The following is a 60,000-nucleotide window of genomic DNA, read 5'->3' as shown; positions in this document are numbered from 1 at the left end:
TTTTTTTACTTTAATCCTTCCTCTGAACGCTGAGTTTCTTTTTTCTCTGGAGTATTAGAAACTTTTCTTGGACGCTTCTTGGGGTTTTCCGCCATTGCTTCCAAGCCCGGAAGCTTTCTGGCGGAAAGCTGTGAAGGACAGCCAATCAGAGGCACGTGAATGCTTTCGTTACAGAAGTCCAGCTCTGGCAAAGCAATCACTGCTGATTGACAAAAAAAACAAAAAACAAAACAAAAGAAACAAAACAAACGCATCACTTCTGGTGCGCCAGCACAGGAATATAGCACAGGAATGTCACCACAGACACCAGATTTAAAACTCCGGTAAACTGCGAAATACAGACATTTACCTGGTGGTGACAGACTTAATCATCATTGTGTGAACTCAATTGGCAAAGGCTTGAATGTCACAGACATTTGTATATAGAGGTAAACGTCCCACACTCTGGCTTTAAACATGTTTGATATGAACATGACAGCACCGACAGGTCGAAGGGTCGATTGAGGAGTGATTTAAGTCTTAAACTCTGCACACATCAAGATAACATGCTGATAGGACCATCATGGCTGGATTAGCAGCTGGGTAAAAGCGGGCTACTGCCCTTGGCCCTGGGGTCCCTGGTTTCGTCACATGTTAATTGGTTTGTGGTCATTTCACTAAATGTACTTGGTTCGGGGAAATACACCATTTAAGCATGAGGTATTAAGTGAAATGACAGAGACCATAAGAGGGGCCCTGTATAATTATTTAGTCTTGACCACACTTCTTTTATTCCAGATGTCGAACTAGCTCTAGGTTACTTCAGGAGGTCCCTCCTCTCCTAGTTCTCCACTCGGCCTTTCCCCATTAATCTTGTTCTGGAAGCACTGCTGACCATCAATATCAGGAAGTCAGTTGGTGAGGATAACTTGGATCCTTTTTGCTTAAGATTATCTGGACCTATTATTAAGGAATACATCACATGGTTGAATACATAGTCAACCTTTCTAGCTCATCAGGCATAGTTCCCTGTGTTTGAAAATCGGCCCACATGGTCCCTATGCACAAAGGTGGCGATAGTAACAGTCTCAATAATTATCGCTCAATTTCAAAACTGTCCTGTCTCTCAAAAATCCTGGAATCATGAGACCTGCTGAAATCATTGCTCTCAGAACATTTTATTCTAAGTTCACATGAATCTGGTCTTAGAGCTAATCACAGCACCATCTCAGCTGTCACAATAGTATCAAATGATTTGATTACCAGTTTAGACCGCAGGAAACATCGTGCTGCTATAGTCATAGATTTAGCAAAAGCATTTGATACAGTTTACCATTCTCTACTTATAGAAAGATTGCTCATTACTGGCTTTGATGCTTGCAGCTGGTTTCAGAATTACTCGTGATAAACATCAGTATGCGAGGATGGGTGAACCCCAGTCTGGATTCTTGCAGGTTACAACGGGCATGCCGCAGGGATCCATTCTGGGCCCTGTCCTGTTCACCATTTATATCAGTGAAATTTTCTCTTCCCTGCATGGCTGCCAAATTCATCTTTACGCAGATGATACTATTTTGTACTGTCGTGCTGATTCTGTTCAATTAGCCATCGAGAAACTGCAGCTCTCCTTTCATACACACCATTCTCTTATTAATCTTAAACTGACACTTAACATAAATAAAACAAAATTCATGGTTTTCTCCAAAAACACAAGACTACTGTAATCTGCATTTCTCCACTGTCAATGGTTCAAATATTGGAAAGGTTGCAGAATACTAGTATCTTGGCATCTGGCTCGATGACAAATTTACATTTGAACACCCCATCAGGAAACTTGTTGGCAAATTATGACAAAAGGTTGGCTTTTCATACAGAAATAAAACCAGCTTTCCTTTTACTTCTGGGAAGAAGATTGTTGAATCAACTTTCCTGGATGGTTGCAAACATTCTCCAACTCAATGAGAATAAAACCGAAGTTATTTTATTTGGACCACAGCATTTGACCAACATCATTTCCCCTCATCTTGGCCCATTAGCCCCCTCTGATAAATAACATATAAAACAAATCTTGGCATCATATTAGAGTCAGAATTAGAGTTTGACAAACGAATCAATCATGTAGTAAAATTCAGCTTTATGCAGCTCCGCTCCATCTCCAATTTCAGATCAATTCTCTGTACTTCTGACCTGGAGAAAGTCATCCATGCCTTCATATCCTTCCGACTTGATTACTGCAACTTGTTATATTTTGGAATCACTGAGTGTTGTTTAAGCCATCTCATCTATATGCAGGGTATGCAGCTGCATAGGGGCCCGCGATGATTTGGGGCCCACCCTGGCTGCACGGCAGAATATGGCCGAGGCAGGCAGCGGGCTGCACTGGGCCCCACCCACGGACGTGAATGGGCCCGTGGAGCGAGCCCACGTCCAGTGACTGTTGCAGCAGGAAGTTCATCAAGTCGTATCTGAGGAGCGCAATGGGACGGGCCCGTTGGTCTGGACTCGCCACCTTCTCAATTGAGGATGCTCGTGCCCGCCAGCTGGATCTTAATGGTTTAATTGACGACTTCGCACAGCGAAAAGCCAGGAGAGTGCGCCACTGATGTAAGTAGAACTTATTTATTATTTATTTGACTTGTCAATGTGCGGTGCTTATATACGTGTTGGTGCGCCGTCACCGTTATGTTTATGTAGGCCTATGTGTTGGTGCACTGTCACCATAATGTTTATGTAGGCCTATGTGTTGGTGCACTGTCACCATAATGTTTATGTAGGCCTATGTGTTGGTGCACTGTCACCATGTTTATGTAGGCCTATGTGTTGGTGCACTGTCACCACAATGTTTATGTAGTCCTATGTGTTGGTGCACTGTCACCATGTTTATGTAGGCCTATGTGTTGGTGCACTGTCACCATAATGTTGATGTAGGCCTATGTGTTGGTGCACTGTCACCATGTTTATGTAGGCCTGTGTGTTGGTGCGCCGTCACCATAATGTTTATGTAGGCCTATGTGTTGGTGCGCTGTCACCATAATGTTTATGTAGGCCTATGTGTTGGTGCACTGTCACCATGTTTATGTAGGCCTGTGTGTTGGTGCGCCGTCACCATTATGTTTTCAGAAAGGTCCGGTGTGGGCGCAGGTCTTTGTTCCAACCAAGGAGTTACACACCTGAGTCTACAAATCAAGGTCCTTAGCAAAGACTATTGGTTGCTCTATAGAATCAGGTGTGCAACTGCTTGGTTGGAACAAAGACCTGCACCCACACCGGACCTTTCTGGACCATGTCGCCTGTCCCTGCTCTATGATAAGGTCGGTTGAGAGATACAATAATCATTGGTATCTGTAACCCTGGTCAGAAAATTACCATCATACATTACATCTATGATGCGTTGTGGAACCCTGGTACACTTAGCGCGCCCCAGTGACTCCCACACACAACACACATTTACTAATTTTGTCGGATAAATGGTGTACTGCTCTCTCCACGAGTTGTGCCTCCTAAGCGTTAACATGGATTAAACAGCCAGCCAGACTCCCTTTCAAGAGCCAGGAAAATGAGCCTTCTCGCTCCTTTAATGACTTCCAATTGCAGCAGTCAAGTTGACCACATCGAATCGGAGTGAAACCACAAATAAGAAGAGAAAATAGAAAAGTGGGTAACACTTTAGTATGGGGAACGTAGTCACCATGAATTAGGTGCTTATTAGCATGCAAATTAGCAACATATTGGCTCTTAATTGGTCATTATTACGTACTCATTAATGCCTTATTCTGCATGGCCTTATTATGCAACCAGTAAGCCATTAACTATGAGTTTTCCCTCTATAACCTCAGAAGTATTGCTTATTAGTAGTACCATCTCAATATGCTTTGCTTAGTATGGCCTTTATAAGGTGGTAGTACCACAAGAAGAGTTATTCTCCCTTACTAACACTTAATGAATATGCTCTGTTCTTACATAACAACACACAAAACTACAAGTGTTCATAGTGTTAAATTACTGTAAATTAAGTTTTTGTTACTTAGAATATGTTCCCCATACTAAAGTGACATCTTGATCATTACTAATTCACTAGCAATTAAGTTTTTGTTACTTAGAATATGTTCCCCATATTAAAGTGACATCTTGATCATTACTAATTCACTAGTAATTAAGTTTTTGTTACTTAGAATATGTTCCCCATACTAAAGTGACACCTTGATCATTACTAATTCACTAGTAATTAAGTTTTTTTATGTTCCCCATACTAAAGTGTTACCGAAAAGTGCTTACTTAAAATACATTCCGTAAGATCCCATCATTAGCAGCGGTCGAATGAAGTTATCAAAACATCCAAAACTCGTTACATTTAAGTTACAAACGTCTTGTGATCCTGCAACACCTATAGTCATTGCTTTCTGAAGGAGTAACGCGACGGATAGAAGTAACGTGGATTTGCTTGACAATAGGGATCAAGCTTGGTTCCTGTGGCGTTTCCTCTTTATGCCCCCCTCATCTCTGTGGGCATCACAACAAAGTCCCACTCAAACGTTGACACATGTCAAATAGTGCGTTAAGTGATGTGGACATACAAACACTTCGAGTTTAAAGTTACTTAAAAACACATAAATCACATTATGGGCACAACAAATGGTTCAAATCCACAATTCCTTGTTAGCCAGTCCTTTCGTTCAAATCAGGTGACACAAATTTAGGATTTTTTCGTTTGTCCTTTCGTGTTATTTGAACATCGTTCGGACGATGGGTCCTCAAGTCTCTTCACTTCCAACTTTTCCTCCCAAAGACGTAGAAGAAAATGAAGGATGAAGTAAGTAATCGACCTCGTTCATGCTAACGCCCGCGCTCTGTACGTCCGCTCTCATTGGTCAAAAGTCAGCGGCCCGAGGGCTGGATGAATTTAGCCCAAATGATGGGCAAGTCCAGGGGGCGTGGCACGACGCCTGTCACTCACTCGATATGCAGATGAATGGAGGCTGAAGCTGCTGTGTTTGGGCTGTAAAGACAACAAGCCCCCGGAGATATATCCTGTGTTTTACTTCTGTTTCCCCCCCGCAATTTAAAAATCTGTTCTTATTTGTTTTTAACAATAAGTTTCTCATCTTTGGTGTAAAAGATAAGGAGGGCTTAGCCCTGTTAGCCCATTTATACCAGCTGTCTCTGGTTGTATGTCCGTCCCATGGTACATATGTCAGCTGATTTTGTCGATCTTGTTTGTATTTTCCATGGTGTAATCTCGGCATCATTGCAAATGAGGGTCAGTTTCAGTGATCTCTCAGAGAATCTTAGATTAAGGTTGAATGAATGGAGGAGGCTCCGTTTTGTGACACGCTTACATGGTGCATATTCTCAATCAAATTTGTGATGGTGACCCTGTGGTCGAGTAGTGGTCCAGTATAGAGGCCTGCACAATGTACAGAGAGTGGGGAATCCGGGTTGGTAGGGGCCCATAGAGCATTTTTGCCCCGGGGCCGCAAAGCGGGTTAATCCGACCATGCTATCCGTGGTGACTTGCACTATTTTGTGCAGACCGGTGCAAACTCTCCACGAACCTGCAAATCATTCGTCACGGCCAAATCGGGGTTTTATTGCCGGTTCTTGGCATAGGATGTGCTTGGCGGCTCAGCACTTTTGACAGCGGTCAAAACTTTTTTGTTTGTTCGGAGTGAAATCCAGCGTCTATCCTCCAGCAAGGCCTTGCATTTTCCCTGCGATAAGAAGACATTCTCCAGTCTGTCCAGGTCTGTCCAAGTCTGTCCAAGCCCCAAAGAATAGTGATAGTTTGCAGACTCAGTAACTCCTCATTGTAAGAGATTGGACGGTGGGTTCAAGGTGTAATGGGGAGAGAGGGAGATTGTGTTGACCTGGTTTGCAAAAAAACTTGCTGCTCCACACCCGGCACCTGAATTAACATGCCACCACGGCACACAGCATTGGAAAATCATGAAATCAATGGGAATTGAACACCTAACCCGCGCTGTGCTGGTGTAAAGCTCTACTTTATGCTACAGAAACACATCGGTGTTGGCGGTCATTCATGTTTGTGTGTGTGTATGTGGGGGGGGGTGGTGGAGGGGCGTGCCAAAGGGGGGCAATGACTGTGTCAGCTAACACTGACATTGTCATACAAAGCCAGGATTTAGACGTGGGGGAGGCCCTAAAGCATGGGCTGGGCTCTATTGGGGGGGGGGGTATGTGTTGAGAAGGACAGGAGAAGTTTGGAAGTGTGTGTTCACTGGGTAACGAGAGAGAGAGAGGGGCGCTGGGGTCAGACAGGTGAGGGAAGGCAAGAGAGGATGAGGAGGGGAGAAAGGAGCAAAGAGGAAGGGCTTAAGAAGACTGAAGAGGGGTGAAGAAGGTGGGGAGTACGAGGCATGTTTTGGTGGGGGGGGGTGGGCATCTGCGTTGGCATCGGACATGAGCTCCCACTGGACCCGAGCTATGCCGCCGTCAGCGGTTATAATAGTCCAGGAAACCAGAGCCGGCGGGCCCGAGCTGCTTTGTGCATGTGTGTGTGCAAGTTTTTGTGTGGTATTTGTGTGTGTAAATGTGTCTGCTTTTTTGTCTACAGAAGAGTGGATGGATAGATGTGCTGTATATGTATGTGCAGTATACAACAATGGCATGCACAACACATCTCCATACATAGCCCCAGTGTACAACCCCCCAAACCAACACACACACATGTGACTACTACTCCTGTGTGTGTGTGTGTGTGTGTGTGTGTGTGTGAGTCAAGGATTGATATTACTGGTCATGTAAAAAAAATGCCTTGTTCAAGTTGACATCTCAAATGGATGGAATGTGTTCATTTGATGACAGTATTTGCAGCGTTCCTACTCATTAAAAGTAGTGTTTGTATAAACCCAAATTACGCATCCAACAATCTGCAGAGGACAGCTAGCTAGCGGTGTTAGCTAGCTAGCTAACACGATACACATACGAGTCAACACAGCTTACACTGACTTGCACCACAGTATACAGTTAGACTTGGTTGATGGTCAGAAGATTTTAAAAGTAATTAACACTGGGTTGCCAATCAACCAATCACTCCATCCAGCCATTGTGTTTCCTTTTTAATACTAAGGAGGTGTACGTAATTGAAATTGGGTACTGAGACACAAACACAACCTGTCAACAGCCAACTCTACAAAAACAAAATAAGCCATTTTCTCAACAGACAACCCGGTCTAGTACCTACTAACCACGGGATGTACAGTCAGATGGATAGTCTCAACAGTCTGACTGTTTCTCCTTTTTCCACACATCCTCACTCCACATTATATACTGGTCACATTATAGTATATACCACATTATATACTGGTCACATTATAGTATATACCACATTATATACTGGTCACATTATATATACCAAATTACATACTGGTCACGTTATAGTATATACCACATTATATACTGGTCACATTATATATACCACATTAAATACCGGTCACATTATATATACCACATTATATACTGGTCACGTTATATGTACCACATTATATACTGGTCACATTATATATACCACATTATATACTGGTGACGTTATATGTACCACATTATATACTGGTCAAATTATATACCACATTAAATACTGGTACCAATATATACTGGTCACATTATATACCAAATGATATACTGGTCATATTATTTACCACATTATATACTGGTCGCATTATATGTACTACATTATATACTGGTCGCATTATATGTACCACATTATATACTGGTCACATTATATACAACATTAAATACTGGTCACATATACCATATTATATACTGGTCACATTATATAGACCACATTATATACTGGTCACATATACCACATTAAAAACTGGACACACCTGGATGTCCTCTAGAAATGACGGACATTTTAAAGTGACTGGTCCCTTGCTGTCAATCAAAAAATCCTGACAAGAATCTAAATTGAGCACATAATGATATAGTCAGTGTTAACACACAGACCGATAGCTAGCTAGCTAGCTACATAGCTAGCTAGATAGATAGATGGGACAGATATATATATATATATATATATATATATATATATATATATATATATATAGATAGATAGATAGATAGATAGACAGAGAGAGATATAGATAGATAGATAGATAGATAGATAGATTCATATATCAACTCACAACATGGATGTATGTCAGCAGGTCAGTGGGTATCCAAACACATCACAGCCAGCACAGCAACCAAATGATGTCAACAGAGGATGCTCATATGTCTCCTTTGTGCTGTACCATCACATGATGCCAATAGAGGATGCTCATATGTCTCCTCTGTGCTGTACCATCAGATGATGCCAACAGAGGATGCTCATATGTCTCCTCTGTGCTGTACCATCAGATGATGCTAACAGAGGATGCTCATAGTATGTCTCCTCTGTGCTGTACCATTACATGGTGTCAGCAGAGGATGCTTATATGTCTCTTCTGTGCTGTACCATTACATGGTGTCAACAGAGGATGCTCATATGTCTCCTCTGTGCTGTACCATCACATGATGCCAACAGAGGATGCTCATATGTCTCCTCTGTGCTGTACCATCAGATGATGCTAATAGAGGATGCTCATATGTCTCCTCTGTGCTGTACCATCAGATGATGCTAATAGAGGATGCTCATATGTCTCCTCTGTGCTGTACTATTACATGGTGTCAACAGAGGATGCTCATACGTCTCCTCTGTGCTGTACTATTACATGGTGTCAACAGAGGATGCTCATATGTCTCCTCTGTGCTGTACCATCAGATGATGGTAATAGAGGATGCTCATACGTCTCCTCTGTGCTGTACCATCAGATGATGCTAACAGAGGATGCTCATATGTGTCCTCTGTGCTGTACCATCAGATGATGCTAATAGAGGATGCTCATATGTCTCCTCTGTGCTGTACCATCAGATGATGCTAATAGAGGATGCTCATATGTGTCCTCTGTGCTGTACGATCAGATGATGCTAATAGAGGATGCTCATGTGTCTCCTCTGTGCTGTACCATCAGATGATGCTAATAGAGGATGCTCATACGTCTCCTCTGTGCTGTACCATCAGATGATGCTAACAGAGGATGCTCATATGTCTCCTCTGTGCTGTACCATCAGATGATGCTAATAGAGGATGCTCATATGTCTCCTCTGTGCTGTACCATCAGATGATGCTAATAGAGGATGCTCATATGTCTCCTCTGTGCTGTACCATCAGATGATGCTAATAGAGGATGCTCATACGTCTCCTCTGTGCTGTACCATCAGATGATGCTAACAGAGGATGCTCATATGTCTCCTCTGTGCTGTACCATCAGATGATGCTAATAGAGGATGCTCATATGTCTCCTCTGTGCTGTACCATCAGATGATGCTAATAGAGGATGCTCATATGTCTCCTCTGTGCTGTACCATCAGGTGATGCTAATAGAGGATGCTCATGTGTCTCCTCTGTGCTGTACCATCAGGTGATGCTAATAGAGGATGCTCATATGTCTCCTCTGTGCTGTACCATCAGTGCAGAGAGTCCGACTCTGGCAGAGTCCACATGTTGCGTCATGTAGACAAGCCCTGTCCTCGTTGTCTAGTCCAGATTTTAAAAGTGTGACTCACACGTGTCTACTCAGTACAGTTTTTCACATATCGTTGCGGTTGCTGTTGTGTCATATATTGGTTGGATCTACGATACGTGAACAACCTTCCGGGTCCATTTCCCTGTTTGTGAAAACTTGATTTGGCCAAAACTGAACCGACTCTGATTCTGCACCGTGCAGCAAACCAGCACACTGACTCCGCTGTCAAACTGGTGGGCAGATTTGTAGACTCACTTCACACACACTGTGTATTCAATCTCACACACACGCGCGCGCACAACACAACACACGCACATGCACACAACACAACAATATGCACACACATAACACAACACAACACACACACACTGCACACAACACAACGATACGCATACACACAACACCATACACAGACACACGCGCTGCACACAACACAACACGCACAACACAACAAAACAGAACGACACATGCACGCACACACACACAACAGCGCACACACAGTATTGTAGCTGACTGGTGTTTGGGGTCATAAAGGAAACCTCAGCTGATCTCTGGGTGGACAAATACCAGCAGCGGTCAATGACCTGTCTGACTCATGACCAACAGGTGATATGATCAATCAATCAATCAATCAATCAATCAATCAATCAATCAATCAATCAATCAATCAATCAATCAATCAATCAATCAATCAATCAGTCAGCTGTTCTGGTGTTTGGCTGAAATAATAACAACAACAACAATAATAAAAGCCACAGCCTTCATCACTTATGGTTAGACAGAAAACTGACACCCCTGAATCCTGATTCTCCACGGAGTCACACCAGAAGTCAGTCAGACGCACACACACACACACACACACACACACACACACACACACACACACACACACACGGCCACACTGACCTGCGTTGGAGGAAGGTGTCCAAGTGACCCTGAATAGTCCGCGGAGGCACTCGCACATGGTCCGGAGGAGAAGGACGCGTACACCCCAGTAATGCAGTTCGGATGCGCGCGCACACAACACGCTCGCACACAACACGCTCGCACACAACACGCTCACGCGCACGCAAACGCCGGGGAAGCCGCGCACACTGACTCGGCGCCGTGCACGCTGGGCCGGAGGGCTGCCAGAGGCGGGTGGAAGTGCAGAAAGGGCGGGCAGGTGTGTCTCTGAGATGACCCGAGTGTCTGTTTGACTGTTTTGGGGCCAGCAAGGCACCGAGCTGTTCTGACGGCGCGGCGCACGAGGCGAGCGAGAGAGGGGGTGGGGTGGGGCTGGCGGTGGGGGGGTGGGGGTGGGGGGGGTGTAGATTGGATGGAGAGACAAAGCCAGGGAGAAAAACAAATGGATGATTAGGCCATGTGTGTGTGTGTGTGTGTGTGTGAGTGAGAGAGAGACTCTGTGTATGGTGTGTGTGTGTGTGTGTGTCAGTGTGAGTCTATATGTATAAGCGTGTGTGCACATGTGTATGTATGCATATGTATTTCTGTTGCATGCCTTCATGTGTGTGTATGGGTCTGCATGTGTTCTCAGGGCCCTGCACGGGTGTGTGCGTGCGCATGTTTGTGTGTCTGTGTGTGTGTGTGTGTGAAGACAGGGCAGAATAGGCGCTGTATTAGCGCTGGTAGACAGTCAGCAGTTTGCTGTGGTCCCCAGTAAAGCCCTCCTCCATTGTTCCCAGTGTCCCGGGCTTTAGCCGTGACCTAATGGGGCCTTGTTAGCGGGCTTAGAGAGGCTGCAATCTGGATACGGCGACAGACAACACCGCCGCCAACACCACCGCCGCCAACACATCTCCACCAGGCTAGCATGTTCTCTCTCTGGTGCCGCTTTCACCAAGCGGTCACAATGCTTTCCTCGCTGTCACTTTCTGGCAAACAGAAAACTTCCAACATCAAACAGAAACTTCCAACATCAAACAGAAAACTTCCAACATCAAACAGAAACTTCCAACATCAAACAGAAAACTTCCAACATCAAACAGAAAACTTCCAACATCAAACAGAAAACTCCAACATCAAACAGAAAACTCCAACAGAAAATTCCAACATCAAACAGAAAACTTCCAACATCAAACAGAAAACTCCAACATCAAACAGAAAACTCCAACATCAAACAGAAAACTTCCAACATCAAACAGAAAACTCCAACATCAAACAGAAAACTCCAACATCAAACAGAAAACTCCAACATCAAACAGAAAACTCCAACAGAAAACTTCCAACATCAAACAGAAAACTCCAACATCAAACAGAAAACTCCAACATCAAACAGAAAACTTCCAACATCAAACAGAAAACTCCAACATCAAACAGAAAACTCCAACATCAAACAGAAAACTCCAACATCAAACAGAAAATTCCAACAGAAAACTCCAACATCAAACAGAAAACTCCAACATCAAACAGAAAACTCCAACATCAAACAGAAAACTTCCAACATCAAACAGAAAACTTCCAACATCAAACGGAAAACTCCAACATCAAACAGAAAATTCCAACAGAAAACTCCAACATCAAACAGAAAACTCCAACATCAAACAGAAAACTCCAACATCAAACAGAAAACTTCCAACATCAAACAGAAAACTTCCAACATCAAACAGAAAACTCCAACATCAAACAGAAAACTTCCAACATCAAACAGAAAACTTCCAACATCAAACGGAAAACTCCAACATCAAACAGAAAACTTCCAACATCAAACAGAAAACTTCCAACATCAAACAGAACACTTCAACATCAAACAGAAAATTTCAACATCAAACAGAAAACTTCAACATCAAACAGAAAACTTCCAACATCAAACAGAAAACTCCAACATCAAACAGAAAACTTCCAACATCAAACAGAAAACTTCCAACATCAAACAGAAAACTCCAACATCAAACAGAAAACTCCAACATCAAACAGAAAACTTCCAACATCAAACAGAAAACTTCCAACATCAAACAGAACACTTCCGCATCAAACAGAAAACTTCCAACATCAAACAGAAAACTTCCAATATCAAACAGAAAACTTCAACATCAAACAGAAAACTCCAACATCAAACAGAAAACTTCCAACATCAAACAGAAAACTTCCAACATCAAACAGAAAACTTCCAACATCAAACAGAAAACTCCAACATCAAACAGAAAACATCCAACATCAAACAGAAAACTCCAACATCAAACAGAAAACTTCAACATCAAACAGAAAACGTCCAACATCAAACAGAAAACTTCAACATCAAACAGAAAACTAAAACATCAAACAGAAAACTTCCAACATCAAACAGAAAACTTCAACATCAAACAGAAAACTTCAACATCAAACAGAAAACTCCAACATCAAACAGAAAACTTATAACATCAAACAGAAAACTTCCAACATCAAACAGAAAACTTCCAACATCAAACAGAACACTTCCAACATCAAACAGAAAACTCCAACATCAAACAGAACACTTCCAACATCAAACAGAAAACTCCAACATCAAACAGAAAACTTCCAACATCAAACAGAAAATTTCCAACATCAAACAGAAAACTTCAACATCAAACAGAAAACCTCCAACATCAAACAGAAAACTTCCAACATCAAACAGAAAACTCCAACATCAAACAGAAAACTCCAACATCAAACAGAAAATACCAACAGAAAACTCCAACATCAAACAGAAAACTCCAACATCAAACAGAAAACTCCAACATCAAACAGAAAACTCCAACATCAAACAGAAAACTCCAACATCAAACAGAAAACTCCAACATCAAACAGAAAACTTCAACATCAAACAGAAAACTTCCAACATCAAACAGAAAACTCCAACATCAAACAGAAAACTTCCAACATCAAACAGAAAACTCCAACATCAAACAGAAAACTCCAACATCAAACAGAAAACTTCCAACATCAAACAGAAAACTTCAACATCAAACAGAAAACTTCAACATCAAACAGAAAACTCCATCATCAAACAGAAAACTTCAACATCAAACAGAAAACTTCCAACATCAAACAGAAAACTTCAGCATCAAACAGAAAACTCCAACATCAAACAGAAAACTCCAACATCAAACAGAAAACTTCAACATCCAACAGAAAACTCCATCATCAAACAGAAAACTTCAGCATCAAACAGAAAACTCCAACATCAAACAGAAAACTCCAACATCAAACAGAAAACTCCAACATCAAACAGAAAACTCCAACATCAAACAGAAAACTCCAACATCAAATAGAAAACTCCAACATCAAACAGAAAACTCCAACATCAAACAGAAAACTCCAACATCAAACAGAAAACTCCAACATCAAATAGAAAACTCCAACATCAAACAGAAAACTCCAACATCAAACAGAAAACTCCAACATCAAACAGAAAACTCCAACATCAAACAGAAAACTCCAACATCAAACAGAAAACTTCCAACATCAAACAGAAAACTTCCAACATCAAACAGAAAACTCCAACATCAAACAGAAAACTTCCAACATCAAACAGAAAACTCCAACATCAAACAGAAAACTTCAACATCAAACAGAAAACATCAAACAGAAAACTCCAACATCAAACAGAAAACTTCAACATCCAACAGAAAACTTCCAACATCAAACAGAAAACTCCAACATCAAACAGAAAACATCCAACATCAAACAGAAAACTCCAACATCAAACAGAAAACTTCAACATCCAACAGAAAACTCCATCAGCAAACAGAAAACTTCAGCATCAAACAGAAAACTCCAACATCAAACAGAAAACTCCAACATCAAACAGAAAACTCCAACATCAAATAGAAAACTCCAACATCAAACAGAAAACTTCCAACATCAAACAGAAAACTCCAACATCAAACAGAAAACTTCCAACATCAAACAGAAAACTCCAACATCAAACAGAAAACATCCAACATCAAACAGAAAACTCCAACATCAAACAGAAAACATCCAACATCAAACAGAAAACTCCAACATCAAACAGAAAACTTCAACATCCAACAGAAAACTCCATCAGCAAACAGAAAACTTCAGCATCAAACAGAAAACTCCAACATCAAACAGAAAACTCCAACATCAAACAGAAAACTCCAACATCAAATAGAAAACTCCAACATCAAACAGAAAACTTCCAACATCAAACAGAAAACTCCAACATCAAACAGAAAACTTCCAACATCAAACAGAAAACTCCAACATCAAACAGAAAACTTCAACATCAAACAGAAAACTTCCAACATCAAACAGAAAACTTCCAACATCAAACAGAAAACTTCAACATCAAACAGAAAACTTCTAACATTAAACAGAAAACTTCAACATCAAACAGAAAACTTCCAACATCAAACAGAAAACTTCCAACATCAAACAGAAAACTTCCAACATCAAACAGAAAACTTCAACATCAAACAGAAAACTTCCAACATCAAACAGAAAACTCCAACATCAAACAGAAAACTTCCAACATCAAACAGAGAACTTCCAACATCAAACAGAAAACTTCAACATCAAAGCAGCGAACGAAACAAAATGTTACCAGTACCAGCCAGAGTTGGAGCTGTTACCCTCAGGTGGTTGGTTGAGGATGTCCTGTATTAGGACTAAGAGACACAAGACTTCCTTTGTCCCCACTGCCGTCCAGCTGTTGAATGGTAGATAGTATTCATCTGTTGTCTGTAGGTCGCTTGTTTCCTTTGTCTGTACATTTGAACTCCTTTGGACAGATGGGTTCAAGGTGGAGGTGGGATTACATCAAGGATCGGCTCTGAGCCCTTTCTTGTTTGCAATGGTGGTGGACAGGTTGACGGACGAGATCAGGCAGGAGTCTCCATGGACGATGATGTCCGCGGATGACATTGTGATCTGTAGCGAGAGTAGGGTGCGGGTGGAGGAGAGCCTGGAGAGGTGGAGGTATGCACTGGAGAGAAGAGGAATGAAAGTCAGTAGGAGCAAGATGGAATACATATGTGTGAATGACAGGGAGGACAGTGGAATGGCGAGGATGCAAGGAGTGGAGGTGACGAAGGCGTATGAGTTTAAATACTTGGGGTCAACTGTCCAAAGTAACGGGGAGTGCAGGAGAGAGGTGAAGAAGAGAGTGCAGGCAGGGTGGAGTGGGTGGAGAAGAGTGTCAGGAGTGATTTAAGACAGAGGGGTACCAGCAAGAGTTAAAGGGAAGCTTTACAGGATGCACATCTGCTTTGGAGTACTACGTGCACACTGATGTTTAAAATTACATTTCCTTCTATGGTCCTCATCCTCTGAACTAAAAACAAATACTTTTTGGAAATCTTCCGGTAATACTCTGCTTCTTGCCCTGTACATAACTAACAATGTGTGTAGCTCAACTAAATCTTTAAGTTTCATTGGTCCTGACTTCATAAACAGTCCGTTGGTGAGTTCTCTTGGATCCACTTTATGGGTAATTCGTGCTGCTCTTTTCTGTAACATCACCAGTGGCTTTGCGTTGCTGGTGGACGTGTTGCCCCACACCACCACGCAGGAACTGAAATATGGCAAAATAAGTGAACAGAACAGAATTCGCATTACCTTGTAGTCTAACACGTACTTGGCTTTGTTCGAAACAGAAATGTTCTTAGACACCCTTGTTTTTCCATACGCTACGTGAGATTTCCATGCCAGTTTGTCACCCGTTATTGCACCCAAACATCTCAACTCAGACACTCTTTCAATATCACCTCCACCTATAGACGGTAAAACATTTTCATCCTTTTTCTGTGTAGCGAAAACCGTAAGCTTAGTTTTGTTCACATTTGACGATAACTTATTGTAATTTACAACGCTTTCTGCTAAACTTTTCAAATCATCTCCTCAACTGAAAACATGGGTGTCATCTGCAAACAAAACAAACTGCAGTATCTTCGACACTTAGTTTATTGTTAAAAATAACTTTATTACACATCAGAGGATGGCATTCTCAATAACTATCTCACAATGACTCGATATAAAAATAATGAAAGCAATGAAGAATAAAAACAACAAAACAAAAAAAGGAAAGAAAACAATAACGATGATTTCCAAGTGTGGTACGCCGCTTATGGAAAAGTCGGCCTCGTGGTAGAGATGTGGTATCTACAGCCACGGCTGCTGGGTGTACGCCCGACCTGACGTAGCGGTTACGTTTAGAGTTGGGGTCAGGTTGTGGTTAGTGAAGTTTGTCGAGCTTCGTCTAATCACGTGGTTTCGGTGTGAATGTTTAGACTCTCCTTGATAGAGTGTGAGCTCTCAGCCTGGCAACCCCCCCCCCCAAAAAAAAAGTCTTATTAGCCTGTTTTAACATCCTCATTGTGAAATCTGTAAGTTTTCTATTGAGTTTACACTCAGTTTATTTACTGATGTATTTTTCAGAGATCTTGTAATGTTCCACAATCTCGCTCCGTCTCTCTCTCCCTCTCTCTCTGTCTCTCTCTCTGACCCCCCCCCTCTCTCTCTGTCTCTCTGACTCTGACTGTCTTTGACTCTCTCCCTCTCTCTCTCTCTGACCCCCCCCCCCTCTCTCTCTGACTCTGACTCTCTCTCCCTCTCTCTCTGTCTCTCTCTCTGACCCTGACTCTCATTCTCTCTCTCTGACTCTGACTCTCTCTCCCTCTCGCCCTCTCCCTCTCTCTCTCTCTCTGACTCCTCTCTCTCTCTCTCCTCTCTCCTCTCTCTCTCTCTCTCTCTCTCTCTCTCTCTCTCTCTCTCTCTCTCTCTGACTGTCTCTGACTCTCTCATTTTCTCTCTCTCTCTCTCTCTCTCTGACCCCTCTCTCTCTGTCTCTCTCTCTGACCCCCTCTCTCTCTCTGACCCCCCCCCTCTCTCTCTCTGACCTCTCTCTCTCTCTCTCTCTCTCTCCTCTCTCTCTCTCTCTCTCTCTCTCTCTCTCTCTCTCTCTCTCTCTCTCTCTCTCTCTGACTCCTCTCTCTCTCTCTCCCTCCCCCCCTCTCTCTGACCCCCTCTCTCTCTCTCTCTCTCTCTGACTCTGACTGTCTCTGACTCTCTCCCTCTCTCTCTGTCTCTCTCTCTGACTCTCCCTCTCCCCCCCCCCCTCTCTCTCTCTCTCTCTCTCTCTCTCTCTCTCTCTCTCTCTCTCTCTCTCTCTCTGACTCCTGACTCTCTCTGTCTCTCTCTCTGACTCTGACTATCTCTCCCTCTCTCTCTGTCTCTCTCTCTGACCCCTCTCTCTCTCTCTCTCTCTCTCTCTCCTCTCTCCTCTCTCTCTCTCTCTCTCCTCCTCTCTCTCTCTCTCTCTCTCTGACTCTCATTCTCTCTCTCTGTCTCTCTCTCTGACCTCTCTCTCTCTGACTCTGACTGTCTCTGACTCTCTCCCTTTCTGACTCTCTCTCTCTCATTCTCTCTCTCTGTCTCTCTCTTTGACCCCCCTCTCTCTCTCTGACTCTCTCCCTCTCTGACTCTCTCATTCTCTCTCTCTGTATCTCTGTCTGACTCTGACTCTCTCTCTCTCATTCTCTCTCTCTGTCTCTCTCTTTGACCCCCCCCCTCTCTCTCTGACTCTCTCCCTCTCTGACTCTCTCAATTCTCTCTCTCTGTATCTCTGTCTGACTCTGACTCTCTCCCTCTCTGACTCTCTCTCTCTCATTCCCTCTCTCTGTCTCTCTCTTTGACCCCTCTCTCTCTCTCTGACTCTCTCCCTCTCTGACTCTCTCATTCTCTCTCTCTGTATCTCTGTCTGACTCTGACTCGCTCCCTCTCTGACTCTCTCATTCTCCCTCTCTGTCTCTCTGTCTGACTCTGACTTGCTCCCTCTCTGACTCTGACTGTCTCTGACTCTCTCCCTCTCTGACTCTCTCTCTCTCTGACTCTCTCATTCTTTCTCTCTGTCTCTCTGTCTGACCCCCCCCTCTCTCTCTGTCTCTGACTGTCTCTGACTCTCTCCCTCTCTGACTCTCTCATTCTCTCTCTCTGTCTCTCTCTCTGACTCTGACTGTCTCTGACTCTCTCTCTCTCTGACTCTCTCATTCTCTCTCTCTGTCTCTCTGTCTGACCCTCTCCCCCCTCTCTCTCTCTCTCTGTCTCTGACTCCCTCTCTCTCTGTCTCTCTCTCTGAACCCTCTCTCTCTCCCTCTCTCTGACTCTGACTGTCTCTGACTGTCTCTGACTCTCTCCCTCTCTGACTCTCTCCCTCTCTGACTCTCTCATTCTCTCTCTCTCTGTCTCTCTCTCTGACCCCTCTCTCTCTCTGACTCGCTCCCTCTCTGTCTCTGACTGTCTCTGACTCTCTCCCTCTCTGACTCTCTCGTTCTCTCTCTCTGACTCTCTCTCGCTCTCTCTCTGACTCCCCCTAACTCTCTCTCTGACTCCCTCTCTGACTCTCTCTCTCTGACTCCCTGTCTCTAGTTCTCTCCCTCTCTCCCATTTCCCATCTTGCTCATTCACTTGGTGTCTCATTTTCTCTCTCTTCGCTCCAGTTGGATCCAGGATGACGATAACGGGTGACAAACTGTTGTGACCGGGCAGACTTGCTGGTTAATGAGTAACTTGTTTTACGCTGCACATGTTTGTCGGAAGTACACCTGCCAGTTCGCCGTGCAACGCTGTCATTTGCATTGTGTCCCCGTGCAGAGCTGTGTGTCTCCTCCAGCATTCATTTTGTTGTACAGATGTGCAAATAATGCCAAAAAGAATATGCCGTTTAGTCAACAAAACAATATTATGACCTGAGATTCATTTATCAGTATCTGGAAAAATATACAGGATGTCTTCTGTTTTAGTGTTGACACTTTGTAAACCACTGCCATCACTTCTCTTCCTTCCTTCCTTTGAAATATACCAGAATCTGCTTCATGCACCAGGCAAAGGAAACTGCGACTGCACCAAAGAGAAGGAAAATGTGTTGGCACGTCAACAAAAGCAGAATTCTCAGGTTGATGAATGCAGTTTCTTCTCCTTTTTTTAACTGATTTTTTTATTCGACACAACACAAATAGTACAAACACGTGTGTGTGTATATATAGCACATGCTTAATACTTGAGGGGGGGGGAAGCAAGAAACACAGCGGATCATCCTTTTCCATCTCTTCCTGTCTTCTGCATCTTCCTCTGTCACAGCTGCATGTCCTCTCTCACCACATCCATAAACCTCCTCTTTGGCCTTCCTCTTCTCCTCTTCCCTGGCAGCTCCATATTCAGCATCCTTCTCCCAATATACCCAGCATCTCTCCTCCACACATGTCCACACCATCTCCATCTTGCCTCTCTTGCTTTGTCTCCAAACCGTCCAACCTGAGCGGTCCCTCTAATATACTCGTTCCTCATCCTGTCCTCCTTCGTCACTCCCAATGAAAATCTTATCATCTTCATCACTTCCACCTCCTGTCTTCTCATCAGTGCCACTGTCTCCAAACCATACAACATAGCTGTATTAATGGTGTCCATCTTTCAGCAAACCTGTGTGTTTTCAGCTGTAGTCTTGCGGTGGTTTTGTCCATGATGAAGACGTGTTTCACCTCGTCTCTCCATTGTGCTACGCTGGGGGGGGGGGGGCTGTGGCTTCAACCAGGAAACTTAACATTTTTATTTTTGCTATTAAAAGCAGAATTCTCATATTACCAGGAAGTGTCCCCAGTATAAAAAGTGCTGGATCTAGGTTAAAGTTGATACCCCAGACCTGTTTCATCTGCTCCTGGCCATTCTTCCAGAAGTCCAGGAGCATTGGGCAATCCCACAATATATACGTGTAAAGTCCCCCACCACTCCACAGCCCCTCCAGCCCAGTTCAGATGCAGTGCTGTATTCTGAGGAGATACGCGGAGGGTTAAAATACCGCATGTTCGCCTCCCAGTCCAGTTCCCTCCATGCCGGGCTGCTGGCTAGTTTATGTCCTCCCAGTTTTATCTGTTACCATAATCTTCGTTTCCAACTCACTTTGGCTTTGACAGCCATGTTGTTATACACATGTTGATACAGTTCTGATATGATGCCGTTTTTTTGTCTCGTCCTCTGTATACGCCTTCAACAGCTTCTCTAGTTTGGATGGTGTCTTACAAAGATGTCCCCATTCCTGATGTTTTTGAATGTAATGTCTTACTTGTAGGGATTTATAAAAGTCATGGGCTGGTAGATTGAATCCCCGTGTCAGTTGCTCGAATGACTTCGTGGTTTGCCCATTGAACACTTGTCCAGTATATAATAACCCCCTGTGTGTCCATTTGTTATGTCCTGAGTCCATAAGAGCTGGTAGAACATCTGGGTTTGTTGCTGTTTTGGGGCCCTACAAATGCAGTTGGACAGTTTGAAATTCTTTCGACCGACTGACCATGTTCTCATCGTTCCCTTGATCCATCCCTTATCCAAACCGCTTATCCCAGTGTTTCCCAACCCAGTCCTCAAGGAACCCCCATCCTGCAGATTTTCTTTGCAACCCTGAACAGGTACCTGTTCATAGTTACTCAGCCAATCAGCAGGGAATTATGTCAGATGTTGCACACCTTGCATAATTAAGTGCTGTGAGATGATTGGTTGAGTAAGTACAAGCAGGGCCACCTATGCAGGGTTACAATGAAAATCTGCAGGATAGGGGTTCCTTGAGGACTGGGTTGGGGAAACGCTGGCTTATCCTACACAGGGTCGCGGGGATGCTGGAGCCTGTCCCAGCAGTCACTGGGCGGCAGGCGGGGAGACACCCTGGACAGGCCGCCAGGCCATCACAGGGCCGACACACATTCACACCTCGGGACAGTTTAATATGGCCGATTCACCTGACCTACATGTCTTTGGACTGTGGGAGGAAACCGGAGCACCTGGAGGAAACCCACCCAGACACGGGAAGAACATGCAGACTCCACACAGAGGACGACCCGGGACGACCCCCACATCATTATATAGCCACATCATTATAGCCGTAAGTTGTGCTGCCCAATAATAATTTTTTTAATTAGGTAGGTTCAACCCTCCCTTCTCGTTCGGGCCAGAGAGAATCTTCTATTTAATTCTAGCTTTTTTTATTTCGCCATCGGAATTTCAATATGATTTTGTCTAATATTTCAAAAGTGGAAGCAGAAATCACAATAGGTAACGAGTGGAACAAAACGCAACAACCTTGGTAATTCTTACCGCTTCTATTCTTCCCATCAGAGTCGGAGGTAAAATCTCCCGTCGAGCCGAGTGCGTCTTTATCTCGGGTACCAGTTTCCCCTCGCTGGCGTCAAATAGCTGAACGCTGTGTCACATCTAACCAGAAGCCATGTTTGTCTCTCTCGTGCCTCACTAATTCCCTACAAAGTTCACAGTGAGGAGCTGAGTCACACAGGATGCAGTCAAGCACACAATGACACACACGCACACACACATATGCATAAACACACACACACACGTGCATAAACACACACACACACACACATATGCATAAACACATGCATGCATGCAAAAGCACATAACATCGGTGGTCACTCGGGGTCGAGTGTGAGTCCCTCTGGGTCTTCAGGTGGGTGTAGAGGCCGATCCTGGAGCCTCATAATGGGAGGACACCTGCACATGACAGCTTTTAATATAGGGAGGCTAATGCACCTGCAGCCACCACACGGTCCTTGGCAGGGGGTGGCCAGAGTCCAACGGCATGGAGAACCAAGACTATTGGGGACCACCCTCTGTTGCAGCCTTCATCCGCCTTCACTGCCGTTGTGACCTGAAGACATCTTCCACCAGTTCCACCGTTGAGGTCTCTGTTGGATCTTGCTTCGTCTGGAACCTCCTCCTTGACCCGTCTGCCTTCGGGGAGCCTACCAGGAGCCAAGCTCCAGACAGCAGAGCTCTTGGGATCATTGGTACACGCAAGCTTCTCCACCACAACAAGGTGGAGATCCAGGAGAAGACACACACACACACACACACACACACACACACACACACACACACACACACACACAAAGCACGTGGAACCCCACCCGCTCTAAACCCTCTGGGCTTAACGCAGAAGGACTCGGAGAAGATCCCGGGTGGGATGTCTTCCTACAGAAGTCCATGTAAAGTTCACATCTCAATGCTGACCTCTGCCATGACCCCGTCGCCGAGACGGCGAACATGCTGGAGACCCCACCCCGCTGGCCTTCCCGCTGACGGAGACGCCACCTCGGGAGGCAGATCGGGAACGCAAACAAACCAGAGCGCCCTTCGTCACGGCGCTCGCGCTCGTATCCTCCACGACGGGGTTTGCACTTCCTGGCCGAGTTCAACAGCAGAATTCTCATATTACCAGGAAGTGTCCCCAGTATAAAAAGTGCTGGATCTAGGTTAAAGTTGATACCCCAGACCTGTTTCATCTGCTCCTGGACATTCTTCCAGAAGTCCAGGAGCGTTGGGCAATCCCACAATATATACGTGTAAAGTCCCCCACCACTCCACAGCCCCTCCAGCCCAGTTCAGATGCAGTGCTGTATTCTGAGGAGATACGCGGAGGGTTAAAATACCGCATGTTCGCCTCCCAGTCCAGTTCCCTCCATGCCGGGCTGCTGGCTAGTTTATGTCCTCCCAGGTCAAGCTGCAGCGGTGCTCAGGCTCAGCGCTGCGGGTCCGGGCCCGTCTGAATGGAAGCGCTACGCAGGACGACTCAGAAATGGAGCCGGCACGACAAACGAGAGCGCCTGGTGTGTGTGTGTGTGTGTGTGTGTGCTTTCCTGTCAACATCCAGTCATACCTCGGCCGAAAGGCAGGAAATAACCTCAGCCGTACCGCAGGTTTGTTGACGAGCCTGTTGACAAGCGTGTCAGGCTATTTCCGGCCCGCTGTGGGTCGTTTCCCGCCCTTCTCCTCCGTTCTGGAAGGAAGGAGGCAGGCGGTGTGCGGCTCAGATGCTGGCAGGGGAAACGGCCACGGCCTTACATAAGGAGGGGCCTGCCAGTCCGTTTGTGAAGCCGTGGGTGTCTCAGGTTTGGCAGCCTTCTTGTTTTTGGGCGGATCGATCATCCGCACTGCTGAAAACCAAACCCCCCCACCCACCCACCCACCCACACCGCCAGGCCGAACCCCGCCGAAACACAAGGGTCACCAGTTTATGTTCTGTGTTTTTTGAAGCCTTCCTCGGAGGCCTCAGCACGAGTGTACGTGATGCTTTAACATGTATGGCGGTGTAGCGGTCTATTCCGTTGCCTAGCGACGCGGGGCTCGCCGGTTCGAATCCCCGTTGTTACCTTCGGCTTGGTCGGGCCTCCCTACAGACAGGCCGTGTCTGCGGGTGGGAAGCCGGACGTGGGTGTGTGTCCTGCTCGCTGCACTAGCGCCTCCTCTGGTCGGTCGGGGCGCCTGTTCGGGGGGGGGGGGATAGCGTGACCCTCCCACGTGCTACGTCCCCCTGGTGAAACTCCTCACTGTCAGGTGAAAAGAAGCGGCTGGCGACTCCACATGTATGGGAGGAGGCGTGTGGTAGTCTGCAGCCCTCCCCGGATCGGCGGGGGGGGGGCAGAGACCGGGACGGCTCAGAAGGGTGGTGGGGTAATTGGCCGGATACAGATGGGGAGAAAAGGGGGGGGGGTTAAAGAAAAACAAAATGTGATCAAAACACGTTGAATCAGGTCACGGTTGAATCTTGCCGTGTAAACCCTGCAGCGTCGCCAACAGCCAATCAGATCCATGTAGGCGTGTCCACGGGACGTCCTCTGATTGGTTGAAGAGAGGAAGTGACGGTGGGGGAGCCTTCCTGAGCTCCTCAACGGCCAAACCATCTGACTTGTTCGTGAAGTTTGCGTCTTACGTCTTGTGCACAGAGCCGAACCTGTTCTGTCGTTTGAAAACACACGTGGCGAGTTTGCGTCGACGAGTCTTACCAAGTGCTGACTTGTGACGACGGCGCGTCGGAATAACGCAAAGGTGGAGGACTTTAGAGAACGTCACTATTGTGCGTTCACCGCATGGATGACGTCAGATGACGTCAGACAAAACCCGCTCAACCAGAAGAGTCCCGCCGCCGTGAAAAGACGCCGCGTCTTCAATGTTGCGCCATCCGCAGGCTGGAAGGGGGTTAGCGTGGCAGGCCTGCGTGACGCCGGCCTTACCTGACAGAGAGAAGGGGGGAGAGAAAGAGAGAGAGAGAGAGTAAGAAAGAGAGGGAGGGAGGGAGAGAGATTGTGTGAGACCGTGAGAGAGAGGGAGTGTAAGAGAGAGAGAGAGAGGGAGTGTAAAAGAGAGAGAGAGAGGGAGTGTAAAAGAGAGAGAGAGAGGGAGTGTAAGAGAGAGAGGGAGTGTAAAAGAGAGAGAGAGAGGGAGTGTAAGAGAGAGAGGGAGTGTGTGAGAGAGAGAGAGAGAGGGAGTGTAAGAGAGAGAGAGAGTGAGAGAGAGAGAGAGAGAGAGGGAGTGTAAGAGAGAGAGAGTGAGAGAGAGAGAGAGAGAGGGAGTGTAAGAGAGAGAGGGAGTGTGTGTGTGAGAGAGAGAGAGAGAGAGAGAGAGAGAGAGAGAGAGAGAGAGAGAGAGGGAGTGTAAGAGAGAGAGAGAGAGAGGGAGTGTAAGAGAGAGAGAGAGAGAGAGGGAGTGTAAGAGAGAGAGAGAGAGAGAGAGAGAGAGGGAGTGTAAGAGAGAGAGAGAGAGAGAGAGGGAGTGTAAGAGAGAGAGAGAGAGAGAGAGAGAGAGAGAGAGAGAGAGAGAGGGAGTGTAAGAGAGAGAGAGAGAGAGAGAGAGAGTAAATGATTGTCAGAAGAGTCCAAGTTGCAACTGGAAGGTACAATAAAAACGGAGAGAAAGAAGGAGCGAGACGTTCTACACTGAATTAAAAAGAAGCAGAAGAAGAAGAAAGAGCACAAATGAAATCCAAACGCTGGCATCTAGAAACAACGTGAAACGAGTCATAACAAATAACGACACAACAGGAAGTCATCGTGGAGGATGTGGCGGTGCCCCCTCCCTCCCGAACCGGCAGTCCGGCACAGACACCCCTGGCCGTGGCGAGGGGACGGAGGGCTTGTCACCCCACCTGCCCACCGGTAGGACACCATGTATGTGTGTGTATGGTCCGGCTGGACTGTGGGACCTGAATTGCCCTTCTGATGCGCAACAACAACTCAACCCCCTCGATTTCTTGCCCACATGTGCAGACAAAGAAGAGCATCCCTCTCCTTGTACTGGAGCTGGACACCACCGAATCTTGTGGCGCGGCTCTGGTCATCACTCAGGCTGTGGTGTGTAAGAATGTAGGGATACTTTGTTGTTGTTATGGCGATACAAGTGTGACGAGTCAGCATGCGGTGATACATCATGACACAGCAAACACTGCGATATGTTGTTACATTGTCACAGTTTCAGAAAAACGTCATAAAGTAAACCCCCTCAATATGTATCAAACCGGTGTTATCAGAGCCATAGCTGGAGTGCCTCCGTCACCGCCTGCTGCTGTGGCGGGTCTGTGCAGCCCTGTTACAATACTGCACCTGCCACCTAGTGGTCGGAGATATGAACTACACGGTGAAGTTGACTCGGGATTCAGACGAGCTGAATCGGCGCAAACCCCCACAGGAAACCCTCATCAGGACGAGGGAAACGGCACGAACCAGTTGCTGAGTGCTTGTGATTGGTGCTCTGGTTTGAGGCAATTTAAAACCAGGAGCAGCACATCTGTACCTGTGTGTGTTGGAGCAGAGGGACACTTCATGCTGCAGGACTGTATTGAACGTTGGATAAGGAGAACACACACACACACACGCAATACACACCTGGCAGCTGGGTGGCGTAGTGGTAGTGACACCGTCTTTGCCGCAGGACACCGGGGCTGGACCATCGCCAGATAGAGGGAGTGGCTGACGTGAAGAATTGCTACCAGTGGCTAGAAAAGGCTGGTCTGAAGGACAGCACAGCAGAAGAGCAGGCACTCAACACCAGATCCACAGAGGCGGAGGTCTACCACACCAGACGGGAGCCAAGGTGCAGGCCGTGCAAAGACGCCCCTGAGACAGTCCAGCATTCAGTAGCAGGGTGTAAGATGCAGGCTGGAACAGCGTACAACCAACTGGCTGGGATGGTGTACGTGAACATCCGTGCCCAATTTGGACCGGAGGTCCCCAAGTCCACATGGGAAACACTGCCAAAGGTGGTTGAGAACAACAAAGCGAAGATCCTGCGAGACTTCAAGTTCCAGACTGACAAGCAGGTGCTGGCTAACCAACCAGACACAGAAAGAAAGAAAGAAAGCCACTTTATTCGGTCCTTGTATAGGTGACAGTGACGAGGAGCAGAAGAGGGCAGTTGTGATGAATGTGGCAATCCCAGCTGATGGCAACACCAGAAAGAAGGAGCACGAAAACACATGAAACGTGTGTGTGTTTCACCAGCTGCTGCACCCTGGGCCTCCGCTCAGGGAGGTGCAGGGAACCATCAGGGGCCACAGAAATAGCCTCCTGGGTTGGGCCCCTCTGCATTCCAAGGCCCCTGATGACACCGCATAGCTCACACACAGGGTAATGACACGGCGCACATACCTCGTAGTGAGCTGGGGGGGGGGGGGCGAGCGATCGAGGCAGCCAGAGGACAGGAAGGTGGGTGGGTGGGGGGGTGTAGGTTATCGTCAGAGTAACTGATGTAACTTCCCCAGAGGATTTCTTATCGGGATCTGAGATTTGTCACGTTTGGTTTACAGCAGGGCTCAGCCCGGCCTTTTCCAGGAGCTGTGTGTTTATCAGAGAGCACGTCTCACAGTTTATGCCAAAACATCAGATAAGGGGCATTCGGGTGGTGTGCTGGTCTGTTGCCTACCAACATGGGGATCACCGGTTTGAATCCCCGTGTTACCTCCGGCTTGCTTGGGCGTCCCTACAGACCGTGTATGCGGGTGGGGAGCCGGATGTGGGTATGTGTCCGGTCGCTGCACTAGCACCTTCTCTGGTCGGTTAGGGCGCCTATTTGGGGGGGGAGGGGGGACTGGGGGGAACAGCATGATGCTCCCATGTGCTACGTCCCCCTGGTGAAACTCCTGTCAGGTGAAAAGAAGTGGCTGGTGACTCCACATGTATCGGAGGAGGGAAGGGGATAGTCTGCAGCCCTCCCCGGATCAGCAGAGGGGGTGGAGCAGCAACTGGGACGGCTCGGAAGAGCGGTGTAATTGGACAGGTACAATTGGGGATAAAAGGGGGGGGGTCCAAAAAAAATCAGATATGAATCAACTGGATGCTGTTCAACAGCATGTAGCGGACCAAAGCTGGCGTTCAGTGTTCATGTGAATGACACCCAGATGGCCTGCATTATATACCAGTCATCATCATCATCATCATCATCATCATCATAATAATACATTTTATTTGTGGGCGCCTTTCGGAGCACTCAAGGACACCTTACAGAACACAGTTAAAAAACAAGCAACACTGTATCAGACGGCATAAAATCAAAACAAAGCAGGGTAGACAATAAAAAGTTAACACAGCAGATAAGTATAAAATCATCATCTGCACAAAACTCAATGAAGCGTGGATCAGACTGAATATGCCAGTTTGAAAAGGTGCGTTTTGAGATGGGATTTGAAGGCAGAAAGAGCGCAAATGTTGCGAATTTCTTGTGGGAGAGAGTTCCATAGACGGGGGGCAGAACGACTGAAGGGCTCTAGTCCCCATGGTAGTCAAGTGGGCCGATGGTGTAGTGAGTTGGAGAGCAGAAGCGGATCTGAGAGTGCAGGAGGGTGTGTGGATATGAAGGAGTTTGGAAAGATATGAAGCATCTTTGTTATTAAGGGCCTTAAAGGTGAGGAGCAGGATCTTGAAGTCAATATGGTATTTGATAGGGAGCCAGTGGAGTTGCTGAAGAACAGGAGTGATATGATCTATGGAAGGAGTTCTGGTAATGATACGGGCAGCTGAATTCTGGACCAACTGAAGCTTATGAAGACACTTGAGGGGAAGACCAAAGAGGATAGAATTACAGTAGTCAATACAGGATGTAACCAGGGTGTGAATGAGTATGGCGGTGCTGTTAGGTGTAAGTGACGACCGAAGATGATTAATACTGCGTAGGTGGAAGTATGCAGACCGAGTAACATTGTTGATGTGGGCTTCAAAAGATAATGTGCTGTCTGGGATGACACCCAGACTCTTAACCTGAGGTGATGGGGGAACTATAGAATTGTCAATAATAAGACAAAAACTATCAGTTTTGGCCAAAGTAGATTTAGTGCCAACTAGGAGGACCTCAGTTTTTATCACTATTTAATTTCTAGTAAGCAGTCAGAAAGGGAAGTGGGTGGAAGAGTGGAGGTAGGCTTGGTGGATAGATAAAGCTGGGTGTCATCCATGTAGCAGTGAAATTGAATGCCAAATTTCCTGATAATGTGGCCAAGAGGTAGTAGGTAAAGAATAAATAGGAGGGGTTCCAGTACAGAGCCCTGGGGAACACCGGTAGTAACAGGAAAGGACTGAGATCTCAAATTTTTAAGTTGGACAAACTGAGTGCCGCCAGAGAGATATAATCTAAACCGGTCAAGGAGGGTGCCAGTTATTCCAATGGAAGCTAATCTTTCTAGGAGGATGTTATGTGAGATGGTATCAAAGGCTGTACTCAGATCAAGGAGGACAAGTATGGGTAAGAGCCCAGAGTCGCCTGCCATCAAAAGATCATTAGTGATTTTCACCAAGGCTGTCTCTGTACTGTGCATGGAGCGAAAACCAGACTGGAATTGTTCAAACAGATTATTGTTAGTCAAGTGTGCGTGTACCTGAGATGCGACTGTTCTTTTAAGTGTTTTAGAAAGAAATGGCAAATTTGAAATTGGGCGAAAATTATTCAAATTGTTGGGGTCTGCGCCAGGTTTCTTGAGTATTGGAGTTATTGCAGCTGTTTTTGAGAGATGAGGGAACAGGACCAGAGGTAAGGGAGGAATCTATGATATCGGTTATTAAAGATGATAGACAAGGTAGACAGGCTTTTACTAAATGAGTAGGGAGGGGGTCTAACTGACAGGTAGATGATTTGGATTTGCGAATAAGACCAGATATTTCTGCAGCAGTTGGGAGTTTAAAACTAGATAGTGAAGAAGAAAGGGGAACATAGGAGGGTGAATAAGATGAACTGTATGCAGTATTGTTTGACGAGGTCAATTGCTGATGAATATTTTCCATTTTGGCATTAAAAAATGGTCATGAGCCTGTATCCAGTAGCCTAATGCTCACAAATACTGGGGAAAAACAAAACAAAACATGTGGCTATGAGAACACACATAAAAAAAAGACTCTCCGTGGCGTAGTGGTCTATTCCGTTGCCTGCCAACAAGGGGATCGCCGGTTCGAATCCCTGTGTTACCTCCGGCTTGGTTGGGCGTCCCTACAGACACAACTGGCTGTGTCTGCGGGTGGAAAGCCGGATGTTGGTGTGTCCTGGTCACTGCATTAGTGCCTCCTCTGGTCGGTCGGGGCGCCTGTTCGAGGGAGGGAGGGGGGGAATCGCGTGATCCTCCCACGCGCTACGTCCCCCCTGGTGAAACTCCTCACTGTCAGGTGAAAAGAAGCGGCTGGCGACTGCACATGTATGGGAGGAGGCACGTGGTAGTCTGTGTGATGTTTATCCTTCACAAGCGGAGAAAGCAGGGGGCCCAGTGTGAAATGAGAAGGAAATGCTTAAAATTCAAAGAATATGATTAAAAAAATCTGGTAACACTTTAGTATGGGGAACATAAAAACACTTAATTACTAGTGAATTAGTAATGATCAAGATGTCACTTTAGTATGGGGAACATATTCTAAGTAGCAAAAACTTAATTTAGAGTAATTTAACACTATGAACACTTGTAGTTTTATGTGTTGTTATGTAAGAACAGACCATATTCATTAAGTGTTAGTAAGGGAGAATAACTCTTCTTGTGGTACTACCACCTTATAAAGGCCATACTAAGCAAAGCATATTGAGATGGTACTACTAATAAGCAATACTTCTGAAGTTATAGAGGGAAAACTCATAGTTAATGGCTTACTGGTTGCATAATAAGGCCATGCAGAATAAGGCATTAATGAGTACGTAATAATGACCAATTAAGAGCCATTAAGAGGTGTCCATCTGGAGTGGTTTATTAAAGAGTAGCACAAACAGAAAAGGAGGTAGATGATTTGATATACACACGTTGATCACTGGCGTTGCCGTACAGCCATCGCGGCCCTTATCTGTCAGCAGCCCATTTGACGAGACCAAAATATTTCCTCTTGATTTGTCGTTGCACCAACTCCACACGGTGGAAACTAAGTCTATTCGTCGTCGCTCCAATTTAAATAGAGACTCCTTGATGACTATACGACCAACTCTCTAAAAGAAAGAAAGAAAAAGCTCCAGAAAGCTCATACTAGCAACACGGACACAACCACACCAAGCCAAGTGTCAACCAAGGAATAGATAAAACACACCAATCAACCAGTCAGGTCTGAACGCGGCACCCCCCGAGACGAGCCGGGGCCCCCGAGACGAGCCGGGGCCCCCGAGACGAGCCGGGGCGAGGCGCTCCCAACACGCGCCATACAGAGCCTCTCCTCAAACATGGCCGACGTACGACTGCCTCGTCATGGCAGGGTGACGGTTCCAGCTCGACTCCACGATGGAGCGGCGGAGCGTGTGGTACGTCGGCCGTGTCTGAGAAGGAGGCCCACGGGTGATGCAGGTTTATTCATTTGACCGACCGAGCCGGCTCAGAACACCAAGACTTCAGCATGCCGGGCCTCGCGCCGGGCAGCGGGCCTGTTCCCTCCACACGCTTTCATAACTTAAGCTAACCCACCTGAACCCGACTTGACCTCCACTGCTACCTAACCCTAAGCTAACCAACAGCTAACCTGCTCCGTAGCTAGCAGGGCTGAGGGAATGCGGGGCTGAGCCCGGTTGGGGTGGGCCCTGCTGATGTGTATGGAGGGCTGTGAGGGAGGCCGGCGACATCTGGGATTATTATTGGATGGAATTTGGGCCTGCAGCTAAATTTAACATGGTTGCTCATTGTTACTGGTCTAAAGACCTAAAAACACTTTGATTGACACTTCACCATCAGTCTCACCTGACTGTGTGTCAAGCAGCTACTCATCTTCCAGCTACACAAACGCACAAAACGACGCCGCTTTTTCAGGTAGGCCGTCAGAGCTGAGCAGCTCTCCGGTGTGACTGTGGCTAACAAACGGGTTTTGGGTTACGGGACCGGCGAGGACTGGTTTCCTCGGCGGTCTACGAAAGTGACATATTACCCTAAATGTAAACACGATAGAAACACTTCCTGGAACAGACCCAGAAGGGGAGACCTGCTGGAAGCTCTGACCCTCCGGTCATGACACAAGATGTAGATGAAGGACGGGAGGCAGGTTGAAGGACTCATACATCTTGACACGGCACGTGATCTATGCTAGCACAATGCTTTCTTCACCGTGTGTGTGAAATGTGAATGTGTGCGTACACATATACACACACACACACACACTATATATGTATATATATATATATATATATATATATATAGTCCTTAAAGACAGTACAAGCCTGTTTCATGCCTGGATTATATTGCTCCTTATTTGTTGAGCACTTTCCCTACTGTTGAGTGTTTCTTTTAACAAAATTATATATATATATATATAAACACACACGCACACGGGTAATGTAAAGTGCTTTGAATGCAAGTGTACATCAAATCCTGTAGCGTATGTTGCGTGGATATTTGAGTCTGATAAAAAGGAGAGGCGAGGAGAGCCCGCCGTGGGAGGATCTTCGCTCCTGCTCCTCCACAAACTCTACGGGAACTTCCGGCACTAGAAAACAGAGGAGTTTTGGGTGTTTCTTATGGCACCAGTGCACTTCTGCAGCGTTGATTTTTGGTAACATTTGAGGGGCTAGTGTTGATCACAACAAACAGGAGCTTAGGGGCGGGACTTGCAGCACTGCTTATCGCTGATTGGTTACATAGGCCGCGTCCCTCGAGTGGCTCGGTTATTGCCAAGTTTAACCAGAAACAACTTCACCGTGAGGTTAGCGGCGTTCTCTTCGGCTCGGAGATAAAGCTGGGTCAAACAAAAACAGGAAACCAGCTGCAGTCACCGCCAGCACCCGTCTGGACGACTTCCTGTTTCTTCTCGTGCGGTGGAAAAAGGCCTTAAGCACAGTAAAGATTTAGTATTTTCATTAAATTTGTGTCTTGAAGATCGAAGCTAAACCGAGACATTGTTCATATCGTATAACTTGGTCGTACATGTAACTTGGTCATAGTGTGTCCGACACACAGGCAGACTCCGAACTAACACAGGTCTCGCAGGTCGGAGGACTGGCTGAGCGGTGTGCTGTAGGTGGAGTACCAGTCCCTTTCAAACACAGCCTTCAGCTGGGACTGAACGGTGAGCTCTGGCGTCTGTGATTCGGTCTGGTTGACGACCAGTGCTGAGCCGGCTGTGCTCACAAAGTAGTCCCCCGACCAGTTGGACGTACCTGAGGGTCAAAAAACACAGTGAGGTCTCAACATCCAGCCGGGAGCGTGTCTGTGTTAACATTTTGTCTCCAGTGCAGGATGATTCTTAATGGTGCAGTCCTCAATGTAACTGTAACTGCACCAGCCACCTGCATGTCCTCCCTCACCACATCCATAAACCTCCTCTTTGGCCTTCCTCTTCTCCTCTTCCCTGGCAGCTCCATATTCAGTATCCTTCTCCCAATATACCCAGCATCTCTCCTCCACACATGTCCAAACCGTCTCAATCCCACCTCTCTTGCTTTGTCTCCAAACCGTCCAACTTGAGCGGTCCCTCTAATATACTTGTCCCTAATCCTGTCCTTCTTCGTCACTCCTAATGAAAATCTTAGCATCTAGATCAGTGTTTCTCAACCCAGTCCTCAAGGACCCCCTATCCTGCATATTTTCTTTGCAACCCTGAATAGGTGCCTGTTTGTAGTTATTCAACCAATCAGCAATGAATTTTGTCAGATGGTGCACACCTTGCATAATTAAGTGCTGCGACATGATTGGTCGAGTAAGTACAAGCAGGGCTACCTATGCAGGGTTACAATGAAAATCTGCAGGATAGGGGGTCCTTGAGGACTCGGTTGAGAAACACTGATCTAGATTTTCTACTCTGCATACTGTAAAACATATTATTACTTCCTACGTTCCTTAACTCAGCTGCCCATCTGATATTCCTGGATATGCAGACACTCTTAAAGCAGCTCTAAGATACTCTTGGTCATCCTAATTCTGGGAAAGTTTTGCACCTTGTGCTTTTCATGTGCACTTTCTACCCAGTCAAATACCCTGTCAGTGAAAATGTGCTTGTCGATTAACAAAACTTAACTCTTACGAAGTAATGGTGCTTTTCAAACCATGCAGTGTGTATGTGTGTGTGTTCTTACCTATGTAGGCCACCTTGTCAGTCACCATATACTTGTTGTGGTTGACTCTGGCGAAGGGAATCTCCTTCTGCTTGGGGTTGGCAGGCACCACAAACAGCCTCTGGATATCAGGTGAACACATGATGATGACATCTTGTTTCTTACAGTTTTAGATGAAACCAGCCTGCACACAATTCTGACCATGTTAAGTCTTAATCAACTAACCATCTCCTACAGTTTTAGTACTCTAAAACAATGAGAAAAATACTACTACTGTCAACTCATCCTGCTACCGCTAATATTGAAAATAGCGTTGCCGTAAATTCTCAAATTGATTCGCGAAAGAGCTAAAGTGCCGCCTGTTTGTTAAACATTATGGTATAAGATAGGATCCATTATCCGAACCGCTTATCCTGCTCTCAGGGTCACGGGGGGATGCTGGAGCCTATCCCAGCAGTCACCCTGGACAGGCTGCCAGACCATCACAGGGCCGACATGCACCCATTCACACCTAGGGACAATTCAGTACGGCAGAGTCACCTGACCTACATGTCTTTGGACTGTGGGAGGAAACCGGACCCCCGGAGGAAACCCACGCAGACACGGGGAGAACATGCAACCTCCACACAGAGGACGACCCGGGACGACCCCGGGGTTCGAACCCAGGACCTTCTTGCTGTGAGGCGACCGCGCTAACCACTGCGCCACCGTGCCGCCATACCATAGGATGTAGTACTGAAAACAGGACACGTTAAAAATCTTGACCTTTCCCAGTTAAGGCCTGGTTCTCTCTTTAGTTGAAATAAAGCCCCCGGCCGCTGTTTGAGAATTCACGCTACATCTGGAGTAATAGCATTAATAGCAATATTACTACTGATAATAATGATGATACTGTACCTAGTAAATATGACCAACAAACATACTGGCATATTTAAGGTTTCCGTTGGGTTCCTTTAGAAAACAGTAAATAGTTAATATTACTACTCACCACCTGGATGTCCAGTTTGCTCTTCGGGTCCTGGACAGAGGCCAGCGACCTCAGGAAGGGCAGCATGACGGGCTGGGTGCTGGCCCAACAGCTGATCAGCAGACGCACTTTGACCCGTCTCTCGTACGCCATCCGTCTGAGCTGGGTGTCGATGTTGGCCCAGTACCTGCAGAGGGCGGCGTGTGCGGGGCGAGGAGACAACAGGTGTTGAATGAGCTTCTGCTACAGGTTCTGGTGGTTCAGCTGCGTAAGAGCAGGACACCGTGCGGGTCGAGTCTGGCTCTGGACCGTTTCCTGCACGTTGTCCCTTCTCGCTCTGTTCTAGTTCTCCTGTCTGTCCACCTACGACCTGTCTACCTACGACCTGTCTACCTATGACCTGAGTCTGTCCACCTACGACCTGTCTACCTACGACCTGAGTCTGTCTACCTACGACCCTGCTGTAATGAAGGCTGAAACTGAGCAGAACATACAGTATAGAAAGAGAAAGAACAAAAGAACTACTACATACTGGACATGTCTGTGAATGTTCTCATTCATCCAGGTCATGGTTATCCGAAGGAGTTGAATCAAGTGCAACTGGACTTGGTATTTATCCGTGAAGACGTTTCGCCTCTCATCCAAGAGGCTTCCTCAGTTTGTGCCTTTCTGACTAGACCAAGCTAGTCTGACAGGCTGGTGATGAGATGGGATAAATTCTGAGTCTCGTCACCAGCCAGTCAGACTAGCTTGGTCTAGTCAGAAAGGCACGAACTGAGGAAGCCTCTTGGATGAGAGACGAAACGTCTTCACGGATAAATACCAAGTCCAGTTGCACTTGATTCAACTCCTTTGGATTGTACAGGGCCGTCAGGACAGACGATTTCTAGTCCTCGCCAAACCCCAGACGAAGATGTGCGAGTTGGTACAATCTGTGGCTGTACTGATTGTTTGCAATGAAAACTTCAGATTTATTTATATATATATTTTTTTCCTAATGCATTTCCCTTTTTTTTTAACCCCACCCTAAGTGGTATCGTTTTTGGTACAGTTTGTCCATCAGCAGCTTTACGGAACAACTGCTTTGGTAGAGACACTTTCAGGGAAGGGTGACAGCGGTGCCGAGATGACCTGATTATCTACTGGAGGTAATTAGGCCAAGGTCATATCCACATCACGGTCAAGGTTCACACTCTGAATCACTTTTCAGACGTAACCTTGTCAGAAACGGTTTCATTTACTTCAGAGTGGCACCAAAATGTTCGCCTCCCTGTTTCTGAAGACACCTTCATATCCATTATTAGTGTGAGAAAGGCAGTGCTTTTCAGTGGCGCCTTGCACCAATCTGCTCTCAGTTCTCTCGCCAATTCATGGCAATGTAAATGACGCCATCTGGTGGTTGATGGCTGTAATGACACCCTGAGCGGCTGACGTACCTTTTGGGGTGAGAGAACTCCATGGTGGGCAGGTAGTTCATGACAGCAATGTAGATAAATTGGTTGGCGTCCTCCATCACACTGAGGATGGATTGCAGGTCCGGGGTCCGGCCTGCAGCGCAGAATGACGGGGGGGAGCTCTGAGAGGAGGAGGGGAAGGAGAGGGAGACCGTTATCACCCTTTACTGTGATGGTGGTGCGTGTTAGTTTGTGCATTTGTGTGTATGTGGGGGAAGAGTAACTGGCAGCTCCAACAGTAAGCACGCATGGACTAAATGGGCAGTTAGTCCATATCGATAAGCAAATGTCCCACTTATGTTCAACACCGTTTCCTGTATTATGGCGTTAAGGTCACCTAATGCCCTAACCCAGGGGTGTCAAACCCCAGGCCTCGAGGGCCGCAGTGTCTGCAGGTATTTGTTGCAACCGTGCACTACACCACCTGATTAAACTAGTTCCTTTCCCTCCTTGATCCAGGAGGTGAGATAATTAGTTAAATCAGGTGGCGTAGTGCACGGTTGCAACAAATACCTGCAGACACTGCGGCTCTCGAGGCCTGGAGTTTGACACCCATGCCCTAACCCTACAGGAGGTTTGAGGCTCGATCGATCCAGGATCAGGTTTTAACACAGAGAGCTGTACCTTTTCAACTCGTTTAACGGGCCAGGCCAAATGAAGTTGCCATTTTGAATGGCAACAGACCAGATCCGTTCTGGTCTGTTAATCGCTGAGAGATCTGAATATAATTTACCGGTTGTTCTGAACTTAAAACATGTTGAATACCTTCAGGAGAGATGACACATGGAGCAGCCGTTACACATTTTTAACCACTTGTAAACCCTAAGAGAGAGACCGCGGTGTGGCTGTTGCATCACGCTTTGCTGATGAGCTCAAAGCTTGAAGTGGCACCAGGCCTAGCGTGTAAACAGGCTGGTCTGTAACCAGAATGCAACATTTACCACATGAACGCACTGATCGCTCCTCGTTTTATTAAAAAAATAATAAATAAATGACGCAATATCAGCGACTGATATCGCCATGTTGGTAGGCGATGGAGGCAAGACTGCGCTGGAGGGAAGAACTGGAAGGGACACTCAGTGCCCAGCAGATGCCCAGTAATGGTGACACTGATTTATGCCAAGAAATGCTAACAAATGAATTGCAATTTTAAATTAAAATACCAAATCCCACAAGATTCAGAAACTCAGTATTGTGGCATAAGAAAAAAACAAAAGAACAGTGTAGGATATAGTGTGAAGCAATCATTTTACACCCTATGGATTATTTCAAGTGAGCTGAAAGAAGCGATGGATACAGAATCCCACATCTCGCCATCAAAATCACAACACAAAATGGAGTGACATCTTCCAACTCTTGGCCCAATCGTATCTTACTTTAAATAACTCTCAAATAATTTAGTTTATTACAGAATTACACAACTAGACTTTATAATAGTACCACAAAATAGACAGACGGTACAGCATTTCTTTTTGCAGCAACCGACTTTTTAAAAATGTAAACAGTGACCTCTAGTGGCCACAATGTTAACTAACTTAACATTAACTTCCTTACCGAAAGGTAAACGCTGGACGCCGTGTTATTGAGAGGCAGCTGGAGGGGCGTGTCCTTGTTATAGGGGGTGGAGAAACTACTGGGCCAGGGAGACGGGATCTTTTGACCGCTCTGGCCCAGGAACCAATAGGCTTCAAAGATCTTGCCCAGGTCTGCTGCCAGGCAACTGCAGTTGTAGACCACGGCCCCGAGCTCCTTCACCTGGTTTAAAGATGAGCAAAATGCACACAAATTTTTTAAAAATTTTTGTTTCTAGTCAATGCTGACAGCTTCAAACTTCTTTTGTTTCAAAATTATACGATGTATAGCCGCCATTTGGCCGCCGTGGGGAAAACGTAAAAGTATTTTCACCATGGCGGCCAAATGCTGGGCTAAAAAGGCAGGTAGTGGTGAGTATGAAAAAGTTTCCGTAGCTGACGAGCAGATATGACCTTGTGCTCTGGGTCATTCTGATTGGATCTCAAACACCACCATCGGTGAGGGACAAAATAAAGACATGAGCATGATGATCTCCAGGACTCAGAGACAGTAGAGCACAACTGATGTGGTACCGTTGGACATGCCTTGCAGTGGGGGTTAGCCAGCCAAGGTGGAGGTTAGCCAGAGCTAGCTATATTTTGCAAACAAATCTGCCCCCTCACAGCCTCATGAATGCAAAACCTGGTCGACAGAAAGTCACAATCAATGGGCAGCCAGGTCGTGAAGGACTCTGTGTCTGATGAGGGGCGGGTATGGAGGAGATGTGCTGTCTCGGTTTACAGCCCCAAGGACGGTATGGGAAGCTGGATGTGGGTATGTGTCCTGGTCGCTGCACTAGTGCCTCCTCTGGACGGTTGGGGTGCCTGTTGGGGGGGGGGCTGGGATGGAATAGTGTGATCCTCCCACGCGCTACATCCCCCTGGTGAAACTCCTCACTGTCAGGTGAAAAGAAGCGGCTGGCGACTCCACGTGTATCGGAGGAGGCATGTGGTAGTCTGCAGCCCTCCCCGGATCAGCCGAGGGGGTGGAGCAGAGATTAGGACGGCTCGGAGAGTGGGGTAATTGGCTAGGTATAATTGGGGAGAAACAGGGGGACCCCCCCCCCCAAAAAAGAGAGTAATTGTTCGGCCTGCTTGCCACTGATAAGGCACCAAACCAGCAGAGTCCCACACCTGGAGGCTAAAGCCCAATTTATGCTCCAAATGTCAGCTAGCAGACGTAAGAAAGTGTGTCGTGTACACGACAGCCCTGGCAGACACAAAAAGTGTCTCTCATGACGTCAAAATTGTCGAGAGACATCTGTCTGCTAGCCGACATTTGGAGTATAAATTAGGCCTAATTCGGCCGACAATTTAACAGCCTCCTGAAACTGATCGACAAATTCTCAAGAGCAACGTCAACAAAACATGGCAACTTATTACAACAAAACATGTCACCTTGCAACTGGCAACTTCTGTGTCGGCTTTGTGTGTGTCCGTACCTGTGTGAGGGACCTCCAGTCCATGTTAGCGCTGCCGATGTATATATGCTTCTTGTCCACCACCCAGAACTTGGTGTGAAGGACTCCGGAGGTCAGCTGCCTCATGTCCACTGTCCTGATGTCTGCCCCTGAAACACCAAACACACCGCCGTCACAGATTCATCACCGCCTCAAGGAAAGAGCAATCACCAACCCCTTATTTTACAAGTTAAAGAGCCAAGGATCCTGAGCGTTCGGGTGGCGTGGCGGTCTATTCTGTTGCCGGTTCGAATCCCCGTGTTACCTCCGGCTTGGTCGGGCGACCCTACAGACACAATTGGCCGTGTCTGCAGGTGGGAAGCCGGATGTAGCTGTGTCCTGGTTGCTGAACTAGCGCCTCCTCTGGTTGGTCAGGGCACCTGTTGGGGGGGGGGGGGACAGCGTGATCCTCCCACGCGCTACGTCCCCCTGGTGAAACTCCTCACTGTCAGGTGAAAAGAAGCGGCTGGTGACTCCACATGTATGGGAGGAGGCATGCGGTAGTCTGCAGCCCTCCCCGGATCGGCGGAGGGGGTGGAGCAGCGACTGGGACGGCTCCATTAGTGCAAGAGCTGAATTTAGGACTACGAAACCCCACAGAAAACCTATAGACTACAACAAACAACGCCACGTTAGGCCACCTGTAAATGTGACGCGTCTGATCCACCAACATGGATTTGACCATTTTGGTTTTCTGATCGAAAAAGAAAAACGCCTGCTTGTTGTGACTTCAGCACACGCTATACACCTGGTGTAGGATGGACCACGGCACCGTGGGATATCAACGCTGTGTATCAGATGTGGCGTCGCCAGATGTGAGGCGACTATAAAACCGATCGCCGAATACCGAATGCGGTCATTTACCGATTTGACCGTGTTGGGCACAGGTATCGAGTAGTGCCGAAAACTCGAACCATGCCGAACCGCTAGCGAGCGGAAATGTCTCTGGAATGAGCACGTTGCATGCTATGAACAGTTATGTCTTACTATGGGGGGGATGCCACAAAGCCTACATTAACCCATCCATCCATCCATCATCTGAACCGCTTATCCTGCTCTTAGGGGCGCGGGCCGCTGGAGCCCATTCCAGCAGCCATTGGGCGGCAAGTGGGAAGACACCCTGGACAGGCCGCCAGGCCTTCACAGGGCCCACACACACACACACGTTCATACCTAGGGACAGTTTAGTACAGCTGATTCACCTGACCTACAGGTCTTTGGACTGTGGGAGGAAACCGGAGCCCCCGGAGGAAACCCACGCAGCCACGGGGAGAACATGCAAACTCCACACAGAGGACGACCCCTCAAGGTTGGACTACCCCGGGGCTCGAACCCAGGACCTTCTTGCTGTGAGGTGACCGTGTTAACCACTGCGCCACCGTGCCGCCCTACATTAACCCTCTGCACGTTCTCGGTATCCAAATCCTATCCCAGCGCAATTTATCCCTGTCGCATTTACACCCGCTGTCAAACCTGCACCCCTGGCGACTGGACAGAAATTGCCAGTCTCAAACACCTTCCTTGGCGTGAACGGTGTGACCACGCCTCTTCCTGACTGGAGTCTTCTTAATACCTCCGTTTACTCCCCCCCCCCCCATTGTTGGTGACGTTGTGTTTCGGGTGGAGAAGTGGAGCATTGTGAGTGGCTTGGAAGAAGTTTCATTTACGAAGAGCAAACCCGGAGCCACGACGCATCTCGGCCACCTACTCCCTCGCACGGCCTGAGCCAGCAAGGCTGCACCTGACGGTTATTTTAGTTATCGATCAATACATCAATTACTGTTTCAATTAACCCTCGAGTCTATAAAATGTCCAAAAATAATGACGGACGCCCTTTGCAAGTTCCCGGAGACCAAAGATACTGACAACTGTTTACTACTTAGTCTGACCACAAGCCATAAAACCTCCTGAGAATTCAGTACTTCATAGAAAGCCCTTCGTATCCTAGTTTAAGAAAGTACTGTATAGCCAGATTCTTACCTCTGCTAGGCGCAGTAACCTGGAGGGGATTATGCATTTGGTCACGCGTATGTGTTTGTATGTAATGATGATGTTGTTGTTGTCGTTTGTGGTTCTCGCTACCGCCGCTCCCTCTCTTCAGTCACTCTCTAGCTCAGTCCACCGTGCGCACCCACGACCCACATCTACGGCTGGGTCAGATCCGGCACCAAAACATTATGTATTTGGGTAGGAATCTCGAAAGTAAACCAGAAGTAGATCGTATTTCACGGGTCAGCAAATCATTCGGTGCTGATGTCAGCACAGGAGAGCTGGAGGAACTCTGGAGGAACCACAAAATAATTCACCTTGTTCACCTCGCCGCCATGCAGAGGTGCCATAGTCTGCAGTGTTAACACTCCACTATAGAAATACAACTTCCAGAGTAGGGTTAATCCCATCCACCGCTGGAAACCAGCCCGGTAAAACATGTCCCATGGCTGTTTTCCTACCTTTTTCTTAGGAATGAGTCAGTCAGCGGAGCAGCCGTTTACCTCCATTAGGACTACATCACGAAAACCGTGACGGTGAAACACATCTGAAGGCTCTGACATGACGATAGCCTGATCGCTGTCATTTCATGTCAGACGTGGTTGCTTTCCTGCGAGGGTCCATCTGCACATCCACAGACTGACGGGCAAAACGTTTCCATTAGCTAGCTTTTTTTAGCTTGAGCGCTGCATATCAAACCCCCCCCCCCCATATTTCCCGTTCAGCTGACTTGGGCACCGCGCAAAAGTCTTATAACAGCAGGAAAAACACTGTACCCCCCCCTTGTCTCCCCAGTTGTATCCGGTCAATTACCCCACTCTTCCGAGCTGTCCCACTCCTTGCTCCACCCCCTCTGCCGATCCGGGGAGGGCTGCAGACTACCGCACGCCTCCTCCCATAAACGTGGAGTCGCCAGCTGCTTCTTTTCACCTGACAGTGAGGAGTTTTGCCAGGGTGGCGTAGCATGTGGGAGGATCGCGCTATTCCCCCCAGTTCCCCCTCCCCCCTGAACCGGTGTCCCGTCCGACCAGAGGAGGCGCTAGAGCAGCGACCAGGACACATACCCACACCCGGCTCCCCACCCACAGACACGGCCAGTTGTGTCTGTAAGGATGCCCAACCAAGCCGGAGGCAACACGGGGATTCGAACCAGCAATCCTTGTGTTGGTAGTCAACGGAATAGACCGCCATGCCACCCGGACACCCGAACCACTGGCCTGTTGTAGTAGAATTCAGATCCATCCCAGATCTGTGAGCATCAGCTGCATTTACACGTGAACTACCCCACAGGTAGGTATAACTGGACTGAGAGCTGATCAGCCGGGTCCAGAACCTTCTTTCACGCCGGGTGGAAATGAAAGCGGAGACTCACCGGAGCTGTTGAGCAGCTTGAGGTCATCTTGTGGCTGACTTTCCTGAGGAGTGTTGACGGCGATTCGAACAGACAGCTTCCCCGACACCTTCGCAAGTCTCTCCAGAACGGCCTCACCCTACACACACACACACACACACACACACACAGAGTTTTTAATATTACAAGCATATCAACACTGCAGCAGTCCACTGTGTTGGCGTTATTAAAACGTGGTCAGCGGTTGGTTTGACGATGCCATCTGGCTGCATGAGGGGGTCTTGATGTGGTGTTTCTGCATTTTGTTCGGGATTTGATCTGATTCATGTCATGTGCTTCTGTGCCGCTAGGTTAAAGAGACACTTGCATCAAAATCTGACTTTTCCTGTTGTTAGTCGACGTAAGGAGCATGGCTGTGATCGATGAGACAAACGGTAGCCCTAGAATCACACCTATGACCAGACGAGAGGAATCAGCGGGCGAGTAGCTGATTTCCGGTTGGTGAACATGTGGTAACTTGCCGCGTCACAAATTACCATTAGCACCCAATTTCCCCTCGGGGATGAATAAAGTATTCTGATTCTGATAGAGGGCCCGTCCGTAGCGGGGTGCTATAGAAGTGGAGACGCCCCCTTTTGGCTGGGAGGAATACGGCTGTATTGGCTGAGCAACATGTTCGTGAGGCGAGTAGTCAACTTCCACTGAGAAAGAGGACTCGTCTTCCACGTCCACATCCTCCACCAGCTGCTGTCGGTGGTCTCGTCGCTCGCCATTTATTTATTTTTTTGGTGAAGTGGCGACAGAGCAGGAAGGGGGCTGTCACCAGGGAATCTCTCATTTTTAGCCCCGGTGTTTAGCCCACCCAGCCACACCCACACAACCACCCTGAATTTCAGCAGCCAATAGCTATGACATCATAAAACCACCCACCTTCCGGTTGTAAGTCAGACCACCCTGTTAAACGTGCTTAGAAATGGCAGGACAGTATCTTTTAATCTTGACCGAACTGTCCAAAGGAGTTGAATCAAGTGCAACTGGACTGGTATATATCTGTGAAGACGCTTCGCCTCTCATCCAAGACAAAGCTTGGTCTAGTCAGAAAGGCACAAACTGAAGAAGCCTCTTGGATGAGAGGCGAAACGTCTTCACGGCTATATACCAGTCCAGTTGCACTTGATTCAACTCCTTTGGATAACCATGACGACCTGGATGAATGAGAACCTTCACAGACTTGACTGAACTGCAAAAACCTGCTTCAGCACTTGCACGTCCAGTGGCGCTTTCCCCTGGAACCCAAGCGAAGCAAGGCTTCCGCCGTCTTTTCAGACTGGAGTTGTCATTTTGGACCCATGCCAAGGGGAGCCAGCCGCCCTTTGGCCTTACCCCAATCAAATCATAGCATGTCATCAACGTCACTCATGGCAATCAATCAATCGGGAGATTTAACCGTTGGCTATTTTTGTTTTGTTGTTGTACTGCTATTGATATTGCTGTTGCAAGTAATGATGTGCAGTTGGGGAGGGCGGAGATTTGGAGTTTTTAGTAAGACACAACTTTACGGGTATCCGGGTTGCACAGTGGTCTGTTCCGTTGCCTAGCAACACGGGGATCGTTGGCTCAAATCCCCGTGTTGCCTCCGGCTTGGTCGGGCGTCCGCACAGACACAATTGGCCGTGTCTGCGGGTGGGAAGCCGGATGCGGGTATGTGTCCTGGTCACTGCACTAGCGCCTCCTCTGGTCGGTTGGGGCATGTGTGTGTATGTGGGGTGGGGGGGGGCCCTGTGATGGACTGGCGGCCTATCCAGGGTGTCTCCCCGCCTGCTGCCCAATGACTGCTGGGATAGGCTCCAGAATTCCCGCAATCCTGAGTAGGATAAGTGGTTCACATAATGGATGGATGGATGGATAATGGATGGATGGATGGATAATGGATGGATGGATGGAAAGTATTTGTGCATGTCAACACATACAACAGGTCATGTGGTTAAAATGTGACTGATACTGTATGGTGTTTAAACGTCATGTGACTGAGTTTGTGAATAAATGCTTCTTATATTCATTATCACACCTGTAACGTGCGACTGAGGAGCTAGCCTCCATTTTGTACCGCAGGAAGTAGACAACCAGCGTGTGCACGTCCTGCATCTCTACGATGCAATTTTGTGTAAAATGCTACCGGGCGCTCTTAATAGCTCACTGGGTTACGTTATGTTGGCTGTTAAAGTGGTGACATATTCCTGTCAGTTAAGCCCCCCCCCCCCAAAAAAGGACATCATTAGGTCTTGTCTCACTTGGCTTCCTCAAAATATTTCCCCACGCCACATCATGAGTGCTGCTGTGTGAATAAGTCTCTGACTATGTTGAAACTATGTACTTTCTGTTAACGCTCACCATTTTCATATTGACTTCATAACAATAAAATTAGACCATGCTGACATCCATCACCTCCTACAGATCCATCACCTCAAACCCACACCGCTTCAAAACCAGAGGGAACTATTCTCCCGAGCCGTGGGATAAACGTGGGGGAGATTACAGTTAGTTTGGAGTAAAACTTGAGATTTTGACCACTTAGAAAAATTGCATTCGTGTCAATATGCGATAGATTATTAGGGATGGGGAGAATCCATCCGCCCATCCATCCACCCATTATCCACACCGCTCATCCTGCTCTCAGGGTCGCTGGGATGGGGGGAATAAAAATTCAAAATGGATGCAGCGCCACACCGCGCTATTAAGCCGCGGTTTTTATATTGCAGCATTTCCGCTGAATCCCAACACAGACGCGCAATCAGCCGATGCCGTGAAGAGGTTTGGTGTAAGGACTTCTAGTCATCTGCCTGTTGCGACTGTTTACTTGGGGAAACGAACTCACACTAAGCTTTTGTAACGCACGGGGCTTCAAGTAACGCATCTTGCTGTCCATTATCTTCAAACTGCTGCACTTCTTACCACAACCAAACTTATCCGAACAACATGAGGAGCAGCTGACCTGTCGGGCTGTTGGCTCATAAGTGCCGGTGTCTTTGTTGGTGAGCGTCCAGTAGAAGGAGGCGATGTCGAGGCTGCTGCGAGCGTCCTCCATCAGGTCGAGCCACGCCTGGTAGATGGACGGGTGCGAGACGCTGGAGTTGAACTGCAGCCCTTCCGGTATGCTCTCCACCAAAACGATCCTTGCAGGGAAACGGAGAGAGGAAAGACAAGAGGGAGAGGGTGACGGACTGTTAATATCATGGGGCGGCAGTGACTCGGGGGGGCAAAGCGGGTCGTCTGGTAACTTAGAGGGTTGCCGGTTCGATCCTCAGCTCCTCCTGGCAAAACTGTCACGGTGTCCCTGTGCAGGACGCCTAACCCCAACTGCTCCCAGTGGGCTGGTTGTTACCTAGCATGGCTGCTGCAGCTAGAAAGAGCTGTAGAAGATGCAGCTCAATTACCAATTTATTGCCTATTTTCACTCCTCAGGAGGGAAGACTCGGGTCGGTGCTAGCAGTAGAAGAAGAAATAGTCAACCTAAACATCCCCCAGAGATAATTACAAAGACACATGAATCTGTCAACCCAACAAAAGAGCTAAACATCAATCCATCCATTTTCCAAGTCGCTCATCCTAAGCAGGGTCGCGGGATGCTGGAGCCTATCCCAGCAGTAATAGGGCAGAAGGCGGGGGGGGGGCACCCTGGACAGGCCGCCAGGCCATCTCAGGGCCGGCACATTCACACCTAGGGACAAGTTAATAATAATAATAATAATAAATTAAACATAGTGCTTTTCTAACACTCAAAGTGGCTTTACAATAAACAGGGTGAAACAAGACAACAGATAAACAACACAGACATACAGGGGTGGATGGGAAGGGGGGGCAGACATACAGGGGTGGATGGGAAGGGGGGGCAGACATACAGGGTTGGATGGGAAGGGGGGGCAGACATACAGGGGTGGATGGGAAGGGGGGCTATTACACACGACGCCAGCAGTACTCCCCCACTTAAATACATACAAAAGGGCAAGACAATCAAACAACAGCGCTGTGGACGTTGATTTTGTGTAGGGGTTTACTGCCGTAGCCTATTCCTCTCCCAAAGTATCCACTAGGTGGCACTATTTAACCCACAGCTGGGGGCTGGTCTGTGGGCATCAGGGACTATCCACACACCGGTGGGCCTGCGTACCTCACGTCTAGGGGCCAGACCTCCTCCGAGTCCCTTGTAGTTCAGCCGGGGTGCAAGGTGTACCCAGTTACCGCGTGTCGCCATGAGGAGGCGCTACATAGGGCTTACTGTTGGAGAGGCTATGTACTGGCAGGGAGAGACTCACGTGCTCGGCTCTCCTGTTTGCATTTCTGCTAGCCAGCGGTGAAGGCTGAGAGTGAGACGTGACAGACACACAACACTACACCAACACACCAGATGCTTCACAACAACCCTACTTCTTACACAAGAATGTCACACACCATTTAGTAAGTCCGATTCACCTGGCCCACATGTCTGTGGACTGTGGGAGGAAACTGGAGCACCCGGAAGAAACCCACGCAGACACGGGGAGAACATGCAAACTCCACACAGAGGACGCCCTGGAATGACCCCCCCCCCCCAAGGTTGGACTACCCCGGGGTTCGAACCCAGCACCTTCTTGCTGTGAGGCAACAGCGCTAACCACTGCGCCACTGTGCTGCACAAAAATAGTCTTATCTCAAACACTGGAAAACCGACCAACACGAAGCCCTGAGGGCCCCTGGGGGTCTGGGGCAGTTGCCCACTTTGCCCCGTATATATAAACAACAATGACACGAAGAATAATATCGGATTACTACACCCAGCGGAGGTCCTACTTACTTGCATGGGTCTGAACAGGACCTGGCGAGGGGCAGAGGCAGCCTGGGGTTGGGGGCAGGATGGGAGGAAGACACCCCCGGCATCAGAAGGTTCTGGAGGGCCATGGTGACCAACAGCACGATGGCTACCGTTGCCAGACCCAGTATGCATCTGTAGTACTAGAGGAGACAGACCACCGATCACTGGATTCTGTAAACCACTGCACCTTATTACACCTCTTATTCCGCCTGTCTAAGTCAACCCTTGTGTATATATCTGAATATTGTGTTGTCGTGTTGTTGTTCTATGTTATGTGCACTGAGAGAGCCGCGAAATGGAGTCAAATTCCATGTAGTGCAAACCTACATGGCCAATAAACATGATTGTGATTCTGATACGAGGGCTAACTGGCCTCCTTCTGTCTGTGCAGAGACGTACACCTTGGATCGTATTTACCGATAAGTCCGTTCTTGGTATGCTGTCCTCCCACCTTCACACCGAATTACCACAAGATACTTCCAGCTACAGGCTACGCTCCCCTGACCTCGACCAGTTATCTGCGGCTGAGGTTTGTACAGAGCCAGGGAGGGCGGCCTTGAATTACTCCGCTCCCTCTTCCTGGAATAAATACGCTTCAAGCCGGCTTACACCAACAACAAAAATTACCTACGGTGAATTTAAATCACTGATTAAAGATTTAGAAAACGTGTCGACCAGGAATTATCTTTGTTTTGAAGCCCAGCCCCAATGTTGCTGCACATGATTCTAATTATGTTTTGTTTTATATTTTTATATATATATATTTTTTTGATTTCACCCCCTTTTCCTCCCCAGTTGTACTTGGCCAATTACCCCACTCTTCCGAGCCGTCCCGGTTGCTGCTCCCCCCTCCTCTGCTGACCTGGGGAGGGCTGCAGACTACCACATGAGGAGGCGCTAGTGCAGCGACCAGGACACATACCCACATCCAGCTTCCCACCGGCAGACATGGCCAATTAATATTTTTACCCTGCTTTTTACTTTGTTTTCAGTATTGTTTTCATATGTGCATTGCCTGTCCATTTGTTAGGTGTGTTTGTCCATTTGTGCGTCCTAACTGATAGCCAGGTTCTACGTCGTAAGTGCTGTCGTTTCTTCGCCAAACGCACAGGAAGCTCTTGGACAGAACGAGCCCGCCGGTGACGGGCTCGTTCTTCATGGTTTGTTGTCCCAAGTTAACAGAAGTGAGATGGCAGAAGCGGAAGTGTCACTTTAAATGACTCATTAAATCAGACGGCCAACTTCCTCCGATTTCGTTATTTAGTACAGTTTAGTCACACGATCGGCTGTTTTGTTTTCATTTTAACTTTGTGTGGTCAGTGGCGGAAGGCAACACACGGTGACATGGTCTCTGGTGACATTTACTGTGATTTTGGGCTGCTGTAACTATTAATATTGCACCCATATCACTTTACACCCAGTGCCACTGAGCCCCTGTTCTGCTTGCATAAATCTGCCCATTGGTTACTTGCAGCAGGGTAACTCTAGTTTGTACTTTGATTCTCCTTTCAACACCTTGATGATCTGAAGCACATTTACACTAAATGCACTCGACATGCATACGTGGCTACGATATTAATCAGGGGTCGACCGATATGTTTTTATCAGGGCCGATACCGATTATCGGTAAGTTATGTCGGCCGATAACCGATATTTGGGGCCGATATTCAGTTGCGGTAAATGTTAAAAAAAATGTGCCAAAATTTACAGCAACACAAACCCCAACACAAGGCTGCCATTAAATGAACATATGTTTGATTGGATTTTGTGTAAAATATTTGAAAAAATAAAGTGCATGATGTTCAAGGCACTAGATAATAATCTGTGCGGCATTCCTTTTTTTAATTAAAAATAAAAAAACTTCCAAAACATGAAAATGGACAGCAGGAAGTAAACTTTGATCAAACTGAATAATTATAATATTAAAATAATTCCACATAAATTGGTTAAAGTGCTCCCAGCAGGCTCTGACTGAACTGGGTCAGATGGGAGTCTGTGCACTCCCAGTTTGGAGATTCAGCAGGAGTAGCCACCACGGAAGTTGAAGAACAGGACAGACAAAACCCTCCCATGTGCTTTTTGTTTGTTTTTTCATGATTCGGTTATATACAAATTTGGAGCATTCATTGACGGCTCGACAAGTTTACCAAAGAGTTGGCCTTTGCTCCCTCCCTTTATGAAAGTTTATGACAGTTTTTAAAAGCAGCTGCCAATAACATGTTTTGCAGGAATGATGTTGCCAATGCTGAGAAGGTTTAAGAGTTCCAGCTATATAAAAGTTGTAGCTTCATTCAGAAGTTCATTTTCATAACCATGCTCCTGTGCAGCAAAATGTGATTGCTGCATTTACTGGCGTGTCTAATAGATTTTACTCCTGATGATGCTGTAGTTATGCTTTTGAACACACACCCTGACAATCCCTGCTTGCCGGTTCTCTACAAGTTTCCCCTTTTCACATCTCTCCTCTTCATGTGATCGTTTCAAAACCTTTATTCTGTACGTAAGGAAATAATAAACATTTTCAATATGTGATTTAAAAAAAAAGTATCAGCTTGGCTGATAAAAATATGCCGATAATATGAAAAATGCCAAATATCTAAGCCGATAATCGGCCAGACCGATAATCGGTCAATCCCTAATATTAATATCATGTAGCAAATGTATTACTACTACTACTACTACTTCATGTGGCTCTACTATGATATGATCCCTATGAAGCGGATGCACTACTACTACTGCTCCTTTATGCAGAAATACTATGGTAGAATGACTATGCAGCGTCCTGGGATGCCAGCTGGTAACATCTGAATTTATCTGCCAGCTGCCGACCCTCCTGTAAGTCACCGTGGATAAACGCTCCTGCTAAATGATTAAATCTAACTGTAATATATGACATGGGGCACGCAGGCCTACATTTAGGGTTTTGCTAGTCTGAAGAGGTCTGATAGACACACACCTCAATGCAAACCTAAAAAAACAAACAAAACAAAACTGCCGATCACCAAGTGACAGAAACTTGTCTTAGACATGCACGCCGCAATTAGACTTGCATTTAAAAAGAAAGCTTAGCTACACTGGTCAACACAATTTTTCTTGCATGGGGTTTTTCAACGGATTCTAGCTAACTTTTGGGTGCTGAATCCAAATCTGGCATTAGTTTTTGCCTATCACATCAGGTTTTTGAACTATGAAAAATCATTATTTTTGAGAAAACAGCAATTTTACACTCGAAGTTAAAAAAAACACTGTTGCATTAGAAGATCGATAGATGCAAAAATGATTACAACGAATAAATAAACACTCAGCCTAGCACGAAATTACTTAGGAAATGAATAGGGGTCATTTTTATCCCCACCAAGATTGCCGGACTAGATGGTCAACTTTTGTAAAATCCTGAATACGGAGCATGCAGATAGCACAACAAGTTGATGGGATAGAGCAAATCTGAGCTCAGATTTGGATTCAGCAGCCCAAAATTAGCCAGAAACAGTTTCCAAAGTCCATGCAAGAAAAAAAAACTATATTTTTGTAGACCGGTGTAATTTGGGGCTGCAATTACAATTAATCAATAAAATCTAAATGGAGGGTAAAAGCAGATAAGCCACTGCAGGCATAGTAGGTCGACTAGATAAAAACAGATAACGGAAGAAACGGTGGGGGTGTAAGTAAGTATGGGCTGAGTGTCATAAATGGCGAGCGCACTGCAAAGGTCCTTCACCGCACGTTCATAATGCAAGACCTAACGCAGCCGGGACGAAGGAGCTTTTGAAAAATGCACATCGTTTATTTGCAACACAGTTGTTCTCTGCAAGTGTATTGGCAGGTTGGGTGGAAACATACACAACTACAAGTGTCTCTGCTTACCGCCTGCGCCCTCCGGTTTGTCTCCTCTCTCCTCCACTCCAGGTCCACCATCTGTAACACCAGCACGGCACAGCAGCTCAGCAGGCGGCAAAGACCAAGAGTTGCTTTCTTGACATTTAGGCGTTACCGTTCAAGTCGATACGCAACACCAAACTCACAAAGGGACTCTTGTGTGGAGGGCACCTTACCCTGTTGTAGGGGACGTCCGTCTTCATGGTTTCAGCCAAAGGCGACGGGTCCGATTCAGCTGTTGCTCTCAGCTCGGGTAGGATGAGTCTGTACGTCCCTGGAGACGGACAAGAAGAACAAAATACAATATAATCGATCCATTAGCATCCTTGTGTCTTCACCGGCCACTTGAAAAGGAGTTTGAATAGTGCCAATCTGAGATAAGGCTTTAGAGGGTACGGCGTAAGGAAAACAACACAAGTGAATAGGACACAGAGGTAAAGATACACAAGACGGCAGCGAAAAACAAAGAAGACCCAGTACAAATTTAAGTTCAACGCCCGAAGAGACGACAACCGATCAGCTCCACAAGCTCCCGACACTGAATAGCTTCAGTACAGCGACATTCATTCATTCATTTACACACACATGCACACATACCATTGTCTGTCCTCTACATACAACCCAGCCCGAATCTTTACAGGCTTGTGGACAGCAGACAAAGAGAAGGCTCTAGGTGGTATGGAAACTATATGGACAGAGAAAACCCTTGACACCCTGGTGGTACAAAAAAACCCCCAACAAAACCAAAGCAAACAGCACAACATGTATGTTGGTGGGTGCCACGTGTACGGGCTGCAGGATCATGGCTGAAATGATCATCACGATTATTTATCGTTTATTCATCCATTTTGGGGAGCAGAATTGTTTTATTGAGCACATTGTCAACTTTCACATGGAGATTTGTACATGTACAAATTTGTACATGTGCAAATCTTCAAATTAAAATAATTCTTCAAGCCACATCAGGCTAAATCCAGCGGGAATAATCGCCCTGATCAATAACTGCGGAAGCCAATATTTTCAAAACTGTGATTATCCAAACCGCTTATCCTGCTCTCAGGGATGCCTATCCCAGCAGTCAACGGGGCGCAGGCGGGGAGACACCCTGGACAGGCCGCCAGGCCATCACACAGGGCCAGGACCAAATTGTGATTAATATACAATGCAGCCCAGTTTACCCACAGCCACTCATCCTTCAGGCTTTGAGGAAGAAATAAAAAGTATGACACCGTGAAAACTTGTCTGAAGGCTTCAGTCCACAGTGAGGTGTCCGTCCACAGTCTGAAACAGAGTAACACCTTCCTTCATAAATATTTACGCTTAAAACTAGAGCTGGGCAATAATTCAACACCGTCATGTATCATCTCCAAGTGGTATTGTACTGGAGGACATTTGGATATTGTAACACTGTGATAGACAACTCTGTTGTCTAAATTACTCACAACAAGCATATATGACCTAATATTTCTCAGAAAATTAGATCTGAAATATATATCAATATAGATGTAGGAAATTTTTTTTAATACATAGCAGTATATATATATGATGGCACAAGATTGGTTGAGGCAGGGGTCTACTTCACCAGACAAGACCCAAGATGCAGACTGTGCAAAGACGCCCCTGAGACAGTCCAGCACCTAGTAGCAGGGTGTTAAATGCTAGCTGGGAAAGCGTACACTGAAAGGCATAACCAGGTTGGCTGGGATAGTGTACAGGAACATCTGTACTGAATACAGACTAGAAGTCCCGAAGTCCAAATGGGAGACACTGCCAAAGGTGGTTGAGGATGGCAGAGTTAAGATCCTGTGGGACTTCCAACTTCCAGCCTGACAAGCAGGTGCTGACTAACCAGCCAGACATTGTGGTGGTCGACAAGGAACAGAAGACAGCAGTAGTGATCGATGTAGCGATCCCGAGCGATGGCAACATCAAGAAGAAAGAGCATGAGAAGCTGGAGAATTACCAAGGGCTGAGGGAAGAACTAGACCGGATGTGGAAGGTGAAATCCTCAGTAGTCCCAATGGTAACAGGAGCACTACGGGCTGTGACCCCCAAACTGGGAGAGTGGCTCCAGCAGATTCCAGGAAGAACATCTGAGGTCTCTGTCCAGAAGAGTGTGGTCCTAGGAACAGCTAAGATACTGTGCAGAACCCTCAAACTCCCAGGCCTCCGGTACAGAACCCGAGCTTGAGGAAGGCACACACCACTGGAAAAAGGGCGAGAGAGACATGCTGGGATAGGCTCCAGCATCCCCGCGACCCTGAGAGCGGGATCAGCGGTTTGGATAATGGATGGATATATAGACATACCGGGGTTCAACTTTGCCATCCTGAATTCAGACTCACGTGTGGCCACCAGTTTATACGTGTTATTCTGCAATCCCAGCCCCATAACAAATCAATGGTCTGTATCCAAGCCCACCTGTCTTTCATATTTACTTTGTCTTCGCCGCAAAACACTGGGTTTAACTTTTGTTTCGTAAACTACTGTTTCAGGAAGGTATTATGCAAATGCATCAGCTATTACAATAAGAAAGGCTTAACATTTGCCAGTGTGTGCTTTCCTTTGCTTTCCTGGACGCGCCCTTCTTAAACAAAACCCCAAACAGGTTCGTCTCTTTGGGTCTACATGAAGACAAACCACAGAACCTACACGAACGGTTTATTTCCATCTGTGGTGAAGTGATCCCGGCATTTATTGCAGTGGAAAGAGGAAGCAGCCCTTTATTCATGCTGACACGTTTAATTTGATAAATCTGAGATCCAGCAGTAATCAAGCTAGTCATGTGAGTCACACATGGTAGGCCATCTTACATCTTACCGTTATGAGCACGGACGAATGCTCATCGCACTGACAAACAAAGAGACCATTTCTAAACCTTGAAGTTTGTGCCATTTTTGAACACAGTTTAAATGAAATACCTGCATGCTATATATGTAATAGATGCGTTATTACTACCTTGTGTTGTGTTTCTGCCCCACTGGACCTCATATATGTCACTGTAAAGAAACAAGGCTCCTAGCATCGTTTAAATACTGATAAAATCGGTCTCGCTGAGTCTGGATGTGAGTTTTCTGACTGTTTACTCAGGGGGGCGTAATCAGGTTTTAAGCTTCTGTAACATTTTTCTGTTTTGCTTTCCTTTGAATTACTGCACAGGGGTGGCGCGTTGGCAGGGATTTTAGCGATACGATTCGTATCGCGATACAAGTGTAACCGATTATTTTCTTGCCCGGTGCGGGATTCCATACGGGGTGTACTGCACCACAAGGCGACATCACTAACCGCTCGGCTAAAGGGTCAGACCCGTTAGCTAGGGGCTAACGTGTCTTATTAGTAGTTTACAGTCGTCACCCTCTCCCGGAAGCGCGCCCTCGCGCTTTGTTATTCCCGCGCTCCGAAGAGACCTCTGAGGATCTGCACACTTCCGGATCCCACCAATGTAACCGGTTATTTTCTTGCCCGGTGCGGGATTCGATACGGGGTGTACTGCACCACAAGGCGACATCACTAACCACTCGGCTAAAGGGTCAGACCCGTTAGCTAGGGGCTAACGTGTCTTATTAGTAGTTTACACAAGCATCATGATGCAATATGCTGCGACGATACTAACTACTGCAATATTTTTCAAAATCTTAGAGAAGTGTCATAAACAAATATGCGTCAAATCAGGGCCGCAGCTGTCGCAGCTTTGACAGCGCCTGCTGTTGCGGCGACGTGCAGCCGTTACGATGCTGCATCTGCCACCTAGCGGTCACAGATAGCAACTGCACAGCGGAGTCGTGCCGCTGTTAAGTACGAATCGATGCAGTGTTTTACCGTACACTATTGTGACGTACAGTACAGTGACACCAATGCGAGTCGATATTTTCTTAACACTCCTAATTTTCACGTTTACCGCAGATAAGAGAGGCTCATGAAACCCATAATATCGAATTGCGAACAAGAAGACGAAGAAGAAGCAGAAACAGACGAAGCAGAGGAAGAAGACGAAGAAGAAGAAGAAGAACAACAACATTTTGCCATTATTTTGTCATTGTACAGTTGTAATTTGTCTTCTGCATGTAACCCATCCTATTGTATAGGAGCAGCGGGCAGCTGCAGCACCCGGGGACCACCTCCACCTCCACCTCCAGGGGCACAGACAGGAGTAGTAACCCTAACAAACCCTGATAGAATTGTGATATTCGAATAAAAAAACGGTATTGAAGTTGTACTAAAATAGCCCAATACTGAATAAGTAAGTTCCTGCCAATTCTCAGCCTTGGTAAACGCAAATCTCGTGGTGCAGGCGTGAACGTCCCCCGCTACAGATGTGTTGTGAGCCGACATCTGGCCTGAAGCAGGCGGTGTCACGCGCGCACATTTTCTATTCATTTTGTATTATGACACAACATTCAGAAGCGCACGAAGACGCGATGAACCAATGCCGTCCAAAGCGGGCCGCATGCTGTACTTACTGCGCGGTGGCCTCCTTGTCTCCGCACACGGGGCGGCTCGTCTCTCAGCGCGGCTCAAGGAACGCTGTCAAGTGGGACGAGGAGGAGCTGGAAGTCTCCCAGTCTTGCGTTGCTGAGTGAAACCAGCGAACACGCGACTCACCGGACGACAGGAGGCCTGCCTCGTCTCGCCGCAGGCGGCGTGTTCGAGAGTCGGGTACAGAACCGAGCGGGGCTCGTGCACTCAACAAAGGACGGGCACGGTTGTAGATGTGCCAGTAAACAACCAATAAGTGAACGGGGCGCTTGTCCGAGCCTGCCTTCACAAGCCGCGACACAACTTCGTAGCGCAGTCCAGACCCCCCGTGGGGGGGCGCCTTTGGGCTGTTCCGCCGGGGTGTTTGAAACGCTGCGATTAGCGAGCCAGTCCAATTGGACCGGTTCGTGGTGGCGCTGGCCAGCAGCAGACACGACCCGTGCAGTGTGAGTAGTGTTACCTGAGCTTGTCCCGGCCACACGCAGTCTGCCCCTACAGCGCCGTCGTCTTCTGCCTCGTTGGCCGCATCAGAACTCGTTTCGTTTGTCTCGCACTAAACGTGTAACTGAAAAGGGCACATAAAGCGGTCAAAAGGGCACATAAAGCGGCGGAGAAAGGGCGCCGACGGCAACCGACGTCCGCATTCAGCACGGCACACATGAAGGAAGGGCTCACGTGACGTGCAAGACAAACAAACAGGGCAACCACGTGACTACAGTAGTGCAGTGCGCAGTTATTACCGGAAGAGGGCGGTGTAGAATAACGCACCTTACTGTACGTTGGCGGCAGGCGGCAGGTCCTGAACTGGAACGTTTAAGGAACAACTGCGTGATTCGACCGACCCATCAATCAATCAATCAATCACTCAGGAATACTTTATTCATGCTGTACATTTTGCACATCAATATGAACATGGTCTTTATCCTTTATCTGCGCCCTTTGACAGCAAGTGAAAGGGCGCAGATAAGAAGGTAACGGCAAAAGAAGAAAACAGACAGGATAAATGGATAAAACATGGAAGTAGTATAAGATTTAAACCTCAAAGAATAATATCACAGGATGATGTGTGACTTTAGCACCATTTCCCAAACAGAGGATAGGTTGCTTGTAGCAGGCTATACAATTGTGCAGTAATTCTATTCTATTCTATTCTGGTCTATGGCAGTATCATAGGACTGCAGACCCCATAGCCATGTGATATGTGAACAAGCCGTATGGATTTTGCTGCATGCCATGCACGTGCTGACGTATAGCCGTGCATTAACACCATACGCCAAGAAGACGTCTTCTTTTTCCAGGCTTTGTTGAAGTGCTCCCGCGTCACTCTCAGGGCCCGCTGGATAATGTCTGTGACCTCGATTTGAAGGCGAGGTCTCATCAGGAGCTGTTCTGAGTTTTCCGTAGAGATCCAGGATAAAGATCCAGGATAGAGGTCCAGCATAGAGCAGTGTTTCTCAACCCAGTCCTCAAGGACCCCCTATCCTGCAGATTTTCTTTGCAGTCCTGAATAGGTACCTGTTTGTAGTTATTCAACCAATCAGCAATGAATGTCTGAGTTTGCACACCTTGCATAATTAAGTGCGATGAGATGACTGGTTGAGTAAGTACAAGCAGGGCTACCTATGCAGGGTTACAATGAAAATCTGCAGGATAGGGGGTCCTTGAGGACTGGGTTGAGAAACACTGGCATAGAGGTCCAGGATAGAGATCCAGGATAGAGATCAAGGATAGAGATCAAGGATAGAGGTCCAGGATAGAGATCCAGGATAGAGATCCAGGATAGAGGTCCAGGATAGAGATTCAGGATAGAGATCAAGGATAGAGATCAAGGATAGAGGTCCAGGATAGAGATCCAGGATAGAGGTCCAGGATAGAGATCAAGGATAGAGGTCCAGGATAGAGATCCAGGATAAAGATCCAGGATAGAGGTCCAGCATAGAGATCCAGGATAGAGGTCCAGGATAGAGATCCAGGATAGAGATCAAGGATAGAGATCAAGGATAGAGGTCCAGGATAGAGATCCAGGATAGAGGTCCAGGATAGAGATCAAGGATAGAGGTCCAGGATAGAGATCCAGGATAGAGATCAAGGATAGAGACGCGTCCTCCTTTTGGTTCAGGGCGATCCACAAACCCATGTAATTAATTCCACAAGTCTAGTCTGGAGAAACGGGACAGGAGGCAGATCTGTACTTGTCTTCATGTTAATTTTAATTCTGTTATTTTAGAGACGTCCAGAGCAATGCCAATACGGGCCTCTAAATGTCATACGGCTTCGTGTTGTGTAATGGGCCTGACTCTAAACAAACATCTGTTGGAGGCCCTTCACCACGAGGAGCGGGATAAAGCCGGGGGCTCTATCGACTCGTGTGTGCGAGGCCAAAAGGGAAATCTCTGTGACGGCTTCAAAACCCCGTAATTGCACATCTTTAATCGACTGTGGAGACTGTTCACCATTGTTGTCTGAGGACCCGGAGAACTGGAAAAACTGTCATGCATCTTTATTTTTAGATCCGCTGTTTGATTGATAAGGACGAATATTATGGAAGCCCCCGAGGGGACAGCTGGCGTAGAAGTGCAACCACAAAATTTGAGGAACAACCAAGTGATCAAAATTCAATCTGACATTCACAGCCGAGTGCACCATGTGGTTATACATGCTTGTTGTTTTGTTTTGTTGGTTTTTCCCTTTTCAAGGCGGTCGGACAGAAATCTCTCCACACTGGGAAGTTACAGCAGGTGTCCTAGTTTGGCTCTTGCTTTTCCAGACCCGGTTCTTCATGCCGGATCCCCGGGGCTCAGGGTGCACGTGTTACCTGAGGGGACCCAGCAGGTCCACATCTACGGAGATCCCAACACTGCTCTTACACATGAGCTGTTGTCTAGAGGGGCTCTCAGACTCCGAGGGGCCAGGGACCCCTTACGGGGGAGAAAACTTTCCAGGGTCCCTCTCATATTCGTCTGCCACCATTTTTCCTCTTAGATGCCATTGAAACTATTTGCATTTAAACAACTATTTGTTTAACCTAAACACTTCAGAACTGTTTCATAGTGATAAACAGAAACGCGTAATTTGAGTCATGCTAATACCACTCACTCCCACTGGGTGGCAGTAATGGGCCCAAATGGTCCAAACTACAAAAACACATGTATCCAAACTACAAAGCTAAACACACACACACATGTATATATATACACATATCCAAAATATACAAAAATTATAACATTTTCTTTCACTGTCCAAGAGAGCGAACACCAGTCAGGATGACTGTCGGAACTGCCGGTCTGCATGAGCTAGCAGTTAGCTTAACCTGCCCCGCTTCCACGTCCTGTCAGACCGCCCTCGGTGTTTCCTCTTTGGGTGCTGCTCTGGTCAGGGCTGTGGTCCCTGGGCCCACCGGATGCGGCAGACCCCAGCTGATCCAACACCAGCTCTCCCACCCAGACACCCTCGACACCCCCCCCCCTCCCGCACTCGGCACGACGACACCAAAAACACAGTTAACGCCAGGCGAGGCCGCCGCCAGACCACGCTCGGTGTTATCGGAACTGCCGGTCTGCATGGGTTAGCGGTTAGCTTAGCCCGCCCCGCTTCCATGTCCTGTCAGACCGGCCTCGGTGTTTCCTCTTCGGACACAGCTCCGGGCAGGGCTGTGCACCTCTGTGTACCTGTGTCTGTCTGTCTATCTATCTATCTGTCTATCTATCCAGACAGACAGACAGACAGACAGACAGACAGACAGATATTTTGAATCACCGTACTGACAGTTTTACCTTATATAGTGTGCTTGGCGATATTGTTCAGTCAGGCCAATACTACAGTCTACAGTCAGGCCAGTAAAGCCTCTCTGAACTGAAAACTGAATTGAACTGAGAGAGAGAGGGGGGGGGGATAAGTCCTGGGTCCAGTCATGACGAGGTGAGAAACAGTATTGGGTTCTGTTATGATTACCTGGACAGGTGGACCACGCCCGCAACAGTCTGCACCTGCTTAAGCTGGGTGGAAATGTGCTTGTGATCAGTGGCCTCCGTCCACATCCAGCAGAGTAGAAAACACAACACACGGTTAAATTCAGACACCCGCAAGGTCTCGTTCATCGCTCGTGCTGCTCACCGCTGGGATGGCCGTGGTTAAACTCAATGGAAGATGGAGAGAGAGAGAGAGAGAGAGAGAGAGAGAGAGAGAGAGAGAGAGAGAGAGAGAACAGTATAGGGTTCGGCTC

The 60,000-nt window shown here is 47.0% G+C and overlaps 1 protein-coding gene across 2 annotated transcripts; it reads right to left on the bottom strand.

Moving 5' to 3' along the window:
- Positions 1–30,494: 30,494 nt before the first annotated feature.
- Positions 30,495–56,417, bottom strand: pld3 (phospholipase D family, member 3). 2 transcript variants are annotated; one of them, XM_056283335.1, is made up of 12 exons: positions 55,763–56,417; positions 51,479–51,576; positions 51,291–51,341; positions 47,409–47,566; positions 45,570–45,750; positions 42,599–42,716; positions 39,220–39,347; positions 37,761–37,961; positions 36,189–36,328; positions 34,774–34,939; positions 33,807–33,906; positions 30,495–32,891 (listed from the first exon to the last, which is right to left on the bottom strand). In XM_056283335.1, the coding sequence occupies exons 2-12, from the start codon at positions 51,503–51,505 to the stop codon at positions 32,704–32,706; spliced, it is 1,458 nt and encodes a 485-aa protein (XP_056139310.1). In that variant the 5' UTR covers positions 51,506–51,576; positions 55,763–56,417; the 3' UTR covers positions 30,495–32,703. The 2 variants fall into 2 exon arrangements, with proteins under 2 accessions (XP_056139310.1, XP_056139309.1); XM_056283334.1 differs by having other exon boundaries at positions 56,239–56,417.
- Between the last annotated feature and the right edge of the window lie 3,583 nt (positions 56,418–60,000).

Source organism: Lampris incognitus, chromosome 7, assembly GCF_029633865.1.
Source record: "Lampris incognitus isolate fLamInc1 chromosome 7, fLamInc1.hap2, whole genome shotgun sequence".
NCBI classification, from domain to species: Eukaryota; Metazoa; Chordata; class Actinopteri; order Lampriformes; family Lampridae; genus Lampris; species Lampris incognitus.
The sequence above is the reverse complement of the archived record's forward strand: the minus strand, read 5'-3'. Positions and strand labels throughout refer to the sequence as shown.

Bases quoted from the DNA above. Each gene is read 5' to 3' on its own strand.
- pld3 (XM_056283335.1), bottom strand. From the start codon at position 51,505: ATGAAGACGGACGTCCCCTACAACAGG. The intron at 51,342-51,478 runs GTAAGGTGCCCT...CTGGTGTTACAG, and splicing joins CGGACGTCCCCTACAACAGG to ATGGTGGACCTGGAGTGGAG. The intron at 32,892-33,806 runs GTAAGAACACAC...TTTGACCCTCAG, and splicing joins TGACAAGGTGGCCTACATAG to GTACGTCCAACTGGTCGGGG.